At 38.9% G+C, this 72,089-nt stretch overlaps 1 pseudogene; it reads left to right on the top strand.

Annotated features, from left to right (window-relative positions):
- Window positions 1–30,437: 30,437 nt before the first annotated feature.
- Window positions 30,438–30,534, top strand: LOC130033732 (uncharacterized; annotated as a pseudogene).
- The last annotated feature ends 41,555 nt before the right edge of the window (window positions 30,535–72,089 follow it).

Below are 72,089 nucleotides of genomic sequence, written 5' to 3'. Positions count from 1 at the left end.
TCTCTGGCTCTGTGCTAAAGTTTCACATCTGGTGGGTCTCTGGGGACCATAAAAGTCTGCAAGAAATGAACTGAGTCCTTCTTGTTTGCAGAGCAAATACCCTGTAGGCTATACTCTTCCTCTGACCCTACCACACTGTTCATCAGGCCCATGCAATTTCTCCTCTTATGGGCGTTATAACCCTGGACCAAGTTTGTATTTCTTAGAGTCTTGTCTATTCACCCTTTTTCCTGTCTCTAACTTCCCATTCTTTCCCATCCCATCCTTCAACCCCCAGGCACTCCCAAAAACAACCACAGTTGATAGCATCTAAAAATTCATAACTTTTATTAACAACCAATTAAATATGATGCATCTCTTTAATTTGAAAATATATATTAGAATAAGTAAAATGTGTATGGCATGTCAGTGTTTGCCTAGGAAAACCATCCTGTACCCAAAGTGGAAACTACCATTGCATCTACTCCCATTACGTAGCCATAGTAGAAAGAGATGTCCATCTATTTTTCCCTCTCAATAAAGTTCTGCACTTTCACCCAAAGATGTATGTTTGGCAGCATTCTCACGCTCCTTCTGAGCCTTCCTTTTCATAGCCTCACGCTCTGGTCTCTGCTCTTTGGTGATGGGCTTTGATATGACTGGCTCAGGAACATTGGGCTTTCTCCATGGAATCGGTTGGAAATGGAAGTCTAGGAGGAGAAACTGACTCTGACGTTTGGTTGGCAACTGCCGCATGTCCACAAACACAGGAGGAGGTTCCAGCTGGAGGAAAATGCCAGCTCCTGTTGTAGGGAGGAGGTCTAGAAGCTGTGGGGTCACGAATAGACCGGCTAGTAGGGTTCTGCAAACCTGGTCGAAATGGGTTGGTTGAAATGGACTGAGCAAGTTTGGGAGAATCGACAAAAATGGAGTGTTTGACCGGGAAGCATTGGCAGTAGTTGGCTCAGCTGCATTGGTAGAGCCGGACTTGGCAGGGTAAGCTGCAGCAGGACGATGTGAGTCCACAGATTTTCGTCTCTGAGGAATAGGTCTAGCTTGGGGACACTCCATGGTAAGAAACGGCAAAGGTAACAATTTGACTTCCCAGGAGGTGGCAGCTCAGACTTGGATGGAGATGAGCGTTTTTCAGCACGGCTACTTGGTTTCTGTGCTTTGACCTGAGTTTTCTCAAGGCCTTTTCCATCCCCTGTAGCACCTAGCTATGACTTGACAGCTGAGGATGGCTTGACATCTTTAGGCTTCTTTGAGCTACTCAGGACCTGGGAGGAAGAGATTCCAGGTTTTGGATCACTCTTCTTCCCCAGAGCATGAAACACTTGGACAGAATCCAGCATGTGTACGCCCAGGTAGCGGCGGGGCTTTTTAACGGTCTCTTGGAAAAACTCAGGTTGACTTTTCTTGCATTTCATCTTGCCAATGGTGGGCTTTACTTCTGCCTTGACCTTGTTCCCCGGCTGCTTACACTCATTATCTTTCTTAGACTTTTCTCTGGTGTTTTTTGTCTTCTGCTGCCCATGCCTCTTTTTCTTGCTGATCCTCCTGTAGGCAGCTTTGTGAGGTTTGCTGTTAGTTTTGGCCGTGGTCACAGGACACCTATCACTGACTGCAGCATTACGAACAATCCCCGCTCCCCCTATCAAGCATTCTCGGACTTTTGGCTGGATTTTGGCCTTGGCTTCTCCCTCAAGAGTTTCAGAAGCCTCCTTTTTGTTCTTCCATTCGGCATTGGAGGTCCCCTTGGTGCCACTTGAATTTTCTTGCACCTGCTTCAGAGTGATGGTGTCAGTGGTGTTCATTACCTACAGATCTTTGCATTGTTCTAGGTCTACGGGGATCTGGTAGGTCTCCAGAGGTTTTGAAAGCCCAGTTTTCATCTGATCAAAATTCCTAACTTTTTGTTCCTGAGTTGGAGTTGGGGTCAGCGCCAGGTTACTTTGGCTGGAGATATTATGGGAACTTCCCGAAGCTCAGGTGCTGGATTACTCACAGATCTTTGAATCCTGCTACTGCAAGTTGTGGGCAATTCAGAAATTTGTGTCAGACCAAATGTCTTACCTGAAGGTTGTGATATCAGGGAAGTCTCCATCCCCAGGAAATTCGTCACTAAAAAGGAACCAAGGAAGAAATCAGGGCCTGCTAAATGAGATATTCGGTCCACAAAACTAGTGGTGCAACAACTGTGCACCTACCAGCAATAGGCATTGGATTGTTACTGGGTATTCTACAGATAATGGACAAGTCCTGTGCTCGAAGATTGGAGGTAAATGTTGTAGTTCTTACTGTTTGTCATGCAGTGCTGTTGTTTTTTGGTTTTCTTTGTATTTGTAAGAATTTCTGTGTAAAATAACTTGAAAAATAAGAGACTTGGGAAGAGTGATAGTACATTTGTTAAGGCAATGGCCCTGCGCACACCTGACCTCAGTTTGATCTTTCGCATCACCTATGATTTCCTAAGCATCTTCAGCAGTGATACCCAGCACAGATCCAGGAGTAATCCCTGAGCACTTCGGTCTATGACACAGATTCAACGTCCTTCAAACAAAAGTTTTTTTTTTAAGTAATTATAGATTTTCAAACTAATACCGCTGGAGCGATGGCACAGCGGGTAGGGCATTTGCCTTGCACGCAGCCAACATGGCCGACCCGAGTTCGATTCCTCTGACCCTCTCGGAGAGCCCGGCAAGCTGCCAAGAGTATTCGATATGCCAGACACAGTAAAAACAAGGTCTCCAATGGAGATGTTACTGGGCCCGCTCGAGCAAATTGATGATCAACGGGAGGGCCTTTACTTTACTTTTACAAACTAATAAGTGCCATATAGAGCTCAGCTTTGTAATGTATTGTACTGTCAATTTATTCACTTTCATGGAAAAATAAAAGGGCATTAATATCAGAGAATAAGAGTATGAATGAAGCACTAATTCAGCATGATATTTGTGCTGAGGTACAGATTCTAGGTTTCATGATTTGAGTCAGAATCTCTGAACCACAAGTGTATTCAGAACGTTGCTGTTCATTTATGGAAGGGAAAGTTAATGTGGTACCATTACAATTAGAGTTCTGAAACTTCTTAAGAAAATAACAAAATACTAGTTTAAGACATGTATTTTACTTTTAGTGTGGTAATTCTTGAGGCCTGCTGACATAGAACAGTGAAAAATGTGGCATTTCCAGCCACAGAGGCTGAGTGGGATGGGGGGTATGTGTGGTGGGAGGAATACTGGGAACCGTGGTGCTGGAGAATGGGCACTGGTGGTGGAGGGATACGTACTCCATCATTGTATAAATGAAATAGAATCACAATAATTTGTAAGTCTACAACTGTCCCTCATGATGTTTAACTTATAAAAATTAAAAAAATGAAATAACAAGGGAAAAAATGTGACATTGTTTTCTCTGCCCCTGACTTTTCATTATAAGAAACTTAAATGTCCATTATACTATCATAACTTCCAATCTCCATAAGGAGCTCTTATATTGAGTGTGAAAATAGCATGCTGTAAAATGAGTGAGGGGAGTAAACATGAACTGAGTTTTTTTTTAATTTAACAATCTCAGTGTATATGAATACCACCTCTCTACGGACAGTTTTCCTCTTATTTGACCCCAATTTTTGAATTTTCTTTCTCTTCTCTCCGTTTTACTCACCTTGACAACTCGATTCTGTGATAGGTTGAGCAGACAGAGAGAAGTCGATTCCAGAGTAGGAGTCTGGTATTTGGTTATTTGCGGGCTGGACCTCCTTGAGAACCATAACCATTTCTCGCGATGAGTTGCTGTAAGCTTGGGGGCAGAGCCATTTAGCCCTGTGTATGAAATGGAGTTATAGAACTGCAGACCGGAAAGGAGAGTTCCCAGAGTGCCTGGATGATAGTAATACACCTGGCTTCCTTCCTGGTAGGGAAGTGACAGGCTTTGACTCTGATGTGGAACCAGAGATGGTGTTCTCTCAACAAGACTGGCAGAAAGTGATGGGTACACAGACACCGTGTTGTTGGTATCTAGGATTTTCTCATAGCGAGCTGCCATAGATATGGAAGAGACAGCGGTGTCTTGGTCAAGAATAGTCACAAATAAGTCTCCCATGGAAGACCTTACATTAATTTAGGCATTTGGGATCTTTACAACTATTACCATTGTAATCATCAGGTTTCCATTTGACTTGTGCCATGAGTACCTGTTACTTACGGTTCACATACAACTTACTCTTGTGGATGCATTGAAGGTTACCCTCATTTTTGATCCACTTCAAAAATGACTGCTTGAGTTTTTTCAAAGAAATGTTTTTGGAAGGAAAACTTTATTTAAACTCTGTGTCTTAAATTGTTTGTCTAAAATGTAGTTACTAATAATTCTAAGAAAAATAATGTATACATGAATATAATTTTTCTATTTCATGTGATTTACATAGGAGGAAGGGTAAAGAAAACATCATGAAATATATGTATCACATAACTGAAAAAGAATATAGATATTAATGATATCTGGACTCTGTAGGCAAGCAGCATAGTACAGTAAGTTATGGAGAGCAGACCCAAGAGTAGGCCTTGAATAACAGTGGATGTTATCCCAAACAAAACCAAATAAAACAGTACAATAACGTTATTAATAAATTTTTCCACATATACAATATGTAGACAGTATTCTATTTTACAAAAAACTGCTAGCCAAAAAATGGAATAGAAGGTGGTTTTTGAGTGCACACTTTACCAGTCCATTAAAGAGAAAGGATTTACCAGTAACTACATAACAAAAAGAAAATAGGAGTAAGCGTGATTGTATTTCATAGACAAGAAATGTTTTAAATGAGTAAATTATAGAAAGAAATTTCGAAAGTACAAAAAATTATTCTCATCAGAACCTTTGAATATTAACCAGCAAACAACACGTGTTAAACATAGCATAGTATTTCTCTTGATCACACAAGACACAGAAAAGATCATTTAAAAAGTGATCACAAAATTTGCAAATTTACTTTCAACCCCTAGATTAGAATTATGTTTATCAACCAGAAAAACGTTCTTCTCAATGTTTAATAAATGAGCACCTAAACCCAATAAAATATCTTTAATGTAGGAAAAATCTTAATTCACATATATGACAAAAATGTGTAATTAGACCTGTGAGACTTGATTTTTCTTTTTCCTCTTAGGATTTAAAACAGAATTTGACTATTATCAAAATACTTTCAAGTTAGGAAGAAAAAATCACATGAAATAATATTTGTAAAGATGAGAAGCCGCTTTAACCTGGAACCTACTTACCACACAAATGAATCAAATCTCCTTATTCAAGTTAGAATATACCAATTTTTAATTTTAACAGGCAGCGCGTACATGTACTTAAAACCATAACATAATAAAATCATTGAAGATTATGTGTCTTCCACCGCCCTAGATAAGCACTATTAGCTATTTATGGGAAGCATCATTTCTGAAGCGTGTTTATACTCAAATTGTCAAGAACCAAGTACTGTGTTCTAAGAGATAATAAGGAAAAATGCCAGCAAGGATGGCTTTCTGATAATCTGCTTTTCCTACTGGTACCTTTCTTTTTTGATTTTAAATCTTTGGTTCTCTTCAACATTCTGAACAAACGTTTTCCCCTTCCTTGATAATCGACGTCCCTATGCTTGCTTGCTTGATTTCTTTCCTTCTTTCTTTCTTTCTTTCTTTCTTTCTTTCTTTCTTTCGTTCTTTCTTTCGTATTTATTTCTCCCTCATAACGTCTAGTTTTCGATTGGTCAATGTTTGATGAAAGTGATCCCAAACTTTCTTACCTTTGAGGGCTTGCCTCCCTACCCTCAGCACTCCACACCTTACTCATGCCCCATATTTTCTTATTACCTGGCTAAAATCAAATCTCAAAGATCAATGATTATTACTTTGTAATATCACTATATTTAAAGTACTGAAGTATACATACAAGTGGAGAGACCATTACAGAGAACACATACTAGTATATATTAACAGTTTTCCACAGCATCTATATTTTGTTTCTGTAAAAAAACTCTCTGATTTACTTGTTTTCAATGGATATCATGTAAAATTCACTACTAAAAGGAAAAAGAAACACAGAGAATCAACACTCATATATATATATATATATATATGTATTTATGTATGTGTGTGTATTTAAGCTCCTAAGTATGTCTAAAATATAATGTAATCAATGAGGAAAAACACTTTGTATGTGAGAGAAAGTAAGCCAATGTCTATAATCACACAGCAAATGTCAAAGTCAAGCTAAAATGAGGGTTTAAAATTCTACTTGAATACTTTCTTTCATTACTACGTGCTGTTTTTCCTTGACTGGTAAGTTTATGGATGATAAATCTAATGAAAAGCTTTGAAAAGTATTATTCCTTACCTGACATGGTCAGAGAAGAGGAAATACCGATGAAAGGTAGACGAGAAGAGGAGACGGTACGAGAGTACGTCTGAACACTGCAGCGGCTTAAGACCACAAGTGTTCAGTACAAACGACTGCTCACTGGTGATTGGTCATTGGTCACTCGTCACTTGCCATGATGATTCAAATTTGTTTACAAACTACTACATGGGACGGCCAAGATTCTATCAATTGGTGGTTGGTTTGGTGGGAGAATGATGTCATAAAGTAGGCAGTTGAAAGGTAGAGGCTAGCCAATTAGGACGTCAAAATCCCAAGAAGAAGACCGGAATGGATAGAGAGCGGGGTAGAATGAAGCAGGCTAGGGAGATGGAATCCTACAAGACAGTTATAACAGTTTCACTTTCCTCAGACTCCTATGTTAGAAAAATACTCCCATGATACTCAAGAGCTTAGTTATTTCATTAACAAATCAAGAGAATTACTAAATAATCGTTTATATTGCACTGTTAAAGAAACAACATTTGGTATTACTAGTATATTTTAGATAACGTTCACAGCACAGCGGGTAGGGCATTTGCCTTGCAGGAGGCCAACCCTGATTCCGATTCCTCTGCCCGGCAAACTACCCAAAGTATCTCGTCCACATAGCAAAAGCCTTGCAAGCTCCCCATGACCTATTCGATAGGCCAAAACCAGTGACAACAAGTCTCACAATTTGGTGTAAGATGTTACTGGTTCCCGCTCCAGCAAATGGATGAACCGCGGGAGGACAGTGCTACAGTGCTATGATTGAAAAAAATGGTGGTTTCTTTCAATATTACAACACATACTAGGATAAATTGTAGATGAATCTAGATGTGTTAAAGTAAATAAAATGAAAAGAAATAGTAAATGCACAGGTATTTTATTTGTACAATACTAACAATTTTTCTCATTTTAAAACTGTAGAAGATAAAGAAAAACATATGCTCATTTGTCCAAAATTTTACAATCTGAAAGAAAAAGACAAAAAGCAAACTAAGTGATCTAAATCCAGCAACACCAACAAATACTGGCAATTAATATGATAGGCCAAGGATGAATGGTTTTAAAAAATTAGTGTTGTGAAATAAATCAGTATTTCGCTATTAAACTTGATAGAAAAAATAAACATAAACCATGATCATATAATGTCTATTGAAAGAAGTGTAAATGACTAGTAAACACAAGAGCAATTTTCTTCTTTTTTGAAATTTGTTTTGTTTTGTTTTGTTTTGTTTTATTATGAAACACCATGAGGTGTAGTTTAGACTTACAAGTTGTTGCACTTGGGTTTCAGTTATACAGTGATTGAGTACCCATCCCACCACCAGTGGCCAATCTCCACTCCCACCAATCCAAGTAACCCTCCTACTCCCCATCCCCCATCCTACCCTGCCTCTTTGGTAGGGCACTACCTTTTGTTCTCTCTCTCCTTTTGGGTGCTATGGTCTACAAATGGGACATTGGGTGGCAATCCTGTTCGGTCCATAGACTACTTTCAGCAGGCATCTCCCATCCTCGGCAGATCTTCCCAGCACCCTTTATTGGGTGCTCCATTCTCTATCTGCACTGCCTTTACCCCTAGAGAGTACAGCTGGCCTCTAAGACATGGAGTGAACAACCTGGTATTTATGACAGTTGTGCTTGTGTGTTAGTGTCTTATTTTGTTACTTTATATTACCCAGATGAATGCAATCTTTCTATGTCTGTCCCTCTGTTTCTGACTCATTTCCCATAGCATAATATTTTCCATGTAGTACCACACAAGAGCAATTTTCAAGTTCACTGTTAGACAGAGCACAAATTAAAATGATAAATTAAAATGTCCCCCAAATTACAAATATTGAAATATCAGTTGCTATCTTTCCCTAGCAAAGATGCTAGAAAATAGATCGTTTCTAGTTATTTTATTGAGAATTAAATCTGTATACTAGTTAGGCAATATATAGCTTAAAGCAGTTTAATGTTCATTAAGTCAATATCACTGTCACTGTCCTCACGTTGTTCATCAATTTTCTTGACAGGCCCAGTTAGGTCTCCAGTGTGGGACTTTGTTGTAAATTAGCTTTTGTGTGTGTATATGAAAATTCAAGGATCAAGCCCATAACCTCTGAAATGTGAGGCAAATATTTTACCACTGAGGCATATTTCCAAACACAGTTAATGATTTTGCTTTTGCTTCTATACTGCGAAAAATTGAAACCAAAATTTCATACCTGCAAGACAAGTTCTTTTGTCCTGAGCTACATATCCAGTCATAAGTAAGTTAGCTTTTAAGAATTGATATTAAGGAAACAATTAGTAAAGTAGACAAATAGATATAAATGTCCACATCAATGTCATCTTAGCTTGAAAACATTACAATTATAATATCTCAATAAACAATTTATAGTAACAGTAATTGTTTATTTAAAAATCATACATGTATATAGACTAATATAAATGCATAATTGAAAGACTCCAAAGAAATGTACCTCCATTTTACTTGTATGTTTATTGTGGTTCTATTTTCTTCTTAATATAGTTATCCCATGAACAATACAAATTTGGACTTCTATATGATATTTTTCAATAATTATATTTTAAGAATTTTTGGACATTGGTATGCATGTGAAATAATTAAAGATGATCAATATATCCTAGAAATATAAAAAAAATCTAAGAAAAAGTATGCCATGTATGTATAAAATATATGCAGATAATTGATTTGATTGGACCCCAGACTTAGTATAGGGGTTAAAGCACTTACCATGCACACAGTCAACCCACATTTATGGCTGGCACCACCAGGAATGACTCTTGGGCACAGAGTCGGAAGTCCCAAGCACCACATACTATGGCCCAAATACCCCACCAAAATAGAAATATAAATTATCACTTACTACCATAAAATACATATGTATTATAAAGTCTATTATAAAATAGATTAAAGTTTTAAAATGTATCAAAATTTACAGATGGACAGGCCACATATAGCACTACTTGCAGACAATGGAATTAAGTACTATTAGAAATCCATCTTCTTGGTCAATAGCAGATTATCTATTAAATTTGGGGGTTTTCGAACATTATAGAGGAGTTAGCACCCTTAAGCTCTATGTTACTCAAGAATCAGTTATATGGTTTTCTTTTCTATTCTTCCTTTTATGTGGGGAGTGGAGCACACCCAGATGTGCTCTGGGCTCACTTCTGACTCTATACAGAGATCACCCCTGGCAGGCACAGGGTTCTGGGGATTGAACTCAGGTTAGCTGCATACAAGGTAAACACCATCTGCATGCTGCACTAGCTCTTTGGTCTATATGTTTCTTTTAGAAAATGACATGATAATAAAACTTTTTTAATAATTAAAAATCACTTCTAATAAAACATTTAATTAAAAAGTTTAATGCAGGCAAATACTGTTTTAATCATTAAAGTCAATTTAAAAATTAGAATAATATTTGGTAAAGCATAGAAACATAGCAAAAAATAGATGATATATATCTTTTTTGTAATTTGGTAACTGTAACACATTGTCCTTTTCCATTTCAAGGATAAGATGAATCCATAGAGTAGATTTGTTCACGAACAATTCTATATTCTCTCCTGAATGCGTATTTAAAAATACTTGCCATAGTGCCTGTTTCTCAACGTTTTGAGTACTATAGTCCTCTTTGCTATTGTGAGATCTTTCTCTTGTTTTATTTTTACTTTATGTTCCAATTTTTTATTTTTAATTTTCAATTTTTTATTAGTGAGACACCATGAGGTACAGTTGTAGACTTACAAATTTTTGTGCTTTGGTTTCAATTATACAATGATCTAATACCGATCCCTCCACCAGTGCCCATTTCCCACCACCAGGGATCCCAGTATCCCTCCCAGCCCCATCCCCTCATCCCACCCTGACTCTGTGGCAGAGCATTCGCCTTTGTTCTCTCTCTCCTTTTAGGTGTTGCGGTTTGGAAAAGAGGCATTGAGTGACAAACATGTTTGGTCTATAGTCTATGTTCAGCATCCTCTCCCATCCTGGGAGGATCCTCCCAACACCCTTTATTTGGTGCTCCATTCTCGATTTCAGCTGCCTTTTCTGCTAGCATGTGTGGTTGGTCTCCAAGATATGACGACAAATTCCTTACACTAATCCTGTCCACTCTTGGGAGTTAGTCTCCTGTTTTTTTATTTTATGTTCTCCCGGTGAATGCAATCTTGCTCTGTCTGTCCCTCTCTTTCTGACTCATTTCGCTTAACATGATACTGTCCATGTAGTACCACTCCTATGTAAATTTCATGCTCTTCCTGCCTGAAGAATTCTCTCTGTCTTCCTGAAAGAACAGGGAGGGGAGAGGCAAAGTCCTGATCCTAAGCAAACAGAGGAGGGGAAGAATTATCTAAATACATATGAAAAGAGGCATTGAATGGCAATCATGTATTTATGATGACTAGTTAACAAACTGTATTCGCTTCAAGTACAGACTTCCTCATCTCAGCCACTGTGTATTCATACTCCATGCACTGTTAAATATCCAGCTACTGTCCACAACCAACTAACAACATTCCCCTACCCATTTCAATCCTTTACTTCCCCTCTTGTAAGGACAATTCTGATGTTAGAGTGTAAAGGTTTGACTTTGCTTTTGTTTTATTACTCCATTCAGATTTTTTCTTTATATTCCAGAAACAAATCATTTTTTTTTAAATAAAGGACAGGAGGTGATATCAGGCAACAAATGAAATAGTTGATGTCGTTGAGAATCAGCAAGAGTCTTTCAGGTCAGTGTGAGGAAAGGAACATCCAGTTTTCCTTCCCAGAATATTTCCAAAGCCTGGCTTGGAGCAGGGTACATACTGGGAAGAAGCCCAGGAGAATAGCAGTGTCTTGAACATCTAGGGGCCTATTTTCTTCTTTGAAAATTTAATGGTATTGACCTCCATTGCAAACCACAGCACACAAAAGCAAAGAAAAAGCAAAAGGGAATGCCCTGAGGTGGGGCGGAGTGGGGGAGATGGGGGGTGGGAGGCTCACTGGGTTCATTGGTAGTGGAGAATGGGAACTGGTGGAGGGATGGGTACTTGATACTTGTATAAGTGAAACCCAAGCACTAAGGTATGTAAGTCTACAACTGTACCTCATGGTGTTTCACTAATAAAAATAAATGGATAATAATTTAAAAAATTAAAAGTGCTATCAGGTGGTATAAGAAAAAATGTTATGGTGTTGACTAGAGTACATCAAGATCATTTTTAGTTATAGGATGCTATGATTCATCTTTGATTCACTGATTGGTACTTTGAAATGTCCCAGTTCATTCTCATTCAGAGAAGTCATTTATTTCTTCAAGTATTGAATTATACAGGGAATTTCTCAGAAAATTCTTTACATAATGTATATACAGGGACTCAATGATAAAGTTCTTATTACCATTTTCAAAGAATACAAAAATACACTTTTAATAAGATTTTCTTGGTTCTCTATATAAAAGCTAAATGACAAGAATTAAGATTAACTCAAGATTTTCTAAAGTGCATTACATTAGTACTGGAAAAGAAATTTTAAAAGATTCTGGGAAAGGGGAGGAGGAAAAGTCATGGATAAATAAGGATTCCTACAAGTCTTTGGGTATGTGGGGGGCAGGGGAGTGACTAGAAAAGTTGAGAGCACACTCAGCTATGTGATCTAATCTCTATATATCTATTCTCTAATTAGATACCAGCGATGTATCCACACAGATGTATTCATATGACTATCATGTACACTAGTGAGATCTAGGGAAATAATTCTTAGAACTGACATTCTTGGACATTTAAGTAGTAATCAGGTTTTTATGATTAAGATGTTATGATTTCATAGGCAGTGTTTGTTTCTGTAACCAACCTGGAATGTCTTTAAAAGACCAAATATAGGAACATTCTTTCATTTTTAATTAAATATAGAAAATTCTGAATTTAGAGGTTAAATAGAGATGAATATCTTTTTCAATAGTCTATTTGGGAAACTGTCCTTTATTTGTTTTATTAGGAACTGAATGTAGTACACTATAATCTCTAATTTCATCCCTAGACCTCCCTTCTCTCTTTGTACCAATCAAGACAAACTTCACTTTAGACCTAGTTTTCAGTAATCTCAACTAAACATTAAAGTAATAAATAACTCTGATCAAATAAATCTGTTATCCAGCAGTTGTTTAAGATGCTTATACAAATGAACAGAATATTGAGAAAAAAATGAATACTCCAAATTCTGTTTGAATAAGGCACAGAATAGGTAAAGGTAAAGGTAAAGGCCCTCCCGTTGATCGTCGATTTGCTCGAGCGGGCCCAGTAACGTCTCCATTGGAGACTTTGTTGTTACTGTGTCTGGCATATCCAATACTCTCGGTAGCTTGCCGGGCTCTCCGAGAGGGGCGGAGGAATCGAACTCGGGTCGGCCATGTTGGCCACTTGTAAGGCGAACGCCCTACCCGCTGTGCTATCGCTCCAGCCCAAGGCACAGAATACATGTTGTAATTGACCATATAAAAGAGAGTAAATTAAAGTAAATTCCTTGGTAATTTCTGGTAGTCTTGGAACTATGTTGCCCATGGGGTAGTCAGCTAGCTAAGTTTTCCTTAACTTGGATTTCCCTTGTTCACATCCCTGATATCACTCTTTTCCTCCTCAGATCCCATTCCCAGTAAATCATGTTCCCACCAGATCTTGTTGTTTCATGCTTTGTTTTCAGAGGAACCCAAATGTCAAGCCCTTCCTTTTGCACTTATTGTCTCTTTTCCCATCATTTCAGACTTTTCTCCCAAAATTTTTTCCTAAGTGAATACAACGGTGAATGTCGGGCAATATTTGTGCTGCTTGACTGATGTTTGGTGTTATTAAAACAATGTCATCAGCAAAGCGGAGGTGGTGTAGTTGCTGACCATCTATCTTCACTCCCATTCCTTCCCATTCAGTCCTCGCATGATGTTCTCGAGGGTGGCACTGAAGATTTTCGGTGAAATCTTATCACCCTGCCGCACCCCTCTCTTGACGTCAAAGATCACTTCTTTGTAGAATGGTGAGATCCTGGTAGTGAATCCGCAATACAGCTCACGGACGATCCTGATGTATTGGGCTTGAATGCACTGATTGGCTAGGGCTTCAATGACCGCTTCCGTCTCAACAGTATCAAAGGCCTTCTTTAAATCAATGAACTTTAAACAGAAGGCATCTTGAACTCCCGAGAAACCTCAATGAGTTTGGTTATTGTGTGGATATGGTCGATGGTGCTGAATCCTTTGCAGAACCCTGCTTGCTCGCATGGTTGTCCTTCATCTAGTGTTCTGCCAATCCTATTTAGGATGACTCCAGTGAACAACTTGTAGATGACAAACAATAGGCAGATCGGGAGATAGTTGCCAATGTCATGGATGTCTTCCTTTTTGAACAGTAGTACGGTCCTGCTGGTTTTCCATTGGGACGGAAACTTGCAATCAGACAGGTAGCCAGTGAAGAGCCGAGTCAGTGTATTGATGAGTACTGACTGCAGGTTCTTCAGGTGTTCAGGTCTGACCTTGTCTGGGGCAGGTGCTGTTTGTTTATTTACCGACGAAATGGCGTGTCGGATTTCCGAAGGGAGAACATTGGAAAGGACATATCCATCCTGTGGAATTTGGTATGTCAGCAAGTGGACATTGCTATCGAAGAGATTTGAGAAGAAGTCATGGATAATCTTCTCCATTGCCATTCTGGAGGATGTGATGGATCCATCAGGACATCGGAGGGCAATCATCTTCGTCTTATAGTTGACAAAGGCAGGCGGGCGTTATGAATACTTTTCCCAGCTTCTGCAGCATCTAATAGTACTTCTGCTCTTCTCTCTTTGAGGTCTTCCTTGTTCGCATCTCTGCACTGCTTTGCGAGCTTGGATGTTAGCTTGTGGTTGCCTGAGGCATGCGCCAAACTACGCTGGCAAGTTAGCTCAAGAGTTTTCGAAGATAGGCGATTTTTTGTGGCTATCTCTCTCTTGGCATTCCTCGCACATTCATGGAGGTGCTGAACCAGTCGATCGTATTCCTTGTCAATGTTGTCAACAGTGGCATCTTCCCATGTTGCCGCAATAGTACCAAAGAGTTCCCAGTTGGTGGTCATTCTGGGAGTTCTCTTTTTGAACTTTGTAGCCCTTTCTCCCTGCTCTGTGAAGTAGAATTTTGCACAAAGGAGACGGTGATTCGATCCCGTTAGAAATTTTGGGACAACAGTGTCATCTGTAAGGCAAAACCATCGATTGAATAGCCTCTTTATCAAATTGTGCTGGCATCACTGGACGACTACATGCAAAAAAATGGGCTCAGAACTCTGCCAAACACCGTGTACAAAAGTAAGATCAAAATGGATTAAAGACCTCAACATCAGACCAGAAACCATAAGGTACATTGAAGACAAAGTTGGCAAAACCCTCCATGACATTGAAGCTAATGGTATCTTCAAAGATCCCACGCCACTGGCAGAGCAAGTGAAAACAGAGATAGATGAATGGGACTATCTTAAACTAAGAAGCTTCTGCACCTCCAAAGAAACAGTGACCAAAATACAAAGACAGTCTACAGAATGGGAAAGGATATTCACCGAATACACATCTGACAAGGGGTTGATATCCAGGATATACAAAATACTGGTTAAACTCCACAAGAAGAAAGCATCCAACCCCATCAAAAAATGGGGCAATGAAATGAACAGAAACTTTCTCAAAGAAGAAATCCGAATGGCAAAAAAGCACATTAGAAAATGCTCTACATGATTAATCATCAGGGAGATGCAGATCAAAACCACAATGAGATACCATCTCACACCTCAGAGACTGGCCCACATTCAAAACAACAAAAGCAACCGATGCTGGCGTGGATGTGGCAAGAAAGGGACACTCCTTCACTGTTGGTGGGAATGTCCACTGGTTCAGACCTTCTGGAAAACAGTATGGACGATTCTCATAAAATTAGAAATTGAGCTCCCTTTTGACCCAGCAATACCACTCCTGGGAATATATCCCAGAGAGGCAAAAATGTATAGTCGAAGTGACATCTGCACTTGTTTGTTCATTGCAGCACTCTTTACAATAGCCAGAAACTGGAAGAAACCTGAATGCCCAAGAACAGATGACTGGTTAAAGAAAATATGGTCCATCTACACAATGGAGTACTATGTAGCTCTTAGAAAAGATGAAGTCATGAAATTTACATATAAGTGGTACAATATGGAAAGTATCATGCTAAGCGAAATGAGTCAGAAAGAGAGGGATAGACATAGATTGCATTCATCTGGGGGATATAAAGTAACAAAGTATGAGATTAATACCCAAGAATAGCTGAGATCAGCACCAAGAGGATTACTCCATAACTTAGAGGCCAGCCGGGTATCCTAGAGGAAAGGGCAGCTCAGATAGAGAAGGGAGCACCAAATAAAGGATGTTTGGAGGATCCTCCCAGGAGGGGAGATGGATGTCGAAAGTAGACTATGGACTGAACATGTTTGCCACTCAATGCCTCTCTTGCAGACCACAACACCCAAAAGGAGAGAGAGAACACAGGGTATTGCCCTGCCACAGAGACAGGGGGGATGGGGGGATGGGGGTGGGAGGGATTTTATCCATGGTGGTGGAAAATGGACACTGGTGGAGGGATGGGTATCTGATCATTGTATAATTGAAACCAAAGCACAAAAAATTGTAAATCTACAACTTTAAAAAAAATAATATAAAATAAAGGGGAAAAAAAAGAATACAAAATTCCTTCAAGAGAGTTGAAGCTTGTTAGTTTTAAGAGATTTCTGGGATCAATTACCTCCAGCCATACATTAAAGGTAGCAAAACACTTTTCATGTTTTTCTGTTCCCAGCCAGTCAACTACCCTTTCCTGAGAAAATCTATTAACTGGTTAGTCTCATGTCAGTCAGAAACTGCTTTCATTTCCCCCCATTTTCAACAAAGTTATTACTGGTACCAAGCAGAGTTAGTTAAATATATGTTCCTGTTAACATATATTTGCACTTGGGATCCATGTGAACACCTTCCACCTGGCTTTTAATGAAGGTGGTCATCCAGTTTGCTATTCCGGTGGCATTCTCTTTCTCACTATTCCTCTCCACAGGTAATTGATGTGAAAATAACATATTTAGTAAACGGTATGATTGAAAGCTCCAGAAGGAATGCCAGCCCTTTAAGCTTTCTGGGTCTTATATGTAAACTGTACATTGGAACCTATCTTATTTTCGTATGTTTGTCTTGAATCTCATTTTCAAAAAATATTTTAATGTATTTGAAAAACATCCACCAACTATCCCATGATGATCACCAGATTTCCACTTCCCTACCCTTCCCGGTTTCCTTTCCAACCATCCATCACCCCATTAACTCTCCTAGGACCATCTCTTTCCACCACAAACTTCCAGACTCAAGGTCAATTCGTACTAACTGCTTTGGGAGTGGTGACCTAGAACGCATGTCTTAGTATGGTACCTACTGCAATGCAGCCACAATGCCATTTATAAAGTTGGTTCTTGTGTGAACTGCAGTTAAAAGCGATGTTTAGAGAAAGCTACAGGCAACAGGGACCATGGAAGACCAAAGACCAGCCCCTCAAGCTAATATAATTTGAGCTCCCGCCACCAGAAATTTCCTGAAAGCTGGCTTGGCTAACTTGGGGAGTTTACAAATCCAAAGACTTACATAGGCAATGTACCACATTGTTGAAACTCACCACGATAAAGTGTCACCACGATAGCAACTCTGAATATTGTTGGGAATAATTGAAATTGTGCAGCTAGGGTTGCTGAAAAGAGGGCTCGAGGACATGGTGTCTTATCTTAGCATCTACCAGGAGCTGATCTTCAGGCTTCATGCGTCAACTGTTCTCTTGGCTTTTTCCTTGTTAAGAGTCATCCTTGAATGACTCTGAGGGCTTTGATCACTCATCTGGTAGGTTTATTCCACAGTGTATGTGTTCGCATTCCCCAACCATCATTTATGGATAGACCACAGAAAACCTTTTAGTGATGTGTCTCAAATTTGCTTCCTTTCCAAAGGAGGCCATGAGGTGTAAACACAGCCTCCATGGAAGAATTTTTACTTTTCTTCTCATCATCTTAGACTCATCTGCCTTCCTCAGCCTATTGCAAATTTATTATTTTAACTGAAAACCGCAAACCGTGCCATTTCTCCCATTTTTTTCGAGGACACCAGTGATGGGCATACTTGACTGTGCTCTAGTCTTACTCTTGGCTCTGTGTTCAAGTTTCACATCTCGTGGGTCTCTGGGGACCATAAAAGATTGCAAGAATTGAACTGTGTCCTTCTGCTTTGCAGAACAAATGCACTGTCAGCTTACTCTTCCTCTGACCCTACCCCACTCTTCATCAGGCCCATGCAATTTCTCCTCTTAAGGGCTTTATAACCCTGGACCATGTTTGTATTTCTTAGAGTCTTGTCTATTCCCCCTTTTTCCTCTCTCTAACTTCCCATTCTTTCCCATCTCCTCCTTCAACACCCAGCCACTCCCAAAATCAACCACAGTTGACAGCAACTCAAAATTCAGAACATTTATTAACAATCAATTAACTATGATGCATCTCTGGAGTGATAGCACAGCGGTAGGGCATTTGCCTTGCACACAGCCAACATGGCCGACCCGAGTTCGATGCATCTCTTTAATTTGAAAAAAAATAATAAAATAAATAAAAGGTGTATGGCATGTCAGTGTTTTCCTAGGAAAACCATCTGGTACCTCAAATGGAACCTACCATTCCAGCTACTCCCATTACGTAGCCATAATAGAGAGAGATGTCCATCTCTTTTCCCTCTCAATAAAGTACTACACTTTCCCCCAAAGAGGTGAGTTTGGCAGTGTTCTCACGCTCATGCTGAGCCTTCCTTTTCATAGCCTCACGCTCTGGTCTATGCTCTTTGGTGATGGGCTTTGACATGTCTGGCTCGGGAACATTGGGCTTTCTCCATGGAATCGGTTGGAAACGGAAGTCTTGGAGGAGAAAGTGACTCTGACGTTTGGGTGGTGAATGCCGCTTGTTCACAGAGACAGAAAGAGGCTCCCGCTGTAGAGAAGTGCCAGCTGCTGCCTTGTAGGGAGCAGGTCTAGAAGCTGCAGGCTGATGAATAGGCCGGCTACTAGGGTTCTGCAAACCTGGTCGAGATAGGTTGGTTGAAATGGACTTAGCAGGATTGGAAGGACCAGGCAAAAATGCAGTGGTTGACGGGGAAAAATTGGCAGCATTTGGCTGAGCTGCATTGGTACAGCCAGGCTTGGCAGGGTAAGCTGCAGCAGGAAGATGTGTGGCTTCAGATTTTCGTCTCCGAGGAACAGGTCCAGCTTGTGGATTCTCCATGGTAAGAAACGGCAAAGGTACCAATTTCACCTTCCCAGGAGGTGGCAGCTCAGACTGGGATGGGGATGAGCGTTTTTCAGCACTGCTACTTGGTTTCTGTGCTTTCACCTGAGTTTTCTCAAGGCCTTTTCCATCCCGTGTAGAACCTAGCCATGGCTTGACAGCTGAGGATGGCTTGACATCTTTGGGCTACTCAGGACCTGGGAGGAAGAGATTCCAAGTTTTGGATCACTCTTCCCCAGAGCATGAAACAATTGGACAGAATCCAGCATGTGTATGCCTAGGTAGCAGCGGGGTTTTTTAACTGCCTCTTGGCAAAGCTCAGGTTGAGTTTCCTTGCATTTCATCTTGCCAATGGTGAACTTTTCTTCTGCCTTGAACTTGTTCCCTAGCTGCTTACACTCATTAGCTTTCTTAGAGTTTTCTCTGGTGTTTTTTATCTTCTCCTGCCCATGGCTCTTTGTCTTGCTGATCCTGCTGGAGGCAGCTTTGTGAGATTTGCTGTTAGTTTTGGCTGTGGTCACAGGACACCTCTCACTGACTGCAGCATTACAAACAATCCCTGCTCCCCTTAGCAAGCATTCTCAGACTTTTGGCTGGATTTTGGCCTTGGTTTATCCCTCAAGAGGTTCAGAAGCCTCCTTTTTGTTCTTCCATTTTGCATGGGAGGTCCGTTTAGTGCCACTTGAATTTTCTCGCACCTGCTTCAGAGTGATGGTGTCAGTGGTGTTCATTACCTGCGGATCTTTGCATGATCTAGGTCTACTGGGATCTGGTAGGTCTCCAGAGGTTTTGAAAGTCCAGTTTTCATCTGATCAAAATTCTTAACTTTTTGTTCCTGAGTTGGAGTTGGCGTCAGCGCCAGTTTACTTTGGGCTGGAGATATTATGGGAACTTCCCCAAGATCAGGTGAGTACCTGTTACTTATGGTTCACATACAACTTAATCTTGTTGATGCATTGAAGGTTACCCTGATTTTTGATCCACTTCAAAAATCACTACTTGAGTTTTTCCCAAGAAATATTTTTGGAAGGAAAATTTTATTTAAATTCTGTGTCTTAAGTTGTTTATCAACAATGTAGTTATTCATAACTCTAAGAATAATAATGCATACACGAATATAATTTTTCTATTTCATGTGATTTACATAGGAGGAAGTGTAAAGAAAACATCATGAAAAATATGTATCACAGAACTGAAAAAGAATTATGTAGATATTAATGAAATCTGGGCTCTGTAGCAAGCAGCATAGTACAGTATGTTATGGAGAACAGACCCAAGAGTAAGCCTTGAATAACAGTGGATGGCATCCCAAACAAAACCAAATAAAAAAGGACAATAAGGTTATTACTAAATTGTTCCACATATACAATATGAAGACTCTATTTTATTTTAGTAAAAACTGCTAGCCAAACAATGGAATAGAAGGTGATTTTTGAGTGACACTTTACCAGTCCATTAAAGAGAAAGGATTTATCAGTAACTACATAACAAAAAGAAAATAGGAATAAACGTGATTGTATTTCATAGACAAGAATTTTTTTTTCTTTTTTATTAGTGAAACGACATGAGGTACAGTTGTAGATTTACAAATTTTTGTGCTTGGATCTCGGTCATACACGATCAAATACCCATCCCTCCACCAGTGCCCATTTTCCACCACCAGGATAATATCCCTCCCCCCCATCCTCCCATCCCCCCATCCTCCCATCCCCCCATCCCCCCCCTGCCACTGTGGCAGGGCATTCCCCCCTGTTCTCTCTCTCCTCCTGGGCGCTGTGATCAGCCAAAGAGGCATTGAGTGGCGAACATGTTCAGTCCAGTCTACTTTCAACCTGCATCTCCGCTCCTGGGAGGATCCTCCAAACACCCTCCACTTGGTGTTCCCCTTTCTATATGAATTGTCCTTTCCCCTAGAATACCCAGCTGGCCTCTAAGTTATGGAGTAATTCTCCTGGTGTTGCTCTCAGCTATTCTCGGGTATTAATCTCATATTTTATTATTTTATATCCCCCAGATAAATGCTATCTTTCTATGTCTATCCCTCTCTTTCTGACTCATTTCGCTTAGCATGATACTTTCCATATTGTACCACTTGTATGTAAAGTTCATGACTTCATCTTTTCTAAGAGCCACATAGTACTCCATTGTGTAGATGTACCAAAGTTTCTTTAACCAGTCATCTGTTCTTGGGCACTCTGGTCTCTTCCAGTTTCTGGCTACTGTAAAGAGTGCTGCAATGAACAAACAAGTGCAGATGTCACTTCGGCTACACGTTTTTCCCTCTCTGGGATATATTCCCAGGAGTGGTATCGCTGGGTCAAATGGGAGCTCAATTTCTAATTTTTTGAGGAACGTCCATACTGTTTTCCAGAAGGGCTGAACCAGTGGACATTCCCACCAACAGTGAAGGAGTATCCCTTTCTCGCCACATCCGCGCCAGCAACGGTTGCTTTTGTTCTTTTGAATGTGGGCCAGTCTCTGAGGTGTGAGATGGTATCTCATTGTGGTTTTGATCTGCATCTCCCTGATGATTAATGATGTAGAGCATTTTCTCATGTGCTTTTTTGCCATTCGGATTTCTTCTTTGAGAAAGTTTCTGTTCATTTCATTGCCCCATTTTTGGATGGGGTTGGATGTTTTCTTCTTGTGGAGTTCAACCAGTATTTTGTATATCCTTGATATCAATTCCTTGTCAGATGTGAATTCGGCGAATATTCTTTCCCATTCTGTAGGCTGTCTTTGTATTTTGGTCACTGTTTCTTTGGAGTTACAGAAGCTTCTTATTTTAAGATAGTCCCATTTATCTATCTCTGTTTTCACTTGCTCAGCCAGTGGCGTGTCATCTTTGAACATACCATTAGCCTCAATGTCATGGAGGGTTTTGCCAACTTTGTCTTCAATGTATCTTATGGTTTCTGGTCTGATGTTGAGGTCTTTAATCCATTTTGATCTTACCTTTGTACATGGTGTTAGGCAGAGTTCTGAGCCCATTTTTTTGCATGTAGCCGTCCAGTGATGCCAGCACAATTTGTTAAAGTGGCTTTCCTTACTCCACTTCACATTTTTTGCACCTTTATCAAAGATTAGATGATCATATGATTGGGGGGTGATGTCAGTGTATTCAACTCTGTTCCATTGGTCTGCAGTTCTGCCTTTGTTCCAGTACCATGCTGTTTTGATTATTACCGCTTTGTAGTTAAGTTTGAAGTTCGGGAGGTTGATTCCTCCCATTTTCTTTTTCCCCAGAATTGCTTTAGCTAGTCGTGGGGGTTATTGTTCCATATAAATTTCAGGAGTGTTTTCTCCATTTCTTTGAAGAACGTCATGGGTATCCTTATAGGGATTGCATTGAATTTGTACAGTGCTTTCGGTAGTATTGCCATTTTGACAATGTTCAGTCTTCCGACCCATGAGCAGGGGATGTCTTTCCATTTCCTCAGGTCCTCTTTTATTTCCTGAAGTAGCGTTTTGTAGTTTTCTTTGTACAGGTCCTTTACTTCCTTAGTTAGGCTGATTCCTAGGTACTTGATTTTCTGGGGCACAATTGTGAACGGGATTGATTTTTTCATGTAGCTTTCCTCTCTCTCACTGTTTGCATATAGGAAAGCCATGGACTTTTGGGTATTGATTTTATAACCTGCAACTTTACTATACAAGTCTATTGTTTCTAGGAGTTTTTGGGGGGAGGATATTGGGTTCTCTAGGTATAGTATCATATCATCTGCGAATAGTGAGAGCTTTATTTCTTCCTTTCCTACCTGAATGCCCTTAATGTCTTTTTCTTGCCTAATCGCTATTGCAAGTACTTCCAGTACTATATTGAACAGCAGTGGAGAGAGTGGGCATCCTTGTCTCGTCCCTGATCTTAGAGGGAAGGCTCTCAGTTTTTCCCCATTGAGGATGATGCTTACTGTAGGCTTGTGGTAGATGGCTTTAACTATGTTGAGGAAAGTCCCCTCTATGACCATTTTGGCTAGGGTTTTCATCATAAAGGGGTGCTGGATCTTGTCAAATGCTTTCTCTGCATCTATTGATATGATCATATGCTTTTTATCTTTTCTTTTGTTGATATGATGGATTATGTTGATTGATTTCCGAATGTTGAACCATCCTTGCATCCCTGGGATGAATCCTACTTGGTCATGGTGTATGATCTTTTTGATGAGTAGTTGGATTCTATTTGCTAGTAGTTTGTTGAGGATCTTTGCATCTGTGTTCATCAGGGATATCAGCCTGTAGTTCTCTTTCTTTGTGTTATCTCTGTCTGCTTTTGGTATCAGTGTGATATTTGCTTCATAGAAACTGTTCGGGAGTGTGTTTGATATTTGAATTTCATGGAAAATCTTAAAGAGGATTGGGAGTAAGTCTTCTTTAAAGATTTGGAAGAATTCACTGGTGAATCCATCCGGGCCAGGGCTTTTGTGCTTGGGGAGACTTTTTATTACCATTTCAATTTCCTTGATGGTGATAGGTCTGTTCAGGTATTCCAGGTCTTCTTGGTTCAGCCTTGGGAGTCTGTAGGAGTCTAGGAATTTATCCATTTCCTCGAGGTTTTGATGTTCTGTGGCATAAAGCTTTTCAAAGTACTCCCTGAGGATCCTTTGAATTTCTGTAGTTTCTGTTGTAATGACCCCCTTTTCATTTCTGATTCGGTTTATTAGGGTTTTCTCTCTCCCTATCTTTGTGAGTTTTGCTAGGGGCTTATCGATTTTGTTAATTTTCTCAAAGAACCAGCTCTTGGTTTCATTGATCTTTCGGATTGTTTTCTGGGTTTCCATCTCGTTAATCTCTGCTCTGAGTTTTATTATTTCCTTCCTCCTGTTCGGGTTGTGCTCCTTTTGTTGGTCTTTCTCCAAGTTCTTAAGCTGTGAGGTTAGTTTATTTATGTGGGCTCGCTCCTCCTTCCTGAGGAATGCTTGTAGAGCTATAAACTTTCCTCTTAAGACTGCTTTTGCTGTGTCCCATAGGTTTTGGTAACTCGTGTCCTCATTTTCATTCGTTTCTAGGACTCTTTTGATTTCCTCTTTAATTTCCTGTCTAAGCCACTCGTTGTTTAATAGCGCACTGTTTAATTTCCATGTGTTTAATTTACTTTTCTGTTTTTGTGTGTGATTTACTTCTAATTTCAGCGCATTATGGTCTGAGAAGATTGTTGATATAATCTCTATCTTCTTAATTTTATGGAGGCATGTTTTGTGGCTCAGCATGTGGTCTATCTTGGAGAACGTTCCATGTACGCTTGAGAAGAATGTGTATTGAGCTTTTTGTGGATGAAGTGTCCTGTATATATCTACTAAGCCCCTTTCTTCCATTGTTTCCCTCAGATGAAGTATGTCCTTGCTAAGCTTGAGTCTGGTTGATCTATCAAGAGGTGACAAAGCGGTGTTGAGGTCTCCCACTAGTATTGTGTTGCTATCGATGTCTTTTTCCAAATCTATGAGTAATTGTTTTAAGTACTTTGCTGGTCTCTCATTAGGTGCATATACATTTATTATTGTAAGTTCTTCCTGTTGTACAGATCCTTTGGTCAATAGGAAATGGCCTTCGCTGTCTCTTATGACCTTCTTCACTCTGAAATCGATGTGGTCTGATATTAGGATATCGACCCCAGCTTTTTTCTGGGAGCTGTTTGCCTGTAGGATTGTTTTCCAGCCTTTGACTCTGAGTCTGTGTTTGCTTTGACTATTGAGATGTGTTTCTTGCAGGCAGCAGAATGTTGGGCTCAATTTTCTAATCCATCCTGCCACTCTATGTCTTTTAATTGGTGCGTTTAGCCCATTGACATTGAGAGAGATTATTGTTATGGGATTTTGTCCCATTGTTCTGTTGAAATTTGGTGTATTTGAGAGGTCTGTCTTGCCTTAAAGTAGCCCATTTAGTTGTACTTGTAACCATGGATTTGAGTCTATGAAGTTCCTGAGCTGTTGTTTGTCCGTAAAACTGTGTGTTGTTCCTTCTATTATGAATGAGAGTCTCGCTGGGTAAAGTATTTTTGGGGAGGCATTTATTTCATTGAGTTTTTTCACTATGTCCCACCACTGTTTTCGGGCCCTGAGGGTTTCATCAGAAAAATCAACAGTGAGTTTTAAGGATGCTCCTTTGTAAGAGATTTCTTTCTTCGATCTTGCTGCTTTCAGAATTTTGTCTCTGTCTAAAGTTTTGGTCATTTTGATCAGGATGTGTCTTGGGGTATTCTTATTCGGATTTCTTCTAGCCGGTACCCTTCGGGCCTCCTGGATGTGGTCAGAAGTTTTCTTCAGCTCTGGAAACGCTGTAGCAATGATTTCTTTGACAGTTTCTTCTTCATCAAGGTTTTCTTCCCGTCCCTCTGGGACTCCAATAATTCTTATGTTACCCCTCTTGGCTTCATCACGATCTTCTCTTGCCATCTGTTCTCGAACTGTGAGTCTCTTTTCCATTTTCTGCTCTTTTCTGACAAGACTCTGAACTTGATCTTCGAGCTCACTGATTCTGTTCTCAGCCGCTGTTACTCTGCTGCTGAGGCCTTCCACTGAGGTTTTCAATTCAGTTACCAGGTTTTTCAGGTCCGACATTTCCGATTGCATTTTCCTCATTTCTGCCTTCAAATCCTCTTGTCTTTTATTGCCATTGGTTTCCATTGTTTCTTTTAGTTCCCTAAGCATCCTGAGTAGCTCCATTCTGAATTCCTTGTCAGAGAGGTTGTCTATCGCTATAGTACTGTTGGTGTCGTCTGGGCTAGCCTCGTGAATAAGAAAGTTTGGTGGGCTTTTGCGTTGCTTTACCATTGTGACCAGTGTGGTTTGGTCCGTCACACTCGCTGCTACTGTTCTAGTTGAGTGAGGAGAGGCTGCCAGGAGCCGTCCAGCTTTGTTGCTGCTAGATGCGCCTCTTTACCTTTCTGAGTCTGACCTTCTTCTCAATCAGGCGTTATTCTTTGTTTTATAACTGACATTGAGTGAAACTTTTGGAGGCGTTACTATTTACTACTGAACTTGTATAGCTGTTTTCGAACTGAACTTTTGTTGGAAATGGAGTAGGCGAGTGGGATTTTGTTGAATTGTAGTAGAAGAGGTGAGAAATTTTGTTTGGTATTAGGTAACAAGTTGATGAAAAGGATGAAAGGATGCAGGTCCAAGTTGATTGAAGTGAGTGATATACCTGGATGGGAGGGGCCGGTGTGCTGCCGGACGCGCTGCTCCGGATCTGGACGCGCGCTGGGGCTTGGGGTCGCTGGGGATCCTCGCTCTCCTCCCTCCCTTCTCCGGCTGGGCTCGCTCCGCGGGCCGCGCGTCTGGGTTCAGGGGCGGGGCTCCGCTCGGGTCCTCCAACCCACCTGGATGGGAGGGGCCGGTGTGCTGCCGGGTGCGCTGCTCCGGATCTGGACGCGCGCTGGGGTTTGGGGTCGCTGGGGATCCTCGCTCTCCTCCCTCCCTTCTCCCAGACAAGAAATGTTTTAAATGAGTAAAATACAGAAAGAAACTTCGAAATTACAAAAAATTATACTCATCAGTACCTTTGAATATTAACCAGCAAACAACATGTGTTAAACATAGCAGAGGATTTAACTTGATCACAGAAGAAACAGAAAAGACCATTTAAAAAGTGATGACAAAATATTGCAAATTTACTTCCAATGCCTAGATTAGAATTATCTTTATCAAACAGGAAAACTTTCTTCTCAATGTTTAATAAATGCGGACCAAAATCCCATAAAATATCTTTATGTAGGAAAACTCAGAATTCAGAAATATGACAAAAATGTGTAATTTGTCATGTGAGACTTGACTTTTCTCTTTCCTCTTAGGATCTAAAAACAAAAGTTGACTATTATCAAACTACTCTCATGTTAGGAAGAAAAAATCACATGAAATAATATTTGTAAAGATGACAAGCAGCTTTAACCTGGAATCTACTGACCACACAGATGAATCAAATCTCCTGATTCAAGTTAGAATATACCATTTTTTTAATTTTAACAGGCAATGCATACATGAACTTAAAAACCAGAACATAATAAAAAACATTGAAGATTCTGTGTCTTCCACCGCCCTAGATAAGCACTATTAGCTATTTATGGGGAGCATCATTTATTAAGCGTGTTTATACTCCAAATTGTCAAGTACCAAGTACTGTGTTCTAAGAAATAATAAGGAAAATATCCAGCAAGGATGGCTTTCTGATAAAGAGCTTTTCCTACTGGTAACCTATTGAAGGCATAGTATATTTTCTAGTCCTGACATTTATTGAAGTAAAATTCTTTGACTTGCTCTCAGTGGATTATTCTCAGCATATTTCATATATATTCTTTCTTTTTTGATGTTAAGTCTTTGGTTCTCTTCAACTTTATGTCCAAAGGTTTTCCCCTTCCTTGATAATCGAAGTCCCTATTCTTCTTTCTTTCTTTCTTTCTTTCTTTCTTTCTTTCTTTCTTTCTTTCTTTCTTTCTATCCTTCTTTCTTTCTTTCTTTTCTATTTTTTCTCCCTCATATTGTCTTGGTGTCGATTGGTCAATGTTTTATGAAAGTGATCCCAAACTTGCTTACCTTAGAGGGCTTGCCTCCCTAACGCTCAGCACTCCACACCTTCCCCATGCCCCATATTTTCTTATTACCTGGTTTAAATAGAAAACTCAAAGATCAATGATTATTACTTTGTAAAGGTAAAGGTAAAGGCCCTCCCGTTGATCGTCGATTTGCTCGAGCGGGCCCAGTAACGTCTCCATTGGACACTTTGTTGTTACTGTGTCTGGCATATCCAATACTCTCGGTAGCTTGCCGGGCTCTCCGAGAGGGGTGGAGGAATCGAACTCGGGTCGGCCATGTTGGCCGCTTGTAAGGCGAACGCCCTACCCGCTGTGCTATCGCTCCAGCCCATTATATTCAAAATACTGATGTATAAATACAAGTGGAGAGACCATTACAGAGAACACATGCTAGTATATATTAACAGTTTTTCACAGCATCTATATTTTCTTTTTCTGTAAAAATACTTTCTCTGATTTACTTGTTTTCAGTGAATATCATGTAAAATTCACTATTAAAAGAAAAAAGAAACACAGAGAATCAACCCATATATATATATATGCGTGTGTGTGTATGTGTGTTTGTGTATTTGAGCTCCTAAGTATGTCTAAAATAGAATGTAATCAATGAGGAAAAACACTTTGTATGTGAGAGAAAGTAAGCCAGTGTCTAAAATCACACAGCAAATGTCAAAGTCAAGCTAAAATGAGGCTTATCAAATTCGACTTGAATACTTTCTTTCATTACTACGTGCTGTTTTTCCTTGACTGCTAAGTTTAGGGATGATAAATCTAATGAAAAGCTTTGAAAAGTATTATTCCTTACCTGACATGGTCAGAGAAGAGGAAATAACGATGAAAGGTAGACGAGAAGAGGAGACGGTACGAGAGTACGTCTGAAAAATGAAGCGGCTTAAGACCGCAAGTCTTCAGTAGAGACGACTGCTCACTGGTGATTGGTCATTGATCACTCGTCACTTGCCATGATGATTCAAATTTATTTACAAGCAACTACATGGGACCCCCAAGATTCTACCAGTTGGTGGTTGGTTTGGTGGGAGAATGATGTCATAAAGTAGGCAGGTGAAAGGTAGAGGCTAGCCAATCAGGAGGTCAGAATCCCAAGAAGAAGACCGGATTGGATAGAGAGCCGGGTAGAATGAAGCAGGCTAGGGAGATGGAATCCTACAAGACGGTTATAACAGTTTCACCTTCGTCAGACTCTTGTGTTAGAAAAATACTCCCATTATACTCAAGAGCTTAGCTATTTCATTAACAAATCATGAAAATTACCTAATAATTGTTTATATTGCACTGTTAAAGAAACAACATTTGTTATTACTAGTATATTTTAGATAACGTTTACAGCACAGCGGGTTGGGCATTTGCCTTGCAGGAGGCCAATCCTGATTCCGATTCCTCTGCCCGGCAAGCTACCCAGAATATCTCGTCCACATAGCAAGAGCCTGGCAAGCTACCCATGACGTATTCGATAGGCTAAAGCCAGTGACAACAAGTGTCACAATTTGTTGTAAGATGTTACTGGTTCCCGCTCGAGCAAATGGATGAACCGCGGGAGGACAGTGCTACAGTGCTATGATTGAAAAAATTGGTGGTTTCTTTCAATATGAGAACACTTACTAGGATAATTTGTAGATGAATCGAGATGTGTTAAAATGTAAATAAAATGAGAAGAAATAGTAAATGCACAGGTATCTTATTTGTACAAAACATACAGTTGTTCTCAGTTTAAAACTGTAGAAGATAAAGAAAAACATATACTCATTTGTGTCAAAATTTTTCAACCTGAAAGAAAAGGATCAAAACCAATTTAAGTAATCAAAAAACAAGCAAAACCAACAAATACTGGCAATTAATATGATAGGCCAAGGATGAATGTTTTTAATAAATTAGTGCTGTTAAAAATCAGTATTTAGCTATTAAACTTCAATAGTAAAAATAAGCATAAACCATGATCATATAATCTGTATTGAAAGAAGTGTAAATGACTGGTAAACGCAAGGGCAAGATACTCGCAGATGCCTAACAGGTTCTCTCAGAGTGAGAACTGGACAATAATTGTTGTTGTCTTATCAACAAAATCCAGTCTCTGTATCTTGGCCATTGATGGGATTACATGGCTCCAGGGGCAGTTCGTGGTTGTAACACTTAGCTACTAGGAGATGGGGGATCTGGTTGGAGGGGGCCCAGTCTTGATCTGAGCAGCCTTGGAGATCTCATCCCCCGGTTGCGCACACCTGGGTTCCTCTGTCAGATTCGTTCATGCATGAGGCTCCTTCAAGCTTGGGGAGAGTGGTCTAAAGCGTACCTATGGCTGGTTGCAGAGGTCTTCAGGTGCCAGGGCTCTGCTCGGCGCGGTGAGGGAAACTCAACACACCCCCTCCAAGGGACCCCGGTGAAGAAAGCCAGGTGCGGGGTCAGGAGACTGTCATTTTAGACATATTTGGAATTAAGTTTAGATCAAAAAGTACACATCATTCAAACTACATATGTGCTTAGTAATAAATTACTGCACACTTGTTCAATCACCTAAGAAACCCCACTCTGCTCAGAGAACTAGATTTTTAATTATAGGTCTGTTTTGCCCGTGTGTCATGGCTAAGAATCACTATCATTAGGTATGAAACTCACTATACACAAAGAAGAACACAGGCTGCTTTGAGTCATCTGTGATGTTAATTTGTGTTGGCCATTAAACTTCACTGAGACCCTTTTTTCTGTCCTTTACAGGAGCCTCATGAGTCTCAACTTCCGTTCAAGTTGAACTTATAATAATGTGGAATGAAATCATCAATATGCTCCTCACCTCTTCCTTCAGGAGAAAAATCCTACTTACATTCAAGGTGGTCAAAGTGCAGACAACACCATCCACCTTTTCCTGGAGATGTACGCGGGACTGAGGTGAGAACAGCAAAAGGCTCTAGTTTAATGGTATTAATGAAGGTTTCAGGGAAGTGCATTAAACAGGACTCATATAACATCTTCTAAAAGAATTATTTTGTAAAACTGATGCCTTGATTATGGTAAAAGATAATATGGTAAAAACCATATTTTTCTTTCTGGGACATTAAAGTTCTAAATCTATCAAGCTGCTTTGAAATACTTTCCTTGATTAGGTACCACTCTCTGCCATAGGGTAAGTAAGGACAACACTCAAAGTAATCAGAAGAGAAAAATTAACTCCTACTAGGTTTGGTTACACATATACTAAAATTGAAATGATACAGAGATTATCATGGTCCTTGCACAGAGACGACATGCAAACTTGTAAAGAGCTCCATATTTTTGTTGCAAGAAGAACTAACACGGCTACTTTAAGCTAAGGCAATCCCCACAAGTACAAAAATTCTACATAAAGATAGCACAAATCCCCATAACAACAATCTCTCTCAATGTCTATGGACTAAATGTGCCAATTCAGAGGCACAGAATAGGAAGATGAATTAGAAAACTGAACCCAACATTCTGATGCCTGCAAGAAACACATCTGAGCAATCAAAGCAACCATGGGCTAAAAGTAAAAGGCTGGAAAACAAGTCTTCAAGAAAAGAACACCTCCACAAAGCTGGAGTAGCCATACTAGTATCAGACCACGTGGACTTCAGGCTAAAGGTTATAAGAGACAGTGAATGTCATTCTTCACGATCATGGGATCTTTACATCAGAAAGAACTCACCCTCCTCAATGTAGATGCTCAATGACAGACCAGCAAAATACTTAAAAACAACTTCTAATAGACTTAAAAAAAACATTGATAGCAAAACAGTACTAGGTGGAGATTTCAACACTACTTTGTCACTTCTCAATAGATCATACAGACTAAATCTCAGTAAGGAAATATTGTATTTAAGGGAAGTAATGAACGACCGTTGGCTTAGAGAAGAAATCAAAGAGGAAATAAAAAGGTTCCAGAAACAAATGAGAATGAGGACGCGAGCTAGCAGAACTTGTGGGACACAGCAAAAGCAGTGTTAAGAGGAAAGATTATAGCTCTGCCAGAATTCATCAGGAAGAAAGAAAGGGCCTACATGAATAAATTAGAGCTCAAGATTTTGGAAAATGACCAAAAAAAGGAGTGCAAACTAGGCTGGAGCAAGGAAATAATAAAATTTGTAGTAGAAATCAATGAGCTAGAATCCCAAAATACAATCCAGAAGACCAATAAAAGCAAAAGCTTGTTATTTGAGAAAATAAACAAGATCAATAAACCTCTTGAAGCCTCTCAAAGAAACAGAAAGAATTCTAATAAATCGTATCAGAAATGCAAAGGGGGGTATCCTAATAGAAACTACAGAAATCCATAGGATCATCAGAGATTATTTTGAGAATCTTTGCAGCAGGAAATGAGAGAATCTTGAATAAATTGATAAATTAATGGATTCCAATTACCTCCCAAGGCTGAACCAAGAAGATTTGGAATACTTGAACCTATCACTACCAAGGAAATTGAAATGATGGTCAAAATATCCCCCCAAACAGAATCCGTGGCCCATATGGATTCAATAGTGAAATATTTCAATCCTTTAAAGAGGAACTGCTGCCAACATTTTTCAAGATTTTCCAGGAAATTGAAGAAACAGAAATGCTCCCAAATAGTTTCTATGAGGCAAAGATCACCCTAATACTCAAAACAGACAGAGACACCACAAAAAATGAAAATTACAGACCTATTTCCTTGATGAATACAGATACACAGATTCTCAAGAAAATACCAGCAAAGAGAATCCAGAAACTCAACAAAAGATCACACACTATGACCAAGTAGGTTTATCTTGGGGATGCAAGGATGGCTTAACATTCTCTAGTCAATCAACAGAATACACCATCTCAATAAAATAAAGATAAAAGTCATGTCATCATATCGATAGATGTAGATAAAGCATGTGATGAGATCCAGCACCCATACATGATGAAAAACTCTCAACAAAATGGGAGTTGAAAGTACTTTCTTCAATCTAGTCAAAACAAACTACCACAAACCCACAGCAAGCATTATTCTCAACGGGGAGAAAACTAAAGGCTTGGAGCAGAAATCAATGAGCTACAATCCCAGAATACAATTAGGCACAAAACAAGTTACCCACTCTCACCACACCTATTCAACATAGTACTTGAAGTACTTGCCATAGGATTTCGGTAAAAAGAAAAGATATCAAGGGCATCCATATAAAAAAGGAAGAACTCAAGCTTTTACTATTTGGAGATGACATGATACTATACTTGGAAAATCCCAAAGAATCTACAAAAAAGCTCCTGGGAACAATAGATTTGTTTCGTAAAGTAGCATATTACAAAATCAATATCCGGTAGTCCATGGCTTTCCCATATATTTCAAATGAAAGAGAAAAAAAGAGATAGAGAAAAACAATCCCATTCACAATAATACCTCAGAAAATCGAGTATATTAGAATCAACTAAAATGTTAAGGAACTATACTTTGGTACTATTGCGGCAACATGGGAAGCTGCCATTGTTGACAACATTGACGAGGAATACAATCCACTGGTTCAGCACCTCCATGAATGTGCGAGGAACACCAAGAGAGAGATAGCCACAAAAAATTGCCTATCTTCGAAAACTCTTGAGCTAATTCGCCAGCATGGTTTGGCGCATGCCTCAGCTGACCGCAAGCTAACGTGTGAGCGTGCAAAGCAGTGCAGAGATGCGATCAAGGAAGACCTAAAAGAGAGAAGAGCAGAAGTACTGGTAGATGCGGCAGAAGCCAGGAAAAGTATTCCTAATGCCTGCCTGTCCTTCGCCAACTATAAGACCAAGATGACTGCCCTCCGACGTCCTGATGGATCCATCACATCCTCCAGAACGGCAGTGGAGAAGATTACCATGATTTCTACTCAAATCTCTTCAATAGCCATGTCCACTTGCCTACATACCAAATTCCACAGGATGGATATGTTGTTCCCAATGTTCTCCCTTCCGAAATCTGACACGCCATTTCGTTGGTAAAGAAACAAATAGCACTCGGCCCAGACAAGGTCAGACCTGAACACCTGAAGAACCTGCAGTCAGTACTTATCAATACACTGGCTCGGCTCTTCACTCGCTACCTGTCTGAATGTAAGTTTCCATCCCAAAGGAAAACCAGCAGGACCGTACTACTGTTCAAGAAGGGAGACATCCATGGCATTGGCAACTATCGCCGGATCTGCCTATTGTCTGTCATCTACAAGTTGTTCACTGGAGTCATCCTAAATAGGATTGGCAGAACACTAGATGAAGGACAACCATGCAAGCAAGCAGGGTTCTGCAAAGGATTCAGCACCATCGACCATATCCACATGATAACCAAGCTCATTGAAGTTTCTCTGGAGTTCAAGATGCCGCTGTTTAACGTTCATTGATTTAAAGAAGGCATTTGATTCTGTTGAGACGGAAGTGGTCACTGAAGCCCTAGCCAATCAGGGCATTCAAGACCAGTACATCAGGATCCTCCGTGAGCTGTATTGCAGATTCACTAGCAGGATCTCACCATTCTACAAAGAAGTGATCGTTGATGTCAAGAGAGGGGTGTGGCAGGGTGATACCCTTTCACCGAAACTCTTCAGTGCCACCTTCGAGAACATCATGCGACGACTGGAATGGGAAGGAATGGGAATGAAGATAGATGGTCGGCAACTACACCACCTCCACTTTGCTGATGACATTGTTTTAATAACACCAAACATCGGCCAAGCGGCACAAATGCTGGCCAACTTTGACCGTGAGTGTGGAAAGGTAGGACTACAGCTGAATCTTAGGAAAATAATGTTTATGCGAAACAGCCTTGTTCCTGATGCCCCATTCACTCTCAATTGAAGGACTATCTCCGAATGCAACAGCTATGTGTACCTAGATCGAGAGGTCAACAAGACAAATGACCTGGCACCCGAGCTGTGCAGGAGGAAGAGAGCAGCTTGGAACGCCTTCAAAAACGTCAAAGAAATAGCTAAGAGGAAGAAGAACCTCCGGCTCTGGGCACATCTCTTTGATTCCATTGTTCTTCCTGCATTAACATATGCCTCAGAGACCTGGGCCCTATGCAAACAAGATGAGAACAGTATTCAGGTCTCCCAAAGAAGAATTGAAAGAGCTATGCTTGGAATATCAGGTTTCACTCAAATGAGAGAGATAATCTGGAGTTCTGACATCCGTTGCCGATCAAGAATCAGGGACGCTGTCTCTTATGCCAAGGAGTCGAAAATCAGATGGGCTGGTCACGTAATGAGATTTAGAGACGACCGCTGGTCTAGAGCTGTTACCGACTGGATTCCATGGGATGTCAAAAGACCGCGTGGCCGCCCACCTTCCAGATGGTCAGACTTCTTCGTCAAGATCATGAAAGATCGGTTTGAGGCCCTTCATGTTCCCGGTTCGAACAGATTCCATTGGGCTACTCTAGCACGCGACAGGGACAAATGGAGATGTTACTGGCGCCCGCTCGAGCAAATCGACGACTAAGGGGAAGTTAAGTGATAAATGATAAAATTTTAAGGAACTATACAAAAAAAAACCCTAAAAACTCTACTTCACGAAATAAGAGAGTATATGAGGAAATGGAATCACATCCCATGCTCATGGATTGAGAGGATTAACACTGTCAAAATGGCAATACACACCAAAGCTCTATAAAGATTTACTGCACTTCCTATAAGGATAGCCATAACATTTTTCAAAGAAATAGATTAAATACTCTTGAAACTCATACACAACAATAAACTCCCATGAAAAGCTAAAGCAATATTTGTTAAAAAGAAGAAGGGAACAGCTTCCCCAACTTGCAACCCTACTACAAAGTCGTAGTAATCAAAATATCATGATATTCAGATAAAGACAGGCCTCACATCAATGGAATATAGTCAAATATCCTGACGCTGGCCCTCAGATTATTATTACCTAATCTTTCATAAAGGCTCAAGAAATATGAAGTTGAGCAAAGAAGTCTCTTCAACAAGTGGTGCTGGGAAACCTGGACAGCAACAGGCAAAAAAAAAAAAAAATGAACTCAGACCTCTTTATAGTGCCAGGCACAAAGTCAGATCAAATGTATTAAAAACCTCAATATCATACCTGAATTCTTAAGATATATGGAGAAAAATGTGGGACGATCCCTCCATGACATTAAAGCTAAGGGAAACTTCTAGAATGAAACCCCACTAACCAAGGAAGAAGAAATGAAGATAAACAAATGAGACTACATTAAACTAAGACGTTTCTGCAACTTAGAAAAAATGGTGACCATCATAAAAACACAGCCCACATAATGGGGAAAAATTATTTATGCACTACCCATAAAATTAACCTCAAAATTCTGACTGCTGTATCGTTAAGAACACTAAATAGTTCCCGTGAATTTTATTCTTCTTCACATATATTTACTCTAAAATATTTTAGGTTTCATTTTAAACCACAGGTAAAAAATAAAAATTATAATTTTTTTAAAAATTAAAAATAACCCCTATGCATAGCCAGGTGCGATCCAAAAAAAAAAAAAACAAGAAAAACAAGCAAGCAAATAAGCAAGAAAGAAAGAAATTAAAAATTAAAAAATAATGCTGTTTGCAATGCTAAGGATCAATCCCAGATCATCATACAATGGAAGACAAATGCTCTATCCCTGAGTTATATCCCTGTTCTTACACATTTAAAAAGGTCTTTTTTGATGTCTCATTGCATTTTATTTTTTAAAAAAATGATTTTCTTAGTATACCTGGTCACCATCGTACCGCCTAATTCTTGACCTTTTCTTCACTTGTATATTTTACCTCTAAGATTCAGTTGTCATCTTATCCTTCCTATAGCCATGCTTTCCTTTGACAAACTTTCCAAGATCATGTCTGGCTTGCTTTAACATGGCATAAAATGGAAACGTTATTTTCTCTATGCTCTCACGCCAGAGGTGATGATGTTTTCGACCCAGGAGAACTCTTTTCTGGTGAGCTTCCTGGCTGTTTCTATTTGACTGCAAAATATCTAAAGGTAAGGCATCATCATTTTGTTTTTGCGTTTTTGGGTCACACCTGACGATGCACAGGTGTTACTCCTGGCTCTGCAGTCAGGAATTACTCCTCACGGTGCTTGGGGGGACCATACAGGATGCTGGGAATCTAACCTGGGTAGGCCATGTGCAAGGCAAATGCCCTACCTGCTGTACTGTAGCTCCAGCTCCACCCCCCTCTCCATAATTCATCATCTTGAGGGCCTCAGATTTTTACCTTCGATTTAGAAACTTCATCTTTACATTGACACAGTAAATTGAAACCACAGAATCATTGAATGGCATGTTATAATGGTAGCAGCCATGAGCAAACATTCATGCCATAAGTTGGTATGAATGAATTCTGTCTCAGAGGCTTCACTTCTGAGGATACCTGTCACTACCTCCTTTCTGTTACGTATCCCAGGATCAGAATCTACATCAGGCCATCAGTAGAAATTGTCCACCCAAAAGCTAGCCTTCCACTGGGATCAGAATCCTTGATCCATGTAACTTGTAATTTTTCATTCATGATTTGTTGACCTTGTTTCAGGCAGAGGCATCCAGAGCATAAACTCAGCTTTCCAGTAGTTTCCACAGGAAATCCAAATACCTAAGAATGTTATCATTTCTGACACCACTGTTAAAGATTTTTTTGGAATCCCACGGTAAGATACTATCATTAATGTTATAATATTACTGTTCTCCATAGTCCAGATCTCCCCAAAGAACTCTCTACCCTCCTCACTCCAAGTATAGACTCCAGTTTATCATTCTCCTGAACGTACTTCTATTTGTTTCACTCAGGTTCTCCCCTAAAGTGTACAAGTTAAGTTCATACCACTCGAAGTTCTTATTCCTAAACTACCAGAGTGGGCTTGGTCCTCAAGCTTGTGTTCTTCCTTAAAGAAATACCGTGCTTTCTTTCTGTATGTCACTCTTTGCTTGCTTTGTAAAACGAGTGGTCTCTCTTGAACATATATTCCATTCCATTCCACCCAATGCCTGTTTCACAAGTTTCTAAGTGTTGTTCAATAAAATCTATTTTTCTTCACAGCGGTAGGGCATTCGCCTTACAAGCGGTCAACATGACCGACCCGAGTTCGATTCCTCTGCCACTTTCAGAGAGCCCGGCAAGCTACCGAGAGTATTCGATATGCCAAACACAGTAACAACAAAGTCTCCAATGGAGACGTTACTGGGCCCGCTCGAGCAAATCGACGATCAACGGGAGGGCCTTTACCTTTTCTTCACTGAACTAAAAATTTTAAAACACCAGAGCATTGTTAAAATCAATATTTGTATGTTTTAAACCCCAAATTTTGAAAATGAAAGGGTGTAAAGCAATGGAATCCTACTCAGTTGTATGAAGTGAAATATTCTTATTATTTGTATAAAAAAGCATAACATGAGGATATTATGTTTAGTGACATAAGCCAGGCAGAGAGAGATAGGCATCATACAAGTTCATGCATATGTGGCATATGGAGAAAACAAATTAAAAGAATAAAATGAGACAGACAAACGTCTAAAACAATATTAATATTCTATGATTTATAATTCAATTAACAATGGTTCCTCATACACATTATTCCAACATGACACTCCTCATTCTCTCAAAAAATAAACCCTCCCTCTCCCCCCAAAACCCCAGAAACCCTCAGTCCCAATCCCCTGACTCAATTGTGTGGATCAGTTCTCCCCTTACATTGCCCTTGAACCTTTGTTGCGACCTTGCTGTGTGTCTTTACATCCCACATATGAGAAAAATCTCTCTGTATCTGTTCCTTTCCTTAAGGCTAACTTTACATGCATGATATCCTCTAGTTTCATCCAATGTTAAAAATTGTATAATTTGGATTTTTTCAAAGCCATAAAAACAAACTTTAGAACTATAAGACTATTTAGTTACCAGATGGAAAGGTGTTATCAAAGTGGAAAAACTGAACAATAATGAATGACAGAGGAGGCCTTTCAATTGTGAGTGTAATGTGATACATGCATGTTGATTATCCATAATCTTAAAATTTATGAAATTCTAGTAATTCTATAATGTAATTTTAAATAATCAATACAGTATTTAAATAATTTACATTTATCTATGATTTTGACTTATCTTTTGTGTCAAACTATCAGAAATAAAAATAATGTGAGAGAGATATGGTGTAACACTATACTTTTAAACAAGAGAAGTGCTGAAAATTTCTGTGTCTTAATGAACTGTCATATAAATTGACTCCAAAATCAAATTAATATACTCAAGGAAAAATAAAAGTCAACCGATTTAATCTTTTGCCTTCACTCAGGTTCCCATCTGCTGATCTCTGGCAGACGAAATAATTTTTATTTTATTTTATTTTTTAAAAATTTTTATTAGTGAAACACCATAATGTACAGTTGTACATTTACAAATTTTTGTTCTTGGGTTTCGATTATACAATGATCAAATGCCCATTCCTCCGCCAGTGCCCATTTTCCACCACCATGTATTCCAGTATCCCTCCCACACAGATCCCCCCCATCCCAACCTGCCTCTGTGGCAGGACATTCCCTTTTTTTCTCTCTCTCCTTTCGGGTGTAGTGGTCTGCAAAAGAGGCATTGAGTGGTAATCATGTTCAGTCCATAATCAGAATTTTTGTTTTCAAAGGATTTCTTGGCAGAGGTTTGGCATTCTTTGCTAGCAACCAACTCCTTTTCTTCTGCTTTTTTTTCTAGAAATATATACTTATACTCAGACTGACTAGTCATGGCACCAAATTGACAAATGTACTTGTTTTTACCTCAGATCTATTTCCTTATTATCACATATAATTAGCAGTGGATAGAAAATAACTTGCCCAAAATTCGTGGGGGAAAGGGAAAAGTTTATGCTTTTCTTAGTTTGGAAAATACCTGTCACTAGTATAGTGACATTCATCTAAATATGTAAACACAATGATTAAGAAGAGGTAAACCATGACTGCCATTTCAAGGAAGAACGGGCCTTCAGCAAATATTCTTGGTTTCAGAAGGATGGCTCTGGCTTGGATGGGGGGCAAACATGAGAACTGTGAGGTACCAGCAGTTAACACATGATCTGAGGCTATGTGGTAACACTGCTGAGTAATGTGGAGAGCCATGATTAGGTAGGGTCATGGGGGAGAATGGAATGATGACAGGAAAACAGAGAAACAGGACAAGATGATGGATTCCTTTGTATTAAAGTTTTCATCTCTAATGTATTAATCTGTGAAAAAGAGAACCAACTTCTTATCATTGTTCCTAGCAATATATTATCCTTACATAGAGCTTCAGGAAAAAAAGGCTTCCCTTGTTAGTTATTATAGCCTGAATATCTGTGAGGTGTTTGAAATCTTTATATGTATACAGTGCTGATGACTGAAACCAATCTCACTATTTAAGTATCTAAACTGTAATGTTCTCACCATTTAACTCTCTAAACTCTGATGGCTCCAAATTTCTAAGATCAGCTTTTATCTCTTCCATTATATCCAGGCTTCTCTTCCCAACTGTCAACTCTCCCTTTCTTTCTCTCTCTCTCTACCAACTATGGTCTCCCTGCCAAAATTTGCCAAGACAAGCTTTCTTGAAATATAGACATAAGTTGACTTCTCTTTTATTTTAAATTTAGGCAATTTTGATTTTCAAAGTCATTTAAAATGGAGCTTTGTCATACAATATTCCAATTCTAATCACACCACCAGTGTCTGCATCCCTCCACCAACAAATTACCCATTTCTCCCTGCATTCCCACCGATTTCCTTGACAAACACAATTTGAAGTTTTACTATTGTACTCTGGATTCCATACTTACAGTAGTGTTGGCATTGGTGGTTAAGACATACACCTCAACTTTTTCATGCTGGCCTTCCTGGATCAATGCCCACTGACACCATGTAGGGGAAATATGTGAGAACAAATCATTAAGCTCCAAATTTTTCAAATAATCTTTAAACAATTCTGATCGAAATGAAAACAGTGTGAACTGGAGGGGACAACCCCATGTCAGCCTGCAAAGTCTTTTCATTTTTCCACATTACAAAAGAAGAAATCAGTGAAGGAGGTCTGTCATCACTCAAGTTAGGTGACCCTGCTGAGGTGTGGTCAACAGGGTGTTTTGTGCTCTTCTCTCCTTCCACCAGAAGTCCCTACCCTATGATTTTTGTCTCTTCAGTCCGCATAAAATGAAAAAAAAATTTACCACACAGACATCCATGAAATGAGCCCAGCCAAGGTGATAAAAATAAATTTCAGCAAATTCATAGGTTAGTCATGGTGGTAGAAACAAAATATCATGTTTTTATATTGAATCTGCAGGAGACACAACTTACAAACCTTTTCATGATTCAGTTTCAATCATAGGATATTTTAACACCTTACCTCCACTAGTATACAGTTCCATTGCTAATGTCCCCAGTTTCTCTCCCACCACTCCCTCTCCCAACCCCAAACCCCACCTGACAGCACGCTGTCTCTACACTATGGCAGGCACTTCTTTCTCTCTCTTTATCTCTCTCTCTCATCCTTTGAGCATTATGGATTGTAATACAGAGAGGGAGAGGTTATCACGTTTATTCCTTTACCTACTTTCAGGACTCAGTTCCCACCCAGAGTAATCACTTCCAACTATCATTGTCATAGTGGTCCCTTCTTTATTCCAAATGCCGCATTCAGCACTTGTGGCAAGCGTCCAACCGTTGACCAATTCTCCTGGCCTGTGTTTCTGCTATCTTTGGGTATTAGTCTCATATTCTGGATTTTTATATACAAAAAATGAGGCAGTCCAATCAGTATACCCCTTTCCTTCTGACTGATTTCATTGAGCATGATAATCTTCCCTGTACATCCATTTAGAAGCAAATTTCATGATGTAAGTTTCCTGCCAAATGCGTAGTACTCAATTGTGTAGGTATACCATAGTTTCTTCTGGCCATTGTGAATAGTACTGCAGATGGTATTTCTGTTATAAATATCATGTTTAATGTAACTTACATAGGAAAATACTTCCCAGGTTCCAAACATACAGAATCCACTCACAAACACAAAGTTTTTTACTTTTTTAAAAAATATAATTTATTATGATGCTTTCTAAAAAACGGAAGTTATTAACAAAACTCAGGGAAAGCATATGCTATTAAAGACAATAAAAATAACCTTAAGAAAGGACAACTGCTACGTGTTCTTCCTCCTCAAATATCCATGTGTTTCTTGATATATTGTCAATATCTTTCTATAGCCTTAAAATTCTTCAACCTCATTTCTAAACACTATTTAAAGTTATATTAATTTAATAGGTGTAATCAGTTTTATAGAATATTTATAGGATTCTTTCAAATTTTGCATAAACAACGTTTGAATTAGCCATAGCACCGTAGCACTGTCCTCCCATTGTTCACTGATTTGCTCGAGCAGGCACCAGAAACGTCCCTATGGTGAGACTTTTTGTTACTGTTCGTGGCATGTTGAATACATCACAGGTAGCCTGCCAGGCTTTGCCATGAGGGAGGGCTCTCCCCATACTTGGGGCTCAACTAATTTCCGAGTGCCCTCAGATACATTTCTGAGGCCATGATAAAGGAATGCATAACACATGCGTGCAAGGAAGGCACAAAGCCTATGTAGATAAATTTCATATGGACATATAATTGTGATGACTAGTTTACAAACTGTATTCGCTTCAAGTACAGAGTTCCTCATCTCAGCGACTCTGTATTCATACTCCATGCACTGTCAAATATCCAGCTACTGTCCACAACCAAATAACAACATTCCCCTACCCATTTCAGTCATTTAATTTCCCTCCTATAAGGACGATTTTGATGTCAGAGTGTAAAGGTTTGATTTTGCTTTTGTTTTATTCGTCCATTTAATTTTTTTCTTTATATTCCAGAAACAAATCAAATATTTAAAAAAAAAATAAAGGACAGGAGGTGATATCAGGCAACAAATGAAATAGTTGATGTGGCTGAGAATCAGCAAGAGTCTTTCAGAGTGAGGAAATTAACATCCAGTTGTCCTTCCCAGCATATTTCCAAAGGGCTGGCTTGGAGCATGGTACATGCTGGGAAGAACCGCAGGACAGTAGTAGTGTCTTGAACATATAGGAGCCTATGTTCTTCTTTGAAAATGTAATAGTATTGACCTCCATTGCAAACCACAACACCCTAAAACAAAGAAAAAGCAAAAGGGAATGCCCTGAGGTGGGGCGGAGTGGGGGAGATGGGGGGTGGGAGGATCACTGTGTTCCTTGGTGGTGGAGAATGGGCACTGGTGGAGAGATGGGTACTTGACTCTTGTATAACTGAAACCCAAGCACAAAGGTATGTAAGTCTACAACTGCACCTCATGGTGTTTCACTAATAAAAATAAATAAATAAAAATTAAAAAATTAAAAGTACTATGAGCTGGTATAAGTATAAAATGTAATGGTGTTGACTAGATTACATCAAGATCATTTTTTCTATAGAATGCTATGATTCATCTTTGATTCACTGATTGATACTTTGAAATGTCCCAGTTCATTCTCATTCAGAGAAGTCATTTATTTCTTCGAGTACTGATTTGTATATGGAATTCCTCACAAAATACTTTATATAATGCATATTCAGGGACTCAATGATAATGTACTTATTACCATTTTCAAAGAATACCAAAATACACTTTTAATAAGATTTTCTTGGTTCTCTATCTAAAAGCTAAATGACAACAATTAAGTTTAACTCAATATTTTCTAAAGCGTATTACATTAGTACTGGAAAAGAAATTTTAATAGACTCTGGGAGAGGGGAGGAGGAAAAGTCATGGATCTATAAGGATCAGTACAAGTCTTTGGGTGTGTGGGGCATGGGAGTGTGTAGAAAAGTTGAGATCACACTCAGCTATGTGATCTAATCTCTATATATCTATTCTCTAAATTAGATACCAGCGATGTATCCACACAGGTGTATTCATATGACTATCATGTACACTAGTGAGATCCAGGGAAATAATTCTTAGCACTGACATTGTTGGAAATTTATATAGTAATCTGGTTTTTATGATTAAGTTGTTATGATTTCACAGGGAGTGTTTGTTACCTTAAGCAACCTGGAATGTCTTTAAAAGACCAAATATAGGAACATTCTTTCATTTTTAATTTAATATAGAAAATTCTGAATTTACATGTTAAATAGAGAGGAATATCTTTTTCAATAATCTATTTGGGACACTGTCCTTTACTTGTTTTATTAGGAACTGAATGTGGTACCTTATAATCTCTAATTCCATCCCTAGACCTCCATTCTCTACTTGTACCAATCAGGACAAACTTCACTTTAGGCCCAGTTTTCAGTAATCTCAACTAAACATTAAAGTAAAAAATAAGTCTCATCAAATAATTCTGTTATCCAGCAGTTGTTTAAGATGCTTACACAAATGAACAGAATATTGAGAAAGAAAAATTCTGCTTGAAGTAGGCACAGAATTCATGTTGTAATTGACCATATAAAGGAAAGAAAATTAAAGTAAATTTCTTGTAATTTCTTGTAGTCTTGGAACCATGTTGACCATGGGGTAGTCAGCTAGCTAAGTCTTCCTTAACTTGGATTTCCCTTGTTCACATCCCTGATATCACTCTTTTCCTGCTCAGATCCCATTCCCAGTGTATCATGTTACCCCCAGATCTTCTTGTTTCAAGCTTTGTTTTCAGAGGAACCCAAATTTCAAGCCCTCCTTTCACACTTATTGTCTCTTTTCCCATCAGTTCAGACTTTTCTCCCAACATTTTTTCCTCAGTGAATACAACATTCCTTCAAGAGAGTTGAAGCTTGTTAGTTTTAAGAGATTACTGAGATCAATTCCCTCCAGCCATACATTAAAGGTAGCAAAACACTCTTCACGTTTTTCTGTTCCCAGCCAGTCAACTACCCTTTCCTGGGAAAATCTATTAACTAGTTAGTCTCAGGTCAATCATAAACTGCGTTCATTTCCCCCCATATTCAACAAAGTAGTTACTGGTACCAAGCAGAGTTAGTTAAATATGTGATCCTGTTGACATATATTTGCACTTGGGATCCATGTGAACACCTTCCACCTGGCTTTTATTGAAGGTGGTCTCCCAGTTTGCTTTTCCGGTGGCATTCTGTTTCTCACTATTCCTCTCCACAGGTAAGTGATGTGAAAATAACATCTTTAGTAAATGGTATGATTGAAAGCTCCAGAAGGAATGCCAGCCCTTTTTAGCTCTCTCGGTCTTATATGTAACCTGTTCTTTGGAACCTATCTTATTTTTGTATGTTTGTCTTGAATCTCCTTTACAAAAAATATTTTAACTTATTTGAAAAACATCCACAAACTATCCCATGATGATCACCAATTTTGCACTTCTCTACCCTTCCCGGTTTCCTTTCCATCCATCCATCACCCCATTAACTCTCCTAGGGCCATCTCTTTCCACCACAACCTTCCAGGCTCAAGGTCAACCGGTACCAACTGCTTTGGGAGTGGTGACCTAGGACGCATGTCTTAGTACGGTACCTATGGCAATGCAGCCACAACGCTATTTATAAAGTTGGTTCTTCTGTGAGCTGCAGTTAAAAGCGATGTTTAGAGAAAGCTACAGGCACCAGGAACCATGGAAGACCAAAGACCAGCCCCTCAATCTAATATAATTTGAGCTCCCCCCACCAGAAATTTCCTGAAAGCTGGCTTGGCTAACTTGGGGAGTTTACAAATCCAAAGACTTATAAAGGCAGTGGACCGCATTGTTGAAACTCACTAGTAAAGTGTCACCATGATAGCAACTCTGAATATTGTTGGGAATAAGTGAAATGGTGCAGCTAGGGGTGCTGAACAGAGGGCCTGAGGACATGTGACTTATCTTTGCATTTCCCAGGAGCTATATTCAGGCTTAAAGCTGCAACTGTTCTCTTGGCTTTGTCCCTGTTAAGAGTCATACTTAAATGACTCTGAGGGCATTGATCACTCATCTGGTAGGTTTATTCCCCAGTGTTTGTGTTCGCATCCCCCAGCCATCATTTATTGATAGACCACCCAAACGTTTTAGTGATGTGTCTCAAATTTGGTTATTTTCCAAAGGTGGCCATGAGACGTAAACAGAGCGTCCATTGAAGAATTTTTACTTTTCTTCTGGTCATCTTAGACTCATCAGACTTTCTCAGCCTATTCCAAATTTATTCTATTAACCGAAAACTGCAGAATGTGCCATTTGTCCAATTTTATTTCGAGGACACCAGGGATAGGCATACTTGACTGTACTTTCTCCCTGCTCTGTGCTCAAGTTCCACATCTGGTCGGTCTCTGGGGACCATCAAAGTCTGCAAGAAATGAACTGAGAACTTCTTGGTTGCAGAGAAAATGCCCTGTCAGCTATACTCTTCCTCTGACCCTACCCCACTCTTCATCAGGCCCATGCAATTTCTCCTATGATGGGCTTTATAACCCTGGACTAAGTTTGTATTTCGTAGAGTCTTGTCTATTCATCCTTTTTCCTGTCTCTAACTTCCCATTCTTTCCCATCCCATCCTTCGACCCCCAGCCACTCCCAAAAACAACCACAATAGGCAGCATCTCAAAATTTAGAATTTTTATTAACAAAGAATTAACTATGATGCATCTCTTTAATTTGAAAAAATATATTAGAATAAATAAATGGTGTATGGCATGTCAGTGTTTGCCTAGGAAAACCATCTGGTACCTCAAATGGAACCTACCATTCCAGCTACTCCCATTACGTAGCCATAATAGAGAGAGATTTCCATCTCTTTTCCCTCTCAATAAAGTACTACACTTTCCCCCAAAGAGGTGAGTTTGGCAGTGTTCTCACGCTCATGCTGAGCCTTCCTTTTCATAGCCTCACGCTCTGGTCTATGCTCTTTGGTGATGGGCTTTGACATGTCTGGTTCGGGAACATTGGGCTTTCTCCATGGAATCGGTTGGAAACGGAAGTCTTGGAGGAGAAACTGACTCTGACTATTGGGTGGCTACTGCCGCTGGTTCACAGAGACTGGAGGAGGTTCACGCTGGAGAGAAGTGCCAGATGCTGTTGTAAGGAGCAGGTCTAGAAGCTGTGGGGAGACGAATAGGTCGGCTACTAGGGTTCTGCAAACCTTGTCGAGATGGGTTGGTTGAAATGGACTGAGCAGGTTTGGCAGAACCCGACAAAAATGCAGTGGATGACCAGGAAGAATTGGCAGCGGTTGGCTGAGCTGCATTGGTAGAGCCAGGCTTGGCATGGTAAGCTGCAGCAGGACCATGTGAGGACACAGATTGTCGTCTCCGAGGAAGAGGTCCAGCTTGTGGATTCTCCATGGTAAGAAAAGGCAAAGGTACCAATTTGACCTTCCCAGGATATGGCAGGTCAGACTTTGCTGGCGATGAGCGTTTTTCAGCACTGCTACTTGGTTTGTGTGCTTTGACCTGAGATTTCTCAAGGCCTTTTCCATCCTGTGTAGCACGTAGCCATAGCTTGACAGCTGAGGATGGCTTGCCATCTTTAGGCTTCTTTGAGTACTCAGGACCTAGGAAGAAGAGATTCCAAGTTTTGGATCACTTTCCTTCCCCGATGCATGAAACACTTGGACAGAATCCAGCATGTGTATGCCTAGGTAGCAGCAGGGCTTTTTAACTGCCTCTTGGCAAAGCTCAGATTGAGTTTCCTTGCGTTTCCTCTTGCCAATGGTGGGCTTTTCTTCTGCCGTGACCTTGTTCCCTGGCTGCTTCCACTCCTTAGCTTTCATAGAGTTTTCACTGGTTTTTTTTTATCTTCTCCTGCCCATGGCTCTTTGTCTTGCTGATACTGCTGGAGGCAGCTTTTTGAGATTTGCTGTTAGTTTTGGCTTTGGTCTTAGGACACCTATCACGGACTGCAGCATTACGAAAAATCCCCGCTCCTCTTAGCATGCATTCTCGGACGTTTGGCTGGATTGTGGCCTTGGGTTCTCCCTCAAGAGTTTCAGAAGCCTCCTTTTTGTTGTTCTGTTTTGCATGGGAGGTCCCCTTAGTTCCACTTGAGTTTTCTTGCACCTGCTTCAGAGTGATGGTGTCAGTGGTGTTCATTACCTGCAGATCTTTACATTACAATAAGAGTTCTGAATCTTCTTAAGAAAATAACGAAATACTAGTTTAAGACATGTTTTTTACATTTATTGTGGTAATTCTTGAGGACTGCTGAAATAGAATGTGAAAAATGTGGCATTCCCTGCCACAGAGGTTGAGTGGGATGGGGGTTATGGTGGTCGGAGGAATACTGGGAACCGTGGTGCTGGAGAATGGGCACTGGTGGAGGGATAGGCACTACATCATTGTATAAATGAAACCAAGCACAATAATTTTAAGTCTACATCTGTCCCTCCTTATGTTTAACTAATAAAAATTAAAAAAATAAATGAAATAACTAGGGAAAAATGTCGCATTCTTTTGTGTGCTCCTGAAGTTTCATGATATGAAACCTAGATGTCTATTTAACATCATACCTTCCAATCTCCATTAGGAGCTCTTATGTTGAGAGTGAAAATAACATGCTCTAAAAGGAGTTACGGAAGTAAGCATGAACTGAGTTTAGTTAAGTTCTTTTCATAAACTTAAAAATCTCAGTGTATATGAATACCAACTGTCTAAGGACAGTTTTCCTCTTTTTTGATCCCGATTTTTGAATTTTCCTTCCCTTCTCTCCGTTTTACTCACCTTGATAACTCGATTCTGTGATGGGTTGAGCAGACAGAGAGAAGTCGATTCCAGAGGAGGAGGCTGGTATTTGGTTATTTGGCGGCTGGACCTCCTTCAGAGCCATAAATATTTCTCTAGATGAGATGTTGTAAGCTTGGGGGGCAGAGCCATTTTGACCTATGTATGACATGGAGTCATAGGACTGCAGGCCAGAAAGGAGAGTTACCAGAGTGCCTTGATGATTGTAATACACCTGGCTTCGTTCCTGGTAGGGAAGTGACAGGCTTCGTCTCTGATGTGGAACCAGACATGGTGTTCTCTCAACAAGACTGGCAGAAAGTGATGGGTACACAGACACCGTGTTGTTGGTATCTAGGATTTTCTCATAGCGAGCTGCCATAGACATGGAAGAGACAGCGGTGTCTTGGGCAAGGACAGTCACAGAAAAGTCTCCCATGGAAGACTTCTCTTCAGCACTTCCTGCAAGATCCCATTCCAAAACACTCGGGTAGGAAGCAGCTGAGGTGGATATATGACTCTGGTGAAACACTCCAGATAGCATTGTTGTGCTGAAATGTTGGTAAAGATAGGCACTACCCATCAGTGGTTGGAAAGAGGTGCCAGAGGCTGAGGGCAGGAGCCAAGCAGAAATACCAGCTGAAGCAGATACACTGGAGTATTTGCAGACACTTCCTGTTATGGAAGCTGCATCCTTAACCATGGGAAGGGAAAGCTGCAGAGTATGTGCTTTTCCCAATAAAGATGGAATTTGAAAATTTTCTGTAAGGAACAAGAGGGTGATAAACAAAATCTGTGAGAATAATAATCTCCTTCAACACTGAGAGGAACAATATGAACTTAAATTTTAAGCCATCAAGATGCTTCTAGTACCAACAGTCAACTGAATTTCCAAAATTCCAACAATTTGGGGTGATTCAAAGCCGGGAACATTTTGGCACTTTGTGTATTTGGTATCGTGCTCCCAAAGTGAACACAGAACTGTAGAAGAACCAGGTGATTGTGTCTGTACCTGGATTTCTTGCTTACAGATAGTCTCTCCTTACCCTAGAAAAGCCTGTAGCTTGCTATCCTATTGACTCCTATGATATCTCTGAGAATGGAAGCTTTTTCAAACTAGGAAGTCTAAGAGAATGGGAAACATTCAAGGGACAAGAAGAAACCTGAGGCCCAGAAATGGCAAAAAGATTTCATATATTCCAATAGTTTTTATTGGGAGGGGCATGGGGTGGTGTAGAGTATGGACCAATAACTGACAGTGATCTTGGTTCTTCCTGGCTCTACACTCTGGAGTAACCCCTTATAACATTCAGGAGAGTGTATGCTGTGACAGAGATTCAACTGGATTGGCTGTGTACAAGGCAAGTGCATTATCCCCTCCAGTACTATATATCTCTGTCCCTTAGGAATTTCCATGTTACACAAACTAAAGCATGTGTTCTTTTGTCCAGGACCCTGCATGATCACTACAAGGCCAGAAACCGGAAGAAAGATACCTTACATTAATATAAGCATTTGTGGTCTTTACAACTATTACCATTGTAATCATCAGGTTTCCATTTGACTTGTGCGATGAGTACCTGTTACTTTCGGTTCACATATGACTTAATCTTGTGGATGCACTGAAGGTTACCCTCATTTTTGATCCACTTCAAAAATGACTACTTGAGTTTCTCCCAAGAAATGTTTTTGGAAGGAAAATTTTATTTAAACTCTGTGCCTTACGTTGTTTATCTACTGTGAAGTTACTAATAATTCTGAGAATAATAATGCATACATGAATATAATTTTTCTATTTCATATGATTTACATAGGAGGAAGTGTACAGAAAATATCATGAAAAATATGTATCATAGAACTGAAAAAGAAGTATATAGACAGTAATGAAATCTGGGCTCTGTAGCAAGCAGCATAGTACAGTAAGTTATGGAGAGCAGACCCAAGAGAAAGCCCTGAATAACAGTGGATGTGATTCCAAACAAAACCAAATAAAACAGTACAATAAGGTTATTAATAAATTGTTCCACATATACAATATGAAGACAGTATTCTATTTTAGAAAAAACTGCTAGCCAAAAAATGAACAGAAGGTGATTTTTGAGGGCACACTTTAGCACTCCATTAAAGAGAAAGGATTTACCAGTAACTACATAACAAAAAGAAAATAGGAGTAATCGTGATTGTATTTCAGAGACAAGAAATGTTTGAAATGAGTAAAATACAGAAAGAAATTTCGAAAGTACAAAAAATTATTCTCATCAGAACCTTTGAATATTAACCAGCAAACAACACGTGTTAAACATAGCAGAGGATTTCACTTGATCACACAAGAAACAGAAAAGACCATTTAAAAAGTGATCACAAAATATTGCAAATTTATTTTCAACCCCTAGATTAGAATTATATTCATCAACCAGGAAAACGTTCTTCTCAATGTTTAATAAATGAGCACCAAAATCTAATAAAATATCTTTAATGAGGAAAAATCATAATTAACAAATATGACAAAAATGTGTAATTAGATATGTGAGACTTGATTTTTCTATTTCCTCTTAGGATCTAAAAACAGAAGTTGACTATTATCAAAATACTCTCATGTTAGGAAGAAAAAATTACATGAAATAATATTTGGAAATATGACAAGCAGCTTTAACCTGGAACCTACTTACCACACAAATGTATCAAATCTCCTGATTCAAGTTAGAATATACCATTTTTTTATTTAACAGGCAGTGCGTACATGTACTTAAAAACCAGAAAGTAATAAAAACATTGAAGATTCTGTATCTTCCACCACCCTAGAGAAGCACTATTAGCTATTCATGGGAAGTATCATTTCTGAAGCATGTTTGTACTCAAATTGTCAAGTACCAAGTACTGTGTTCTAAGAGATAATAAGGGAAAAATCCAGCAAGGATGGCTTTCTGATAAACTGCTTTTCCTAATGGTACCCTATTCAAGGCATAGTATCCTTTCTAGTCCTGGCATTTATTGAAGTATATTGCTTGGACTTACCCTCAGTGTATTTATATCAGAATATTTAATATATATTCTTTCTTTGTTGATTTTAAATCTTTGGTTCTCTTCAACATTCTTTCCAAACGTTTTCCCTTTCCTTCATACCTGACGTTCCTATTCTTTCTCTCTTTCTTTCTTTCTTTCTTTCTTTCTTTCTTTCTTTCTTTCCAATTTTATTGTCCCTCATATCGTCTTGGATACTATTGGTCAATTCTTGATGAAAGTGATCCCAAACTTTGTTACCTTTGAAGGCTTGCCTCCCTACCACTCAGCACTCCACACCTTTCCAATGCCCCATATTTTTTATTACCTGGTTTAAATAGAAAAATCAAAGGTCAATGATTATTACTATGTAATATCACTATATTTAAAATACTGAAGTATAAATACAAGTGGAGAGACCATTACAGAGAACTCATGCTAGTATATATTGACAGTTTTCCACAGCATCTATATTTTCTGTTTCTGTAAAAATACTGTCTCTGATTTACTTGTTTTCAATGGACATCATGTAAAATTTACTATTAATAGTAAAAAGAAACACAGAGAATCAACACTCATATATATGTGTGTGTGTTTGTGAATGTGTGTATTTGAGCTCCTACGTATGTCTAAAATATAATGTAATCAATGAGGAAAAACACTTTGTATGTGAGAGAAAGTAAGCTAATGTCTAAAATCACACAGCAAATGTCAAAGTGAAGCTAAAGTGAGGCTTATAAAATTCTACTTGAATACTTTCTTTCATTACTCCGTGCTGTTTTTACTTGACTGCTAAGTTTAGGGATAATAAATCCTTACCTGACATGGTTAGAGAAGAGGAAATACCGATAAAAGGTAGACGAGAAGAGGAGACGGTACGAGAGTGCATCTGAGCACTGAAGCGGCTTAAGACCACAGGAGTTCAGTACAGATGACTGCTCACTGGTGATTGGTCATTGGTCACTCATGTCTTGCCATGATGATTCACATTTGTTTACAAACAACTGCATGGCACCCCCAAGATTCTACCAGTTGGTGGTTGGTTTGGTGAAAAAATGATGTCATAAAGTAGGCAGTTGAAAGGTAGAGGCTTGTCAATCAGGAGGTCAGAATCCCAAGAAGAAGACCGGATTGGATAGAGAGCGGGGTAGAATGAAGCATGCTAGGGAGATGGAATCCTACATGACTGTTATAACAGTTTCACATTCCTCAGACTCTTCTGTTAGAAAAATACTCCCATTATACTCAAGAGCTTAAATATCTCATTAACAAATCAAGAAAATTACTAAATAATCGATTATATTGCACTGCTAAAGAAACACAATTTGGTATTACTAGTATATTTTAGATAACGTTCACAGCACAGCGGGTCGGGCATTTGCCTTGAAGGAGGCCAGCCCTGATTCCGATTCCTCTGTCGGTCAAGCTACCCAGAGTATCTCGTCCACATAGCAAAAGCCTGGCAAGCTCCCCATGACCTATTCGATAGGCCAAAACCAGTGACAACAAGTCTCACAATTTGTTGTAAGATATTACTGGTTCCTGCTTCAGCAAATGGAAGAACCGCTGGAGGACAGGGCTACAGTGCTCTGATTGAAAAAATGGTGGTTTCTTTCAATATGACAACACTTACTATGATAAGTTGTAGATGAATCGAGATGTGTTAAAAAGTAAATAAAATGAGAAGAAATAGTAAATGCACAGGTATCTTATTTGTACAAAACAAACAGTTGTTCTCAGTTTAAAACTGTAGAAGATAAAGAAAAACATACGCTCATTTGTCTCAAAATTTTACAATCTAAAAGAAAAGGACAAAAACCAAATTAAGTAATCAAAAAACAAGCAAAACCAACAAATACTGGCAATTAATATGATATATGATGGGCCAAGTATGAATGCTTTGAATAAATTTGTGCTTTAAAAAATCAGTATTTAGCTATTAAACTTGAATCGAAAAAATAAGCATAAACCATGATCATATAATCTGTATTGAAAAAAGTGTAAATGACTAGTAAACACAAGCGCAATTTTCTTTTTTTTAATTTTTGTTTTGTTTTGTTTTATTAGTGAAAAACCATGAAGTACAGTTATAGACTTACAAGTTGTTGTGCTTGTGTTTCAGTTATACAGTGATCGAGTACGCATCCCACCACCAGTGCCCAATCTCCATTCCCACCAATCCCAGTATCCGTCCCACCCCCCATCCCCCATCCCAGCCTGCCTCTTTGGTAGGGAACTCCCTTTTGTTCTGTCTCCCCCTTTGGGTGCTGTGTTCTGCAGAAGAGACATTGGGTGGCAATCCTGTTCGGTCCATAGACTACTTTCAGCAGGCATCTCCCACCTTGGGCAGATCTTCCCAGCACCCTTTATTGTGTACTCCATTCTCTATCTGCGCTGCCTTTACCCCTAGACAGTGCAGCTGACCTCTAAGCCATGGAGTGAACAACCTGGTATTTATCACAGCTGTTCTTGGGTGTTAGTCTCTTGTTTTGTTCCTTTATGTTACCCAGAAAAATGCAATCTTTCTATGTCTGTCCCTCTCTTTCTGACTCATTTCCCATAGCATAAAATTTTCCATGTAGTACCACACAAGAGCAATTTTCAAGCTCACTAGTCGACAAAGAGCACAAAATAAATGAGAAATTAAAATGTCCCCCCAAATTACAAATATTGAAAAATCAGGAGCTATCTTTCCCTAGCAAAGATGCTAGAAAATAGACCTTTTAATGTTATTTTATTGAGAATTAAATCTGTATAATAGTTAGGCAATATATAGTTTAAAGCAGTTTAATGTTCTTTAAGTCACTGTCACTGGCACTGTCCTCCCGTTGTTCATCGATTTTCTCGAGTGGGCCCAGTTAGGTCTCCAGTGTGAGACTTTGTTGTAAGTTAGCTTTTGTGTGTGTCTATGGAAATTCAGGGATCAAACCCATAACCTCAGAAATGTGAGCCAAATACTTTATCACCGAGGCATGTTTCCAACCGAAGTTCATGATTTTGCCTTTGTTTCTATAGTGCGAAGAATAGAAACCAAAGTTTCATACATGCAAGCCAAGTTCTTTTGTCCTGAGCGATATATCACGTCACAAGTAAGTTAGCTTTTAAGAATTGATCTTAAGTAAACAATTACAAAGTAGACAAATAGATATAGAGTTCACATCAATGTTATCTTCTTAGTAAAACATTACAATTATAAAAGCTCAATTAACATTTTATACTAACTGAAATTGGTTATTTAAAAATCATACTTATATATAGACTAATATAAATACATAATTGAAAGACTCCAAAAAATGTACTTCCATTTTACTTATATGTTTATTGTGGTTCTATTTTATTCTTAATATATTTATCCCAGGAACAATACAAATTTGCACTTCTGTGAGATTTTTTTTCAATAATTATATTTTATAAATTTTTGGACATTGATATGGATGTGAAATAATTAAAGATGATCAATATATCCTAGAAATATAAAAAAATCTAAGGAAAAGTATGCCATGCATGTATAAAATATATGCAGATAGTTTATTTGATTGAAACCCAGATTTAGTATAGGGGTTAAAGCACTTACCATGCACACAGTCAACCCAAATTAATGGCTGGCACCACCAGGAATGACCCTTGAGCACAGAGTCTGAAGTCCCAAGCAACACATACTATGGCCCAAATACCCCACAAAAATAGAATTATAAATTATCACTTACTATCATAAAATACAAATTTATTTTAAAGTCTATTATAAAATCCATTATAAGTTTTTAAATGTATCGAAATTCACAGATTGACAGGCCACATATATCAGTACTTGCAGACAATGGAATTAAATACTATTAGAAAACCATCTTCTTGGTCAATAGCAGACTATCTATTAAATTTGGGGGTTTTCAAACATTATAGAGGAGTTAGCACCCTTTTTTTTGATTTGAAATTTGATCAAGTCTGATCAATTTTTTTTGATTTGATATTTGATCAAGTCTGATCAAATAATTCTGTTATCCAGCAGATGTTTAAGATGCTTACACAAGTGAAAAGAATATTGAGAAAGAAATGAACACTCCAAATTGTCATTGAATTATGCAAAGAATACATGTTGTAATTGACCATATAAAAGAAAGAAAATTAAAGTAAATTCCTTGTTAAGTTCTGGTAGTCTTGGAACCATGTTGCCCATGGGGTAATCAGCTAATTAAGTCTTCCTTAATTTGGATGTTCCTTGTTCACATCCCTGATATCACTATTTTCCTCTCAGATCCCATTCCCAGTAAATCATGTGCTCACCAGATCTTGTTGTTTCAAGCTTTGTTTTCAGAGGAACCCAAATGTCAAGTCCTTCCTTTTGCACTTATTGTCTCTTTTCCCATCATTTCAGACTTTTCTCCCAGCATTTTTTCCACATTGTATACAACTTTCCTTCAAGGGAGTTGAAGCTTGTTAATTTTGAGAGTTTACTTGGATCATTTTCCTTTAGCCATACATGAAAGGTAGCAAAACACTTTTCAAGGTTTTCTGTTCCCAGCCAGTCAACTACCCTTTCCTGGGAAAATTTGTTAGCAGTTTATTCTCAAGTCTGTCAGAAACTGTATTCGTTTTCCTCCATTTCCACAAAAGTAGTTACTGGTACCAAGCAGACTTAATTAAATATATGTTCCTGTTAACCCACTTGCATTTGGGATCCATGTGAACACCTTTCACCTGGCTTTTATGAAAGGTGGTCATCCAGTTTGCTTTTCTGGTGGCATTCTGTTTCTCACTATTCCTCTCCACAGCTAAGTAACATGAAAATACCAAATTTCGTAAATGGTATGATTGAAAGCTCCAGAAGGAATGCCAGCCCTTTCAGCTATCTCGATCTTATATGTAACCTGTTCTTTGGAACCTATCTTGTTTTCATATTTTTGTTTTGCTTATCATTTCTGAAAAACATATTATCGTAATTAAAACACATCTACCAACTCTCCTATGATGATCACCAGCTGTCCAGTTCCCTACCCTTCCCGGTTTCCTTGCCATCCATCCATCACCCCATTAACTTTCCCAGGACCATCTCTTTCCACTACCACCTTCCAGGCTTAAGGTTTAGCGGAACCAACCGCTTTGGTCGTGGTGACCTAGTGCGCATGTCTTAGTCCAGTACATCCCCCAAGGCAGTCCCAACGACACTGATAACGTTGGTTCTTGTGTGAGCTCCAGTTAACAGCGATGTTTAGAGAGGGCTACAGGCACCAGGGACCATGGAAGACCACAGAGCAGCCCTTCAAGGTAATATAATTTGAGCTCCCCCTGCCAGAAATGTCCAGATGCCATTGCCTGAAAGCAGGCTTGCCCACAGCGGGAAGGTTACAAATGCAAAGACTTACAGAGGCAATGGACCTCATTGTTGATACTAGCTAGCAAAGTGTCACCGTGATAGCGACTCTGAATATTGTTGGGAATAAAGGAAATGGTGCAGGTAGGGGTGCTGAACCGAGGGCCAGAGGACACGGTGACTTATCTTTGCATCTTCCAGGAGCTCATCTTCAGGCTTCATGCTGCAACAGTTCTCTTGGCTTGGTCCCTGTTAAGAGTCATCCTTGAATGACTCTGAGGCGGTTGACCACTCATCTGGAAGGTTCATTCCCCAGTCTATGTGTTCACAACCCCCAGCCATCATTTATGATTAGACCACCCGAACCTTTTAGAGATGTGTCTCAAATTTCGTTATTTCCCAAAAGTGGCCATGAGGCATAAACACAGACTCCATGAAAGAATTTTAACTTTATTTTCGGTCACCTTTGACTCATCTGCCTTCTTTAGCCTATTCCAAATTTTTTCTTTTAATCCTAATCCCCAGACTGTGCCATTTCTCCCATTTTTTTTTTTGGAGGACACCAGGATGGGGCATACTTGACTGTGCTCTGGTCTTACTCCTGGCTCTGCGCTCAAGTTTCACATCTGGTGGTTCTCTGAGGACCATAAATGATTGCAAGAATTGAACTGGGTCCTTCTTGCTTGCAGAGAAAATGCCCTGTCAGCAATACTGTTCCTCTGACTCTACCCCACACTTCATCAGGCCCATGCAATTTCTCCTCTTATGGGTTTATAACCCTGTACCAAGTTTATCTTTCTTAGAGTCTTGTGTATTCCCCCTTTGTCCTCTCTATAACTCCCCATTCTTTCCCATGCCATTCTTCAACCCCCAGCCTTTCCTCAAAACAACCACAGCATCTCAAACTTCATAACTTTTATTTACAACCAATTAACTACGATGCATCATTTCAATTTGTTAAAATTATATTAGAATAAATAAAATTTGTATGGCATTTCAGTGTTTGTCTAAGGTAACCATCTGGTACCTAAAGTGGAACCCACTATTCCAACTATTGTTCACTGGTCACTTGCCAGGATGATTCAAATTTTTTACAAACAACCGCATGGGAACCCTAGGTTCTTCCAGTTGGTGGTTGGTTTGGTGGGAGAATGATGTCATAAAGTAGGCAGTTGAAAGGTAGAGGCTAGTCAATCAGGAGGTGAGATTCCCAAGAAGAAGACCGGATTGGATAGAGAGAGGGGTAGAATGAAGCATGCTAGTGAGATGGAATCCTACAAGACAGTTTTAATAGTTTGAAATTCCTCAGAATATTGTGTTAGAAAACTACTCCCATTATACTCACGAGCTTACATATTTCATTAATAAATCCAGAAAATTACTAAATAATCATTTATATTGCAATGTTCACCAATATCATTAGCTCTTATTTTTAGTATATTTTATATAACGTTTACAGCACAGTGGGTAGGGCATTTGCCTTGCAGGAGGCCAACCTAAAGTTTTATACATGCAACCCAAGTGCTTTAGCCCTGAGCCACATACCCTGTCATCAGTAAGTTAGCTTTTAACTACAGATCTTAAGTAAACAATCAGAAAAATAGACAAATATATATATATATAAATGTTCACATAAATATAGGCTTAGCAGTACAACATTACAATTAACAAAACTCAAAAATTTTATTGTCACTGAAATTTATTTTTTAAAAATTATACTTGTATATATACTAATATAAATACATAATTTAAAGACTCCAAAGAAATGTACCTTCATTTTACTTGTATGTTTCTTGTGGTTCTATTTCTTCTTAATATAGTTATCTCATGAACAACACAAATTTGAACTTCTATATAATTTTTTTTCAATAATTATATTTTGAAACATTTTTGGTCATTGGTATTGATGTGGAATAATTAAAGATGATCAGTATATCCTAGAAAAATCAAAAATCTAAGAAAATTATGGCATGCATGTATAAAATATATGCAGATAATTGATTTGATTGGACCCAAGGCTTAGTATAGGGGTTAAAGCACGTACCATGCACACAGTCAACCCAAATTAATGGCTGGCTCCACCAGAAATGACCATTGAGCACAGTGTCAGAAATCCCAAGCACCACATACTATGGCCCAAATAACCCACAAAGTAGAGATATAATTTATCACTTATTAAACATAAAATACCAATGTATTTTAAAGTCTATTATAAAATCCATTATAAATTTTTTAAATGTATCAAATTTACAGATTTACAGACCACACATAGCACCACTAGCAGACAATGTAAGTAAATACTATTAATAAACCATCTTCTTGGTCAATAGCAGACTCTCTATTAAATTTGGGGGTTTTCAAACGTTATATAGGAGTTAGCACCCTTAATCTCTATTTTACTCAAGAATCAGTTATATGTTTTCTTTTCTTTTCTTCCTTTCTTGTGGGGAGGGGAGTGCACCTAGATGTGCTCCGGGCTCACGTCTGATTTTCTATTCAGAATTACTTCTGGCAGGCTCAGGGTTCTGGGGATTTAACTCAGATTAGCTGCATACAATGTAAACACCCTCTACACACTGCACTAGCTCATTGCCCCATATGTTTCTTTTTTTAATAAATTTTTAAATTTTTTTAATAGTGAAGCATCATGATGTACAGTTGTAGATTTACGAATGTTTGTGCTTGGGTTTCGGTCATACAATGATCAAATACCCATCCCTCCACCAGTACCCACCATGGATAATATCCCCCCACCGCCCCCCCCCACCCTGCCTCTTTGGCAGGGCATCCTCTTTTGATCTCTCTTTCTTTTGGATGTTGTGGTCTGCAAAAGAGGCATTGAGTGGCAAACATGTTCAGTCCATAGTCTACTTTTAACATGCATCTCCCCTCCTTGGAGGATCCTCCAAACACCCTTCATTTGGTGCCCCTTTCTCTACCTGAACTGCCCTTTCCCCTAGAATACCCGGCTGGCCTCTAAGCTATGAAGTAATCCTCCTGGTGTTGATCTCAGCTATTCTTGGGTATTAATCTCATATTTTGTTACTTTATATCCCCCAGATGAATGCAATCTTTCTATTTCTATCCCACTCTTTCTGACTCTTTTCGCTTAGCATGATACTTTCCATGTTGTACCACTTGTATGTAAATTTCATGACTTCATCTTTTCTAAGAGCTACATAGTACTCCATTGTGTAGATGTACCAAAGTTTCTTTAACCAGTCATCTCTTCTTGGGCACTCAGGTTTCTTCCAGTTTCTGGCTATTGTAAAGAGTGCTGCAATGAACAAATAAGTGCAGATGTCACTTCGACTACACATTTATAACTCTCTGGGATATATTCCCAGGAGTGGTGTCGCTGGGTCAAATTGGAGCTCAATTTCTAATTTTTTGAGAAACGTCCATACTGTTTTCCAAAAGGGCTGAACCAGTCGGCATTCCCACCAACTGCGAAGGAGTGTCCCTATCTCGCCACATCTGCGCTAGTATTGGTTGCTTTTGTTATTTTGAATGTGGTCCAGTCTCTGAGGTGTGAGATGGTATCTCATTGGATTTTGATCTGCATCTCCCTGATGATTAATGATGTAGAACATTTTCTCATGTGCTTTTTTGCCATTCGGATTTCTTCTTTGAGAGAGTTTCTGTTCATTTCATTGCCCCATTTTTGGATAGGGTTGGATGTTTTCTTCTTGTGGAGTTCAACCAGTATTTTGTATATCCTTGATATCAACCCCTTGTCAGATGTGTATTCGGTGAATATCCTTTCCCATTCTGTAGACTGTCTTTGTATTTTGGTCAGTGTTTCTTTGGAGGTGCAGAAGCTTCTTAGTTTAAGATAGTCCCATTTATCTATCTCTGTTTTCACTTGCTCAGACAGTGGCGTGACATCTTTGAAAATACCTTTAAATAACATTTTAATAAAACATTTTTTAAAATTTTTTTAAAAAAATTTTAATAAAACATTCCATTAAAAGTTTAATGTTGGCAAATACTCTTTGAATCATTAAATTAAATATAAAATTAGAATAATACTTCGTAAAGCATAGGAACACAGCAGAAATAGATGGTATATATCTTATTTGTAAATTTGTAAATGTAACACATTGTCGTTTTCCATTTCAAGGATGAGATTAATCCATAGAGTAGATTTGTTCACTCACAATACTATATACTCTCCTTGATGCTTTTTAAAACTAATTGTCAATATGTCTGTTTCTAATTTTTTTGAGTACTATAACTCTCTTTGCTATTGTTAGATATTTCTCTTGTTTTATTTTTACTTTATGTTCCAATCTTAATGGTACCACCATCTACTCAGTCAACCTAGCTATACATAGCTAGCTATACATAGCTAGCTATACAACCTACCTATATATAGATAGTTTCTCCTTACCCTAGCAATGCCTGTAGCTTGTTCTCCTATTGACTCATATCTTATTTCCTATAAGGCAAACTTTTCCAAACTAGGAAGTCTAAGAGAATGGGTAACATTCTCTGGACAAGAAGAAACCTGAGGGTCAGAAATGACAAAGAGACTTCATGTTTTCCAATAATTTTTATTGGGCATTGTAAGGAGTATAGTTTCGACCAATAACTGACAGTGATCTTGGGTTCTTTCTGGCTCTGCACTGTGGAGTGACCCCTTGTAATATTCAGAAGAGTGTCTGCAGTAACAGAGACCCAAAAAATTGGCTGTGTACAAGGCAAGTGCCTTATCCCCTCCAGTACTATATCTCTGCCACTTATGAATTTCCAAGTTACGGACCCTAAGCATGTGGACATTTTTCCAGGACTCTGCATGATCACTACAAGGCCAAAAACCGGAAGGAAGATACCTTACATTAATATAGGCATTTGGGGTCTTTACAACTATTACCATTGTAATCATCAGGTTTCCATTTGACTTGTGCAATGAATATCTGCTAGTACGGTTCACTTATGACTTAATCTTGTTGATGCATTGAAGGTTACCCTGATTTTTGATCCAATTCAAAAATGATTACTTGAGTTTTTCCCAAGAAATGTTTTTGGAAGGAAAACTTTATTTAAATTCTGTGTCTTAAATTGTTTATCTACAATGTAGTTACTAATAACTCTAAGAATAATTATGCATACATAAATATAATATTTCCATGTCACGTGGTTTACATAGGAGGAAGTATAAAGAAAACATCGTGGAAAAATATGTATCATAGAATTGAAAAAGAAGTATATAGATATCAATGAAATCTGGGCTCTGTAGCAAGCAGCATAGTACAGTAAGTTATGGAGTGCAGACCCAAGAGTAAACCCTTAATAACTGTGGATGTGGTCTCAAACAAAACCAAATAAAACAGTCCAATAAGGTTATTAATGAATTGTTCCACATATACAATATGAAGAGTGTATTCTATTTTAGAAAGAACTTCTAGCCAAAAAACGGAATAGAAGGTGATTTTTGAGTGCACACTTTACCAGTCCATTAAAGAGAAAGGATTTAGCAGTAACTACATAACAAATAGAATAGGAATAAACGTGATTGTATTTATAGGTAAGAAATGTTCTAAATGAGTAAAATAGAGAAACTTTGTAATTACAAAAAATTATTCTCATCAATACCTCTGAATATTAACCACCAAACAACACGTTTTAAACATAGCATATGATTTCAGTTTATCACACAAACAACAGAAAAGACCATATAAAAAATGATCACAAAATATTGCAAATGTACTTTAAAAACCTAGAGTAGAATTAACTTTATTAACCTGGAAAACGTTCTTCTCAATGTTTAATAAATGACCACCAAAATCCCATTAAATGTTTTTAATGTAGGAACAATCAAAATTAACAAATATGACAAAAATGTGTAATTCGACATGGGAGGCTTGATTTTCCTATTTCCTCTTATGATCTAAAACAAAAGTTGACTACTATCAAAATACTCTCATATTAGGAAGAAAAAAATCACATGAAATAATATTTGTAAAGATGACAGCAACTTTAACCTGGAACCTAACTACCACACAAATGAATCAAATCTCCTGAATCAAGTTAGAAAATACCATTTTTTTTTATTTCAACAGGCATCACGTAAATGTACTTAAAAACCAGAACGTCATAAAACATTGAAGATTCTATTTCTTCCACCCACCTAGATAACCACTATTAGCTATTTATGGGATGCATCATTTCTGATGCATGTTTATATTCCAAACTGTCAAGTACCATGTACAGTGTTCTAAGAGATAGTAAGGAAAAAAGTCACCAAGGATGGTTTTCTGATATACTGGTTTTCCTACTGGTACCCTACTCAAGGAACAGTATACTTTCTAGTCCTGGCATTTATTGAAGTAAATTGCTTTGACTTGCTCTCAGTGTATTTACCTCATCATATTTAACATATATTCTTTCTTTTTTGATTTTAAATCGTTGGTTTTCTTCAACATTCAATCCAGACAGTTTCCCCTTCCTTGATAATTGCCGTCCATATTCTTTCATTCTTTCTTTCCTATTTTATTCTCCCTCATATCGTCTTGGTTTCGATTGGTCAATGTTTGATGAAAGTGATCCCAAACTTTCTTACCTTTGAGGGCTTGCCTCCCTATCGCTCAGCACTCCACACCTTCCCCATGCCCCAAATTTTCTTATTACCTGGTTTCAATAGAAAACTCAAAGAAAAATGATTATTACTGTGTAATAGCACTATATTTAAAATACTGAAGTATAAATACAAGAGGAGAGACTATTACAGAGAAAACGTGCGAGTATGTATTATCAGGTTTCCACAGCATCTACATTTTCTTTTTCTGTAAAAATACTGTCTCTGATTTACTTTTTTCAAAGGATATTATGTAAAATACACGATGAAAAGTAAAAAGAAACACAGAGAATCAACATATATATATATATATATATGTTTGTATTTGAGCTCATAAATATTTCTAAAATATAAAGTAGTCAATGAGGAAAAACAGTTTGTATGTGAGAGAAAGAAAGCCAATGTCTAAAATCACACAGCAAATGTCAAAGTCAACAAAAATGAGGCTTATAAAATTCAACTTGAATACTTTCTTTCACTACTACATGTTGTTTTTACTAGACTGCTAAGTTTACGGATGATAAATCTAATTAAATCTTTGAAAAGTATTATTCCTTACCTTACATGGTCAGAGAAGAAGAAATACTGATGAAAGGTAGACAAGAAGAGGAGACAGTACGAGAGTAAGTCAGTAAACTGCAGCGGCTTAAGACCACAAGTGTCCAGTACAGATGACTGGTCAATGGTGATTGGTCATTGGAAACTGGTCACCTGCCGGGATGATTCAAATATTTTACAAACAACCGCATGGGAACCCCAAGGTTCTACCAGTTGGTGGTTGGTTTGGTGGGAGAATGATGTCATAAAGTAGGCAGTTGAAAGGTAGAGGCTAGCCAATCAGGAGTTCAGATTCCCAAGAAGAAGACCGGATTGGATAAAGAGAGGGGTAGAATGAAGCAGGCTAGGGAGATGGAATCCTACAAAACAGTTAGAACAGTTTCAAATTCCTCAGACTATTGTGTTAGAAAACTACTCCCATTATACTCAAGAGCTTACATATTTCATTAATAAATCAAGAAAATTACTAAATAATCATTTATATTGCACTGTGAAAGAAACAACATTCGGTATTCCTAGTATTTTTATATACCGTTTACATAACAGCGGGTAGGGCATTTGCCTTGCAGTAGGCCAACCCTGATTCCTATTCCTCTGCCCGGCAAGATACCCAGATACCCAGAATATCTTGCCCTCATAGCAAAAGCCTGGCAAGCTACCCATGACGTATTCAATAGGCCAAAACCAGTAACAACAAGTCTCACAATCTGTTGTAAGATGTTACTGGTGCCCACTCCAGCAAATGGACGAAACACGGGAGGATAGTGCTACAGTGCGATGATTGAAAAAAATGGTGGTTTCTTTCAATATGACAATACTTAATGTGATAAGTTGTAGATGAATCGAGATGTGTTAAAATGTAAAAATAATGAGAAGAAATTGTAAATGCACAAGTATCTTATTTTACAAAACAAACAGTTGTTCTCAATCTAAAACTGTAGAATATAAAGAAAAATATATGCTCATTTGTGTGAAAATCTTACAATCTGAAAGAAAACATAAAAAGAAAATTAAGTGATCAAAAAACAAGCAAAACAAACAACTAATGGCAATTAATATGATAGGCAAATGATGAATGTTTTTAATAAATTACTGCTGTGAAATAAATCAGTATTTAGCTATTAAACTTGTATAGAAAAAATAAGCATAAACCATGATCATATAATCTCTATTGAAAGAAGTGTAAATTCCTCATAAACACAAGAGCAATTTTCAAGCTCACTAGTAGACAAAGAGCACAAATTAAAATGACAAATTAAAATGTGTCCCCAAATTACAAACATTTAAATATCAGGTAACATCTTTTCCTAGCAAAGATGCTATAAATGGATCTTTTCAAGTTATTTTATTGAGAATTAAATCTGTATAATTGTACGGCAATATATACTTGGTTTAAAGCCGTTTAATATTCTTTAAGTAAATTAGCTTTTGTGAGCGTATATGGAAATTCAGGGATCAAACCCATTACCTCACAAATGTGAGGCAAATATTTTACCACTGAGATATGTTTTCAACCACAGTTAGTGATTTTGTTTTTTTTTTCCTATAGTGTGAGGAATAGAACCCAAAATTTCATACTTGCAAGCCAAGTGATTTAGCCCTGGGCTACATACCCAGTCATAAGTAAGTTAGCTTTTTTTTTTTTCTTTTTGGGTCACACCTCGCGATGCACAGGGATTACTCCTGGCTCTGCACTCAGGAATTACCCCTAGCGGTGCTCAGGGAAACATATGGTATGCTGGGAATTGAACCCAGGTCGGGCGCTTGCAAGGTAAACATCCTACCAGCTGTGCTATCGCTCAAGCCCTAGTAAGGTAAAGGTAAAGGTAAAGGCCCTCCCGTTGATCGTCGATTTGCTCGAGCGGGCCCAGTAACGTCTCCATTGGAGACTTGTTGTTACTGTGTCTGGCATATCGAATACTCTCGGTAGCTTGCCAGGCTCTCCGAGAGGGGCGGAGGAATCGAACTCGGGTAAGCTATGTTGGCTGCGTGCAAGGCAGACGCCCTACCCGCTGTGCTTAAGTTAGCTTTTAATATCAGATCTTAAGTAAACAATCAGAAAAGTAGACAAATAGATATAAATGTTCACAACAATATCATCTTAACAGTAAAACATTGCAATTATAAAAAACTCAATAAAATGTTATAGTATCTGAGAATTATATTTTAAAGATTATACTTGTATATATACAGATATAAATACATAATTGAAAGACTCCTGCATTTTACTTGTATGTTTATTGTGGTTTTATTTTCTTCTTAATATAGTTATCCCATGAACAATACAAATTTGGATTTCTATATGATTTTATGTCAATAATTATATTTTGAAACTTTTTTGGAGATTGGTATTGATGTGAAATAATTAAAGATGATCAATATATCCTAGAAATATCAAAAAATCTAAGACAAAGTATGCCATGCATGTATAAGGTATATGCAGATTATTTATTTGATTGGCCCCCAGAATTAGTAGAGGGGTTAAAGCACTTACCATGCATATAGTCAACCGAACTTAATGGCTGGCATCACCAGGAATGACCCTTGAGCACAGAGTCAGAAGTCCCAAGCACCACATACTATGGCCAAAATACCCCACAAAAACAGAAATACAATTTATCACTTATTACTCTAAAATACCAATTCATTATGAAGTCCATTATAAAATCCATTATAATTTTTTAAAATGTATCAAAATTTACAGATTTACAGGCCACAAATAGCACTAATTGCAGACAATGTGAGTAAATACTATTAAAAAACCAACTTCTAGGTCAACAGCAGACTATCTCTTAAATTTGGGGATTTTCAAAAGTTATATACCAGTTAGCACCATTAACCACTATGTCACTCAAGAATCAGTTATATGTTTTTCTTTTCTTTTCTTTCTTTTTTGTGGTAGGGGAGCGCACCCAGATGTGCACTGGGCTCACTTCTAACTCTGTATCCAGAGATCACTCCTGGCAGGATCAGGGTTCCGGGGACTGAACTCAGGTTAGCCGCATACAAGGTAAACACCCTCTACATACTGCACTAACTCCTTTGGCTATATGTTTCTTTTTAATAATGACATGTTAATACAACATTTTTTTAATTAAAAATCATTTCCAATCAAAAGCAAACGAAGCTGGCGCGGATGTGGTGAGAAAGGGACACTCCTTCACTTTTGGTGGGAATGTCGACTGGTTCAGGCCTTCTGGAAAACAGTATGGACGATTATCAAAAATTAGAAATTGAGCTCCCATTTGACCCAGCAATACCACTCCTGGGAATATATCCCAGAGAGGCAAAAATGTATAGTCGAAGTGACATCTGCACTTGTTTGTTCATTGCAGCACTCTTTACAATAGCCAGAAATTGGAAGAAACCTGAATGCCCAAGAACAGATGACTGGTTAAAGAAACTTTGGTACATCTACACAATGGAGTACTATGTAGCTGTTAGAAAAGATGAAGTCATGAAATTTACATACAAGTGGTACAATAAGGAAAGTATCATGCTAAGCGAAATGAGTCAGAAAGAAGGGATAGACATAGAAAGATTGCATTCATCTGGGGGATATAAAGTAACAAAATATGAGATTAATAGCCAAGAATAGCTGAAATCAGCACCAGGAGGATTACTCCATAGCTTAGTGGCCATCGGGCATTCTAGAGGAAAGGGCAGCTCAGACAGAGAAGGGAGCACCAAATAAAGGATGTTTGGAGGACCCTCCCAGGAGGGGAGATGCATGTCGAAAGTGGACTATGGACTGAACATGTTTGCCACTCAATGCCTCTTTTGCAGACCACAACACCCAAAAGGAGAGAGAGAACACAGGGGATTGCCCTGCCACAGAGGAAGGGGGGGATGGGAGGAAGGGGGTGGGGGGGATATTATCCATGGTGGTGGAAAATGGGCACTGGTGGAGGAATGGGTATCTGGTAATTGTATAATCAAACCCAAGCACAAAAAATTGTAAATCTACAACTGTACCTCATGGTGTTTCACTAATAAAAAAATTTTAAAAAATCATTTCCAAAATGTATTTGAAGAAGCAAAGAATTCATGTTTTAAGTGACCATATAAAAGAAAGAAAATTGGTGGGATGGGCACAGAGGCCCAGCTCTGGGCAACAAAGCTGAACGGCTCCAATTCCAACAGGTACAGCCCGCCCCCAAGGGCCTGGGTCCCTCTCTGGGCACGCGCAGCTAGAAACAGCCCCTAGACAGCCGGTTTTCAACCCCTCATCTGCGTGGGATGGGCACAGAGGCCCTGCTCTGGGCAACAAAGCTGAACAGCTCCAATTCCAAACAGGAGACGTTCCCAACTCCTCGCCCAGTGCCAGGGACTCTTTCCGGAGCCGCGGCTGCTGTCGTGGCCGCGAAATATTTTCCCACTACATATGCCATAGGAACCATAAGCTAACTTCTTAGATGGAAACTTCTCTATTTTAGCTCAGCCACTAGAAACACAGTAGCCAATAACTCATAAGCCTATCTTAACTCACACTGCATATCAAGCAGAATTGTAACAGTGAACGTGAAGGACTAAACCACACCTCTCACAATGGTAAAGCAATGCAAAAGCCCACCAAACTTTCATATTGAAGAGTCTAGCCAAGATGACACCAACAGTACTGTAGTGTTAGACAACCTCTCTGACAAGGAATTCAGGAGGGAGCTACTTAGGATGCTTAGGGAATTAAAAGAAACAATGGAAAGCAATGCCAATAGAAGACAAGAGGATTTGAAGGCAGAAATGAGGAAAATGCAATCAGAAATATCAGACCTGAAAAATCTCGTAGGCGAATTGAAAAGCTCAGTGGAAGGCCTCAGCAGCAGAGTAAGAGCTGCTGAGAACAGAATCAGTGAGCTCGAAGATGAAGTTCAGAGACTCTCCAGAAAAGAGCAGAAAATGGAAAAGAGACTCACAATTCGGGAACAGATGGCAAGAGAAGATCGTAATGAAGCCAAGAGGGGTAACATAAGAATTATTGGAGTCCCAGAGGGACAGGAAGAAAACCTCGATGAAGAAGAAACTGTCAAAGAAATCATTGCTACAACATTTCCAGAGCTGAAGAAAACTTGTGACCACATTCAGGAGGCCCGAAGGATACCACCTAGAAGAAATCCGAATAAAAATACCCCAAGACACATTCTGATCAAAATGACCAAAACCTTAGACAGAGACAAAATTCTGAAAGCAGCAAGATCGATGAAAGAAATCTCTTACAAAGGAGCATCCTTAAAATTCACAGCTGATTTTTCTGATGAAACCCTCATGGCCCGAAAACAGTGGTGGGACATAGTAAAAAAACTCAATGAAATAAATGCCTCCCCAAAAATACTTTTCCCAGCAAGACTCTCATTCATAATAGAAGGAACAACACACAGTTTCAGAGACAAACTACAGCTCAGGAACTTCATAGACTCAAAACCATGGTTACAAGAACAACTGAATGGGCTACTTTAAGGCAAGAAAGGCCCCTCAAATACACCAAATTTTAACAGAACAATGGGACAAAATCCCATAACAATAATCTCTCTTAATGTCAATGGGCTAAACGCACCAATTAAAAGACATAGAGTGGCAGGATGGATTAGAAAATTGAACCCAACATTCTGCTGCCTGCAAGAAACGCATCTCAATAGTCAAAGCAAACACAGACTCAGAGTCAAAGGCTGGAAAACAATCCTACAGGCTAACAGCTCCCATAAAAAAGCTGGGGTAGCCATCCTTATATCAGACCACATCGATTTCAGAGTGAGGAAGGTCATAAGAGACAGTGAAGGCCATTTCTTATTGATCAGAGGATCTGTACAACAGGAAGAACTTACAATAATAAATATATATGCACCTAATGAGAGACCAGCAAAGTACTTAAAACAACTACTCATAGATTTGGAAAAAGACATCAATAGCAACACAATACTAGTGGGAGACTTCAACACTGCTTTGTCACCTCTTGATAGATCAACCAGACTCAAGCTTAGCAAGGACATACCTCATTTGAGGGAAACAATGGAAGAAAGGGACTTAGTAGATATATACAGGACACTTCATCCACAAAAAGCTGAATACACATTCTTCTCAAGCGTACATGGAACATTCTCCAAGATAGACCACATGCTGAGCCACAAAACATGCCTCCATAAAATTAAGAAGGTGGGCTGGAGCGATAGCACAGCGGGTAGGGCGTTCGCCTTACAAGCGGCCAACATGGCCGACCCGAGTTCGATTCCTCCGCCCCTCTCGGAGAGCCCGGTAAGCTACCAAGAGTATTCGATATGCCAGACACAGTAACAACAAGTCTCCAATGGAGACGTTACTGGGCCCGCTCGAGCAAATCGATGATCAACGGGAGGGCCTTTACCTTTACCTTTAGATATTGTATCAACAATCTTCTCAGACCATAATGCGCTGAAATTAGAAGTAAATCACACACAAAAACAGAAAACTAAATCAAACACCTGGAAATTAAACAGTGCACTATTGAACAACGAGTGGATTAGACAGGAAATCAAAGAGGAAATCAAAAGATTCCTAGAAACGAATGAAAATGAGAACACGAGTTACCAAAACTTATGGGACACAGCAAAGGCTGTGTTGAGAGGAAAGTTTATAGCTCTACAAGCATTCCTCAGGAAGGAGGAGCGAGCACACATAAGTAACCTAACCTCACAGCTTAAGAGCTTGGAGAAGGACCAAAAAAAGGAGCACAACCCGAACAGGAGAAAGGAAATAATAAAACTCAGAGCAGAGATTAATGAGATGGAAACCCAAAAAACAATCCGAAAGATCAATGAAACCAAAAGCTGGTTCTTCGAGAAAATTAACAAGATCGATAAGCCTCTAGCAAAACTCACAAAGAAAGGGAGAGAGAAAACCCTAATAAACCGAATCAGAAATGAAAAGGGGGTCATTACAACAGAAACCACAGAAATTCAGAGGATCCTCAGGGAGTACTTTGAAAAGCTTTATGCCACGGAACATCAAAACCTCGAGGAAATGGATAAATTCCTAGATTCCTACAGACTCCCAAGGCTGAACCAAGAAGACCTGGAATACCTGAACAGACCTATCACCATCAAGGAAATTGATATGGTAAAAAAAAGTCTCCCCAAGCACAAAAGTCCTGGCCCGGATGGATTCACTAGTGAATTCTTCCAAATCTTTAAAGAGGACTTACTCCCGATGCTCTTTAAGCTTTTCCACGAAATTGAAATATCAAAAACACTTCCGAACAGTTTCTACGAAGCAAATATCACACTGATACCAAAAGCAGACAGAGATACCACAAAGAAAGAGAATTACAGGCCGATATCCCTGATGAACACAGATGCAAAGATCCTCAACAAACTACTAGCAAATAGAATCCAACTACTCATCAAAAAGATCATACACCATGACCAAGTAGGATTCATCCCAGGGATGCAAGGATGGTTTAACATTCGGAAATCAATCAACATAATCCACCATATCAACAAAAGAAAAGATCAAAAGCATATGATCATATCAATAGATGCAGAGAAAGCATTTGATAAGATCCAGCACCCCTTTATGATGAAAACCCTAGCCAAAATGGGTATAGAGGGGACCTTCCTCAACATAATTAAAGCCATCTACCACAAGCCTACAGCAAGCATCATCCTCAATGGGGAAAAACTGAGAGCCTTCCCTCTAAGATCAGGGACGAGACAGGGATGCCCACTCTCTCCACTGCTGTTGAATATAGTACTGGAATTACTTGCAATAGCGATTAGGCAGGAAAAAGATATTAAGTGCATTCAGGTAGGAAAGGAAGAAATCAAGCTCTCACTATTCGCAGATGATATGATACTCTACTTAGAGAACCCAATAACTTCCACCAACAAACTCCTAGAAACAATAGACTCGTATAGTAAAGTTGCAGGTTATAAAATCAATACCCAAAAGTCCATGGCTTTCCTATACACAAAGAGTGAGAGAGAAGAAAGCAACATGAAAAAAACAATCCCATTCACAATTGTGCCCCAGAAAATCAAGTACCTTGGAATCAGCTTAACTAAGGAAGTAAAGGACCTGTACAAAGAAAACTACAAAACGCTACTTCAGGAAATAAAAGAGGACATGAGGAAATGGAAAGATTTCCCCTGCTCATGGGTCGGGAGACTTAACATTGTCAAAATGGCAATACTACCGAAAGCATTGTATAAATTCAATGCAATCCCTATAAGGATACCCATGACATTCTTCAAAGAAATGGAGCAAACACTCTTGAAATTTATATGGAACAATAAGCCCCCACGAATAGCTAGAGCAATTCTTGGGAAAAAGAAAATGGGAGGAATCAACCTCCCGAACTTCAAACTGTACTACAAAGCAGTAAGAATTAAAACAGCATGGTACTGGAACAGAGGCAGAACTGCAGACCAATGGAACAGGGTTGAATACACTGACATCTCTCCTCAATCATATGCTCATCTAATATTTGATAAAGGTGCAAGTAATGTGAAGTGGAGTAAGGAAAGACTCTTTAATAAATTGTGTTGGCATCACTGGATGGCTACATGCAAAAAAATAGGCTCAGAACTCTGCCTAACACCATGTACAAAAGTAAGATCAAAATGGATTAAAGACCTCAACATCAGACCAGAAACCATAAGGTACATTGAAGATAAAGTTGGCAAAACCCTCCATGACATTGAAGCTAATGGTATCTTCCAAGATGCCAAGCCACTGGCCGAGCAAGTGAAAACAGAGATAGATAAATGGGACTAT

Source organism: Sorex fumeus, unplaced genomic scaffold (genome assembly GCF_029834395.1).
Source record: "Sorex fumeus unplaced genomic scaffold, SorFum_2.1 ptg000054l, whole genome shotgun sequence".
In the NCBI taxonomy this organism is placed as follows: Eukaryota; Metazoa; Chordata; class Mammalia; order Eulipotyphla; family Soricidae; genus Sorex; species Sorex fumeus.
Note: the sequence above shows the minus strand (reverse complement) of the source record. Positions and strands in the feature narration are given on the sequence as shown.